Genomic DNA, 72089 nt, shown 5'->3' with positions numbered 1-72089 from the left:
AATGTTCTTGCAAATTCTATATATAATAATAAATGTATTGATTACATTGTATGACCATTCTAAATCAATAGCATAATAAAGCACTGGCTTCACATAGTTGGTCTTCCATTTCACATACAGTAAAAGGACGTTCAGTGTCCTTGGGGATGTTTTGCTGTGATCCAATATGAGTGGTCTCACCTTACTTTTTAAGGGCATTCCTTTATCATCAGATACTCGATGAGATGCTAATCTGTGAAGATAAGTATCTTGCTTTTATTTCTTACTACCTAGATAGACATTGTATTGGAAAAGTGGGTCTAGCATCACTGAAGTCAGTGAGCTTACTTTGATTTTCAACAGTAAAAGATAAGGCTCAGTGTACTCAACTACTGTTCAGAGAGTGAGACAATTAAGAAAATCCTTAGAACCTTCTCATTCTCAAGTATCTTCAGAAAGTATGTGAAGCCTGTAAACAGACCACCAGACATTGATCTCAGATCTGGGCAATCCTCCAGCAGAGTAAGTTAGTCTTGCTATTGGCATTGTTTAGTGTTACACAGAGTACCCAGTGTTAAAATGCAGGGCCATAGCTAGAAAGTCTTCCCTAATTTTAAATTTCCTTCCTTTTACTGACTTGATAAAAGCCACATCACATTCTAGTCAGCTAGTAATCTCAACTAAAGTACATCTAGGCAGGGCCTATTGATCTCACACTGTACAGCATGAAATTTTTTTAAAAAATGTGTTCATGTTATCTCCAATCACCCACAAAGTCCCTCTGCTAGATATTCAGCTGCTGTCCCCTGAATAAGGAGGACAATTGCATATCTTTTCCATGGTGTTGGTCCTATCACATTTATCTAATTACAAACCATAGTATAGAGCAATCATTGAAATATGAGTTATCAATGTAATTTCCTTTGTCTGTTCTTCATTACTGCATGAGAACATGCAAACTCAACCTTCAGTCCCCTGCTGGTATAAATCAGTACAGCTCCTCTGAAAGCCAAGACACTACAGTGACACAATTCAGCTCAAAATCTGGTCCTGTTTAGGTACTAAACATTAAGGATGGGGGACTAACTGCTTCTGTATTCAAAGTATAAGAGAGAGTGTAATGAAATTCTTGGACTACACTCTTTGGCCTTACAGTGACATTTTTACACATATGCATCATTTTATAGTCTTACTGATAAAGTAGCATAAACATCCTATTTTAAATCCAAATTCTATTGTTGTTCTAGTTTCAAATTATATTTGTAATGCTAAATTTTATTATTGATAGCATAGGCTGACAGTCCTTTTAAATAGTACACAATGTTTAACTGCTCTGCAGAACCCTGGAAATAATTTTAAAAGTTAGACAGGAAGTGTTTTGAATTATTTTATCAACAACATTTTAAAACATAGGTGACAATTCTGTAGTGCAAGAGCATATGAGCATGTGTGTGACATAAAATAGCACAGTAAAGTATATATGTGGTGTAGTTAACTTATTCATGGATTTCTCATTCACGTATCTAAAAGTTTCTATGTCAGAAGTGTAAAAGGTAAATAGGTTGTGTACACATGCTTTTTTGTTGCACCGAACTATACGAATCCAAAAGATAAAATCAGAATACATTCTTAAGACGTTTATGTTATACCATAAGCATGCTTGAACTAATTGCCTGTGTTTGTTCTAACCAGTTATGTTGTAAAATACCTGTGAAAATATTTGTGAAGTTGCTCAGGCAACTTGCCAAAACATACTAAATGGCAAATCCATGATTTTGGAAAAATGCTTACTACTATTTTGGAGCTAGTCTGTACTACCTTAATTCTAAAGTTGTTGTGAAACAAAATAAATATAAATTTATCAGTCAATCAGCCTTAAACTAAATATACCTTAATTCTGCAGCATAATATCTTACACAATTTGCAAAAGATTTAATTTTAAGAAGTTTTAATAGTATATTTAAAATGTGCTTTAAAATTAACTAAAAATTTCAAAATACCTATAATTTTCCTCTCATTGTTTACTTGATTAATTATTTAAATATCAGGGTACCTTATCTTTTTGTAAAATGGAGAAAAACGATTTAACAAATGGAGTCTGTGCAGCTCTTACTAATAGATTATGAATGAATAAGTAAGCAGTGAGTAGTCATAGAAATTTATTTGTACTGTACATCAACTCTTCTTTTGAAGTAGAACAAAACAGACTGTAAAAAAGTGCAACACTGATGCACAAAATATGTGAGGTTGTTTTAAGGAAACTGAGAAAGCAAATCCACTAAGCAACTGTTGATTTGTGTTCAATTTACAAATTGGCAAACTTATCCTTACATGTTTTCACATTCCCATTACAGCTACATTTAAATAGCTGAACATTACGGTTAAAACATGCAGCAAGCACTTACCTTATTGCCTTGAAGCTGCTTTCCTTAATTCCCAGAGCAGATGCAATAAGGGACTGTATCGACCAATATATGCTGTAAACAGTGTCAGGAGGTAAGAGCCTGCCAGATCCTCTGTGTTACAAGAGAAAAAAAAAAAAAAAAAAAAAAAAAAAGCCCTAGTCACGCTGTTCTCTGAAGCTGCTATGTCATCATGGTGATCTTGTGGTGTGGCATGTACTAAAATGCAGATCTCTAATGAAGTGCAGGTGGATACCATATTTTGTACAAGGACAACCCATCTGTTATTCCTGTGGGACGAGAGAACGATCAGTGTTTCACAAACCTGAGAAAGTTTAGACCACTAGCCATAGCCTTATACAAGGAATTTTTGTATTTTAGAGGGAAAACATTTTTGATTATAAAACAAATTACAAACAGACTTTTGTTTTCCAACTTATTTTATACTGCTAGACATGAGCTAACAAATAGTGCTCAGACCTCAATGCCGCTGTGCTTCTTCAGCCAAGTGACTCATTCATTTTTCTGCCTTTTTATTTAACTATCTTATGTCCACAGTAAAATATCCCTAATAAAAGTTTTAGCTTGAGGATCAGAACCAAAGATGCAGGGTTATCTTTGAATTATAACCTTTTCCACAACATTAAATACTGAGTTCAAAGTTTCTTCTGCAAAGCATTGGAATTTACTTGGTCTGGAGATTTACTTTAGTGATTGAATGCATGTTTGTTTAATAAAAACACATCCCAGGAACAGTTTTTCAGCAGTTACTGTAAACTCACTTCATACATTTGTTCATTTTTGCACTTACAGCTTTCTCCTGCTTTTCAGAATCTGGAACTACTCAGCTTTACGTTGTCTGTTTCTTATTCCATGGATGTAGTTCAAGAATGCATCTTAAGGCTTGGATGAGATGTTATTTTCACCAGGCAATGCCAAAAAATAATGCACTAAGACAGTAACTGTTTAAAGTGGGTCTTAATATTTCCATAAGAACCTTCCTTTATCTCTAAATGGTTGATGTCTTCCCTTTTTATGAGGTGTAAGCTCTTTCTTATAAAGTTGGATGGAGGCAAATGTGAAATGTGCATACAGAAAGCATGCACAAGCTATTTTCAAGTGTCTCGTGTGTTTAGTTGTTGTGGGTAAGGATCAAGTTTCTTGTCTGTTATCAACTGGCTATCTTTATGAAAAGTCATGGTACAGGATGTGGCTGGGCTGGTGAATCCCCGCAGCTTCCTGAAGAAGAGGAGCCTGGATGGGGGCTTCTCCCAAAATCTGCTGCTGACACATCTGGGCCTCCATGCCAGTGCAGGTTACTGGGAGCGGGGAAAGGCCTGGCATAATTCAGCACCCTTCACCGAGAACAGGAAAGATGCCAGATGATTACAGACCTCTGTGCTTCTGCAATAACACAATTAGCAAACAAATTTGCTCAAGACAGAGGGCTAAGTGCCAGTGCAGCCCACAGGGAGTGAATGTTACTCTTTTGATGTTCTGACATCACGCCTGTCTCCCTGGCATGAGAGAACCATTTACACGTTAGGAAACAGATGCTGATGACAGACCATAACTACATTACTATTTGAATGATGCAAATAAGTGAATGTGAAGCAATGGGATTATGATAGTGAATTAAGCTGAGTAGGTGAAGAAGTGTGCATGGTATCAGAACTAGAAATGTAGAAGTGGACAAAGCTGCTGCTGTTCTGTGTGTGGACAGAGACCAGATGGAGTTTCTCATGCATAGTATGATACTTATCTGAAAATTACTTCATTAGTTTCAGCTGACCAAGGAAAACCTAAACTGTAGCCTTGACTGCAAATGGGGCGTCAAGCAGGAGCATTCAGCAAAAGATAACTGGAATAAAGAACAGACTTGAATACAGAAAGAGATGCCCCGTAAGGCAATACTGAGGTTTGTTCTGTGGAAGAAGGTACAGCAAGCTGAGCAATGAAGCATAATGTTTGTAAAGAGAATTTTAAAACTCAAGGGAAAGGCACTAGTTGTGTTTTCTCTGGTTAAAGATTTGTTTTTAAGGACAAGCTCAATATTACAATAAATAAATACATATTTTGATCTCTTACTAATAGATGTAGTTTTACATTTGCTGTACAAATAGAATTGTACATTGGCTGCAAATACAAGATAGTGCAGGCTTAACGTGTTTTTGGCATAGTTATATTTATGCACCAGTTGTTTATTACATTGATTTCTTTAGGTCCAGTATACCTCCCTTTTCTCATTCTATTAACAGAAATACAAAGCGTGCATATCTTCATAACTTGTAGAAAAATCTTGTTAAACAAATGTGATGATATTTTGCAATTAACTTATGGTAAAAACTTGGGTCATATAAAGTTCAGCTGAGATTTTGTCATTCATATAGTTCTCATCTTGCTGACTGTTTTAAATTAGCTATATAAATTGCACAGTCAAGATGAAAAATCACATGCCTTCCAAGGATAAGATATAAAACAATAGATTTTCTGTTTTCTTTAATAAGATTTTTGCCATCTCTCCACTCTGTTACTTAATACTGTCCCTTCAGCATAATTTTATATGCTTTCTTAATCTTACCGTTCTGACTTATGAAGAACTCACCTGATAAACCTTTGTTTGGGAGAGCAGGTAGGGACTAAAGCCCAGCAAATGGAGATAAATGGAGGTATGGCTTCTTCTGCAGCAAAGGGTGGGAAAATGGGTGGGTGATTTCTTCTTTCTGGCCCTACTTTGTGGTTTTTGGGGGTTTTTTGTTGGTAGCACTCAGAAGTCATTAAATGGCATGTGAACATAGTCTAGCTAATTTCCAAGGAATACACAAAATAATGTGTAAATTCACCTATGACATCTAAGTTGAAAAACAGTTATGAATATGCTTCACACCTGATAATGTCAGGACATATTGATATTTCACCTTTACAGCAACTGTGCTCCTAATTAAGCTATCTCAGTTTGTTTTCTCCAAAATTAATTTTCTTCTTATTCCTTATTTATTAATTTTTCTTTGATGGGAAATGTGATCAAAACCTATTCTCATCTAGTTTTCTTTGGCTTGTGATACATGATCAGAAATATTCCTTTTATTTGATTCAAAGCTCCTTTCTTGTTAATTCATATTTTCATGGCTGGAGATTGCCAAGAAGTCTGGTAGGTTGTAGTGAAAGAATCTGAAAGTAGAGCTTGCTGCAACTGTATCACTTTGTGGTGGGTGAGATCTAGCCTTCAAATATTGTTGAGTTACAGTGTCACTATTTTCCACCTTCACTCATCAGTGGTATCCTTTCTGCCTTTTCTCTCCTGTAAAACTATCTTCTTTGTAACTTCTACACACTTCTGCATAAATGGAAACTCCTCCCAATCTGTTTGCTTTTAATCCCCTTTTTCCCAAAAGACTCAAGTTACTAAAACCTAATAGATGTTATCTAGACCAACTGCTTCCTTTTAGTCATAAACCTGTGTACACATCTGGTACACAGATGTGTACCCTAAGAACCAAGAGACTTGGGTGCCCAAAATTATGAGTAGGATATCTGGGTCATAGGAACATATAGCCCCAGAAAAAGTGCTTGTCGAACTTTTCACATTGCCACATGAAATGAGTAGTGAGTTTTTGCACTGATCACTCATAATTTAAGTTTAATATTACTCTCAAGATGAAATGAAGCCTAGTTCATTTTAATTGGCTACCTGCAGCAGAAGGTAAAGAAATCTCTGTTAACGGAAAAGGCCATTCCATGGGCACCATATAGCAAGCAACTTAATTATAAAGAGGTAGTGTACTGTTTATGCATGGTTTTCCATATCTCTAAATAGTGAATATATAGGCTGTTAGCCTATATATAGTGAATAAATAAAAATATGATATTGACTCAAATCTCCAGTAATAATTAGTTAAATGTTTTTGTGAAGTCCTGCAGCATTTTGAAAATATTACTTAAGGCTGACTCATATCAAATGAGTTCCACTAAAAACAATTCAGTTCCAGATTCTGAAGGTTGTAGGTGCTTATTATTTTTTCATCTGAAAACTTCCATTCCTCCAAATTGAATTTTTATTTGTTCAGCCTCTACACTGCACTTGCATGTTAAATGGAAAGTGTCAGAGTACATACTATAAGCATTACAAAATTTGTGGTGATCCAAATCCTTTTTTTCCTTTCTCCTAAAAAGGAAATAACAGCTTTGGAAATTTACAAAAATGGTAATAGTGGTACAACCTATTAGCAGACCGCAACAGATATTTTAGTTGAGCATGAATCTTTGTTTTTGTCATTCTGAAAAATTGCTCACTGTTTTGCTTCAAACTTGACAATGTCCATATTCTAGTACTGTTAGCCTCCTCTCCACTGCTTTTCAGAGTGTTTTTGTACTAGACTGCACTTGATTAAAATTGTCAATGGCAAAATTCCTTTGACTTGATTCAAAGCTTGATTCTTTTATGATAAGAACTGCACAGATGAAGGCAAGATGCTGTTTTTAAAACAGATTCATATATATATATGTATACACACTGTACTTTGTGTTATAGCATTTAAAATGTGCTTATCTATGTGTAAAAGAAAGTCACGTGGCCCTGGAACATGAACCAATTAAAATGATTCCTAATGTAAAGAATGTAAGAGGATCTCAAGGAGTTGTTGAATTTGTGGGAAAGTTGTGCTTACAGGTAGAGATTATAGTAGCAGCTCTGTATTTTAAGCAGCACAGATAATTTATAGGAAAAGAAAGAGGTGGACTTGGCAAACTTGGCTAGCTCACTGCTTATTGTTTGTATATACTAATGCTATATCAACATAGACCTCCTTTGAAAATCATTGGGTGCTAAACATCTTCCCATAATCTAAGCATTAGCAATGTCTGTCTGCTTTCAGATCACTACTGTTTAAGGTTAGAAGGGATGTTGCATTATCTATGCTGACCTGCTGTATAACACAAACCATTAAACTTCATCCTGTTACGGCTGTACTCAGTTCAACAAAACACCTTTGCCTACTTATGCTCCAGACAACATATAACCATGATCTAAGATATGATAAGTTTGGGAGTTTTCTAGTTTGGTGCAAAAATCTGTTGATTTTTGCCCAGGCTGGTTTCAGGATCTGGCAGGTGATGATGGGCACTCAGCACTTTCCCATCTGTGGGCAGAGGGTTGCATCTTCGGGTAGCAGCCGACATGACTTAGACTGCCAGTTGAGTAAGGCTTATTTATCACAGTTTTCATCCTTGTGTCTGCTAATGTGTACTTGCAGGCAGCACCCAGAAGTAGAGGGCTGGTTCCCGGGCTGGTTCCCGGGCTGGTTCCCAGGCTGGTAGGAGGGAGGGTCTGTTCAGTTAGCACAGACCCAGGGCATCCCCACTCAGTACATCAGTTGTCTTCTGTTTCTCCTTGAAGCAAAAACACGAGAAAGCTTTAGGCTCATGAGCTCGACACGGTTGCCAGCTGGTACAGAAACAGTAGCTTCCAGCTCTCAGGGTGTATGCTGAGGTCCTTGGGAGGTCGCTGCTTCTGTTTGTGTGTGCAGCTGCAGTGGGCAGCAGCTGCTGGGACAGTCTGCTCTACCAGACCTCAGTGGGAGTGGGAACTGCTGCCTCCTGCAAGGCTAGTTTGCTGCTTCATGCATTCACTGTCTCCCAGTGAGTTCCTATAACTGCAACCCTTTGCCTGAAGTAATACAGCAGTATAGTTCTATATGGTTTAGTTTTAGGTAGTCCTGCGAGGAGCAGGGAGTTGGACTAGATGATCCTTATGGGTCCCTTGTAACTCAAGATATTCTATGATTCTATGTAGAAAGCAGCAGTCTGGTGTGCAGCCATATACCCCATAGCTTTGAACATTGTGTCCAGACAACCAGCACATAGGAACTTATCCACTTGATGATAAATTTGCCATGAAGATGGGACAGTTTGGGAGCCACTTAATGTGCAGTTTTTTAAAGTACCACTCATTGTCATTTTTAAAATGAAACACCTTGGAAAAATCTACTGCTACTACAGAAGACCCTGTTATCCACCAAGTTTACAACCTCATGAGCAAGTAAAGGTTTGCTTAATAATATCTATTATATCATTAGTTATCTGTTAGTATTTATTCTGACATTAGTTGTCACTTAATTCATTACCAACTGAATGCTGTGTCATATTTTTATATTATTTTTCCTGGGATTGATGGCAGGTTCATAGCCTTGAGGTATAGTATCGACCTATTTGTAGTCCACGAACAGTAACAATACACTGGTGTTCTGGTATTCCCAGGCTCATGAAAATGAACTGTAAATGAACCAAAGATCTCTTACATGACTTCCTAAGACATTTAAGTACAAATTATTATGACAACCCAATTTAAAAGTATTTATCACTAACAAATATTATTTAGTTTTTTCCCTTTAGAAAGAACATTATAGTCTTCATATGAGAAAAGTACATTGGTCTGATTAAAGTACGTCAGTCTACTCCTTTCCAAATGCAGAGAAACAATGTTTACTGATTTTTTTTTTTACATATTTAATTTCTACCCATTGTTTTGTGTCTGTTTAGTTGTGGTTCTATAACATTACTAGAATTTATTTTCCTCATCATAAACTTCAGCTTCTTCCAACTGTCTTCAGCCATGCTATCTGTGGATTTGTCACTGATATCTTCGATGCAACTCAGTTTTATTTTTGCCTTATTACTAATATGTACAGAGACACTATTATATATACTTTATATTTCCTCATTCTTCATGTCTTATACTTTTATTTTTTTTTTTTTTTCACTTCTGATTGCATTTCACTTTTCTACTGAAAAAAGCAAGCTTATGGCTAAAATTGGCCTTTTTTGGTTGTAAAATCAGGGGGGGATCAGTATTTGAGGACAATCTCTTAAATTCTTTTTGAGTATAAGTATTCTTATTTTTCTTCTAATTTTTTCCTCCCAGACAAATTTGCTCATCCTTTTCCTGTGTGGGGACATTGCGCTCCTCTGAAATACTGGCTGGAAATATGCTTTTGACCATATTAAATGGCCAGCTTTGTCAACCACCAGATTCCAATCCAGTGATTAACTTGTCTTTATTCATCATAAGGAGGTCCAGAGTGGATTTACCTCATGTTGTATGCAATACCTTTTGTCTTAGGAATTGTGCAGTGTTGAGAAACTCTACTAATGCTTTATTATGGGCTGCATGGGACTGCTAGCAACATCTCACAAAATAAAATTTCCCATTAAAAAAGCTATTTATTTCATAAGTTACTCCATCTTATATCTCATTTAGATTAGCTCCACTTCTCTGTGAGATGCAGACCACCTTTTTTAGAAATGATCTCAGATGCCGTATCTCACACTTTGGTCCTGGGAGACAGCAAACATAGGTGTCTGTATGCTAGGAGTCCAAGCATTCCTCATGGTCAATGGGGATCTACTAAATAGAGTTAGGGAGCCTAGGGAGTGATTCAGCTCTAACACCGACAACATAATAGTATTCAGTTACCTAAATGTAGGCATCTAGTATCATTGGAGGTACTCTAAGGTATCCAGCTCATCTGTATAGGCTATGAGAAAGGACTTAAAGACCTGTCCACTTTTCAAGTGGCAGCTGATGACAAAGCACAGTACTCCATGGTGCCTAATAACAAGGTGTCTGCATTTAGGCAATTGCCTGTTGTCAAGGGGCTTCAGTCAGCTGGTGATGCAAAGGCATCTACTGCTATCTGACATGCCCTGGACTGTACAGCACATCCAAGTGGGACTGGCTGCTATGACTCAGGATCTTGAGGAGACCTGTCCTGTCCTGAAGTAGTGACAGGAGGCCAGGCACATCTAAGCAATCTAGAATGACATTAGACACTTATGTTTTGGTACCTGAATTGTGCCCTTGGAGCTCCAATCCAGGAGATAGCCAGTCTCCTAAGTGAGGTAATATCCTCACTTTGTGTAAACTGTCTGAACAGTATTTTCTCCAACAATATTCTCTGTAGACTTCTCTTAGCTGAGTATTCAGCACAATGTCTGCAAAGAAATACCACAGAAATCGAGCCAAGCAAAATGAGATGTACAAGCCTGGAGACAGTCATGATCTATTCCCCCACAGGTATTTTCCATTTTCTTACCACCTCTAAAAAACATAATAATAAAAAAGCCAAAATAGGGAATTTTTTGAAAGGTCAAATAAACATTTAGAAGACAGTCCTCTTCTTTCATTAGATCATCACCTGAGTCCTCACTGAACAGTTTTCTTTTGTTTTAGTCAAGCAAAGCTTTTCAATGTATTTCATATATAATTGTGTAAGTTATAGATGTTGGAAAGGACAGAAACAGGTTAAGAGATTTTGTGTCACAAGCTTTCATAGGCTTATTTTGAATTGACACAAGAGTGCTTAAGGTCTAATTTGCTCTCCATCCAACCCAAGAAGGGACAAGCTATACCAACATTTCCCTCATCCTGTGATGATTAGGGAGAATACACCACTTTCCAAGTATTCTTGTTCACCTCCCACAGATTTTAGACCTCTGTCTAGTTAGCCTGACTCTTTTTTTCTTTACCTTTTTGTATTTTTTGGACTTCAGTAAGTACTTAGCAATTGTATTTGGCTAATTAAGTATCTGTATACTTATACACATGTATGTCTGTTTGCTAAATAGCATACTGTTTTGGAACAAAAACTGGAATCAACATCTATCCCTTTATCTTCCCAGTAGTCTTTTTCATGTTTTCTTAATATTTAAAATTACTTTTGCTTATACAGATATGTTATGCTACAAAACAGAATAGCATTTTCAAAGATGCTGCACCTTTTTGGAATAGTGTTATAAAGCTAACCTAGACGGAATTTCTTTTCTTCTCTCTTCAAATGCTGGGTTGTAATTTCTTTTGGATTGTAGGTATGGGAAGTAAAACATCGCAATCAAGTATTGTAACTCCTCCAAACTCTCAGTCAGATCAGAACTCCATGTTATCAGCTGTTCGAAGATATAAAAAGACAGAGATAAACTTCACCATGAAGGGCTGAACAAAGCATTACAACTGACTAAGAAGAAAAACTAGGAAAGCATTCAGATAGCAAGCAGGTAACAGCATTGTCAATATTTGGGTAGATCAATGCAAAATATTAACGTCACCACACTTAAAATTATTGTAGATAAGCAAATGGATGACTTACCTCCCCTTTAGGCTCTACCTACACTAGTAAATGACATAGTGCCCCTGGCACTGGCAAGTCATTTTTTATAGTATTAATTTATTAGAAGGGACTTTTCCATTATTCTAACCTGAACTGAACAATTCCTAGCCATGCTTTGGGATTTACTACTCTCAACAGAGAGTTTAAATGAAGTCACTCTGTTTCGTGGGGTAAAATAGCCCTACAGTTGAGATGGGGCTAAGTCATGCTAGTTGGTCCAGAGCTGGAAAATGGCATGATTTCACTTAATAATAAAGATGCAGCTTTAGACTCTGGAATATAACCTGGACCATCAATAAGAAAATAGATATTCAGGTCCTAAGGTCTGCTGACATTAGCTGATCCATAATTTGAATTTTATCAAATTATAATTTAATTGTTTTCACCATTTTCTCAAAATTTATGTGTGTTTGCTTGTGTGTGTGTGTGTATGTCACTCTTGCTTTACACTGAAGTTTTGAAGAGGATATATGGATTATTTTTAATTTTCAAAAGAGAAACAAATATGTTCCAGAAATAAGATCTGATTCCAAGCTTTAGCAGAGTAATAATTTTTAAGTGGAAAAGCTGGTTTCACGTAGAACTGCTGACACAAACTTAGCTACAGCAGTACCGGTGAGCAACACTATAATTTAGGTCATGTTCCTATCCCATAGATAACTTTGATAATATGGCTAGCCAGTTGTGGTATAGCAAAATCCATTGCTCCTATTCCAATCTCATGAAAGCAGAATGAGACCTTGTTTCCAGAGCTGAGCATCACACATTTGTAATAACTTTGCTCATGAACAGAAGGTTTTTATACTGTGTTTTAGCAGTTAAATCTTTGCATTTATTATTGAACTTTTAGCACAACAGTAATTGAATAACCCTGAGAGTACCTGGTGTCAGAAAACAATATAAACAGGGCAATCATATTACAAAGACCCTCACCTTCTGTAAAAGAGTTTTGGTGAGGCTTTCCTGCTTTTCTCCTATCCTACTGAGGTTTACTCTTCCCCCTTTCTGGGACTTAGTAAGAGGCCTTTTTGAGGCATGCAAATGTTGATGAACAAACAAGGCTGGTTCTGAGCATGTGTGAGCCTGCATCCTCCTGTCCCCTACGTCCAGACCCATCAGAGATTTGTGTTGTCTCAGGCTGGTGTCTTTTCTAGGGAACCCACATTAGGGTCGTTCTTTCAACCAAGTGGGCAACAGATGTGCAGGTGATAGCCTATGACGTTGTGACTCAAAGCATGGTGAAGGGTAGAAGGTGTTTGCTTTACCAATAAACATGATATCCTTCTCCTGAAAGCCACCACTAATGACTTGTCACATATTCACATGTCAAAACATTTTCAGAAATGTGCCTTCCAGGGTCTTGGAAAACAGCATTTAGGCTCCTAATTCACTCAGGCAATGTTGAACTTTTTACTCCGTGCCTATGTGCCTCTCACCCTAGTAAAGGTCATCTTATCTATGTCTGAACTGCCTGTTAAGCTTGGAGCTGAGGGTGTCCTCAGGAAAGAACTCATTTATTTCCCACATTTCAAGCCTGCAAAAAAGGCTGTTGGAGTGACTGGGTACTTCTGCAAGCTCTGTATGTGACAACACACCATGTTCCAGTCCCTGAGCACACCAGCAGGCTCTGATTGCCCTGACCAGCCTCATCCATGATCTCCAGCCATGCTGCCTCCACCCATTGGACCAGCAACTGTATTTAAGCTGAACCCCCAGCCCTATCTGTGTTGTAGGTATGCTGTGCCTGGTTCTGTACCTGGCATTATCTTATTGACTTGATATCTGAGCTTGACCTTGGACCTGCCTCCTCAGTGGACATCTGTCACTGGATGGTTGGCCAGCCCTGGTTACAGTCACCAAACCAGCTCTGCTCTTCTTCATTAGGTGCTGTGGGACTGTGCACCTTGCTCATGAGGTTGCTGCCCTGCCTTGTGTAACTGCCGGCTCCCAAGTTGCCTTCCCTTGCAGAGCTGCCCTCTCTTGCTGAACCCCAACAATAAGCTCAGGGAAAGGACAAGGACCTGCGCTTAAATGTAGCTCCTTGGACAATGAGTGGTAGATGTCTAGGTAGGCAGAGGCTCTGCAAGAGTATGGTCATGGCAGCAGGAGCCTCCTAGTGTACTCAGCGCCATGGTACAGCAGGTGGAATCACAGAATGATTTGAGTTGAAAGAGACTTTTGAAGGTCACCTAGTCCAATCCCCCTGCCATAAGCAGGATCATCTTTCACTAGATCAGGTTGCTTAAAGCCCTGCCCAACCTGCTCTTGAACACTTCCAGTGATGGAGCATCAACAACATCTCTGGGCAACCTGTTCCTGTGTCTCACCACCCTTAATGTAAAGAATGTCTTCCTTATATCCAACCTAAATCTACCCTCTTTCAGTTTAAAACCGTTGCCCCTCATCCTGTCACTACAGGCCCTGGTAAAAAGTCTTTCTCCATTTTTCTTATAAGCCTCCTTTATATATTGAAAGGCTGCAATAAGGTCTCCCTGGAGCCTTCTCTTCTCCAGGCTGAACAACCCCAATTCTCTCAGCCTTTCTTCGTAGGAGAGGTGTCCCAGCCCTCTGACCATTCTTGTGGCCCTGCTCTGGACCCACTCTAACAGATCCATTTCTTTCTTGTGCTGGGGACCCCAGAACTAGACGCATAACTCCAGGTGGGGGTCTCATGAGAGCTGCATAGAGGGGAAGAATCACCTCCCTTGACCTGCTGGCCACACTTCTTTTTGTGCAGCCGAGGATGTGATTGGCTTTCTGGGTTGCAAGTGCACATTGTCGGCCCATATCCAATTTTTCATCCACCAGCATCCCAAAGTCCCTCTCTGCAGGTCTGATCTCAATCCATTCATCACCCAGTCTGTACTGATACTGGGATTGCCTCGACCTTCATGAGGTTCACATATGTTCATGTACTACCACACATGCCCTCATACCAGCCCAGTCTGTGAGGTAGCCAAGTGGCTAGAAAACTCTTTTATCTCCTCTCTCTCACTTGAACTGTAAGGGAGGGTGGAAGGAGTTGGGAAGTATCCTCAGCTTCCTCCTCTGTAGGACAGAGCTTTTGTAAATGTCTTCTCCAATTCCTATTCCTACTGTCTTTTTCTTTTTCAGCTCTGCAGAATAATCTAAAATCATTGTGCAGCTGTATTTTTCCATAGTGTGAGCACATTCCCACTGCCTAAGATGCAGGGAAAACAACAGTCCTGTGGGTCAGAATTCTGACAAGGAAGTTCAAAGGAAATATTACCATTTCACAGTAATTTACTCCTGTGACATCAGTAAGAAGCCTAACTACTTAACCTTTTTCCATAACAATCCAATTATCTGCATCTGTTCAACAGAAATTCACACAATCTTCTCTATCTCCCTGAAACCTTCACATGCAGTGGCTCCTACTATATATCAAAAATGATTGGCATGTCTCTAAAGAACTTGGTGCTGGAAATGAGCAGTAAGGGATAGAAGAGAAAAAAAATACCCAAAAGGTTAATCTTTTTGTTTAATTTTGGTGATGGCATGATGAAATATTAAATCGCCTGAGGTTTAGGATCTCTCAGTTGCTCTCTGTTAGCCAGCTCTTCAAAGACAGTGCTTTGTTTCAAGACTTCACTGCAATATATCCACTTTCTCCTTCCACATTAGAATGATGTGTATGGACAAACCTCTGAAGGATTATTCTCAGAAGTGAATAAACCTTTTGAAGCATTTCAGTTGTCTAGAGTTTCTAACATAGCCAAGCGATATTTAGAATTATTCTGTCTTTTATGTCAAGATTATTTTTTGCATTTTGAAATTCCTTTTTTTTTCTGCACTCTGGAATTTGGTTTATTCTTTATAAGCTTTTGATTCCTGCACAGATTCAATATCTTGAAATTAAAAGATGAAAGGATTCATCAGCAGAATGCTACATGATTAGCTTAATTGGTTCTGAGTTTTCCTGTTGAAAGGGCTTTCTAACATGCATTTAGTGGCAGACACATGGTCCCTGTTTTCCATGCCTTTATATTGGGATTTGAACACTTTCAAAAAGTTACTGTGTGGAGAAGTACTAGCCTAATTAATCTCAATAAAAGTCTTCATCTGGAAGCAATAATGTAACTTGTCCAAACCTGAAGGCTGCAAAAATAGTAGCAAAATCCTTAAGGCTTTTTCATTCAAATTTAATATGTTGTTTAATATATTAGTTGAAAATGAATAAAAGGTGTAAGTATGATTTATCATAAATTATATACTTCAATGCTGTTGAGTCAATAACATCAAGAGCTGGAAAAAACAACCCTGGAATTTTGCTTGATTTCATGTTAGACATGAAATAGAAAGTTTTGTAAATCGTAACCATTTATACAGAATAAAGCAGTACATATTCTACTGTCCATTCTGCCAAATGCTAGAAGCAATAAAAACTACTGATTAATATTCGTGCATATAATCAAACATCATGCCATTTATCACCAGAAATCATAATTTGCAAGTATCCATCTTCTCTCCATCTGGGTATGAGCCAAAGACTACCTGGGACAATTATTTAGATTAAACTTTTCTGGATGGAGGTGGTTTAGACAGTTTTTATTTGTTTGTTTTAAAACTGCCTTTTGTATTTAGACAGTGGATGGCATCGTTTGTTTAATTTCCATTCCAAATTGAGTGTCCATCTGTAGCTTTCAGTTCCTCTGACTTAAAACATTGGAGCTATTCATGTGGGTAAATGTTTGCAGATGCAAGGCCTACAATGTTTGTTATTTTCCAAAAGCTTCTTCACTGTGTTCCTTGCTGTAGCCGTACATGTAGATTCAGAAACATGACCATCACTGCTTCTCACCACACTGCAGATTCTCTGATTTTGTTATTAGTTCCCTTTATTTCTTTTTTTTTAATATTAAGTTATAATCTAAAAAGATGTGTGCATATATATATATATATATGATTAAAACAATACCATTTTTCATAGTTTTGTACATTCTTTCTCCCACAGACTTAAGTCCCAGTTTAAGCAGGCAGTAAAAGAGTATTAACATTCTTCTGGTCTGCTGACTTAAGACACCCACATAGAGGTAATCTCCCAAGCTTTCAAGTGGCATAATGTACACACTGAGTAAGAGAACAGCCTGACAAAGCAGTTTTGAAGAAACCACATCTTTGTATCTCAGAAAGGAAAGTGTGGAGTTTAACAAGCAGGGTAAACAGCCCTCTGCAGTGCCTGCATCCAGACTGATCCTCAGGCACTTATGGTACACTAACAGCCCTGAACTTCCAGAGCAGGAAGCAGGGCAGGAGACCAAAGGCTGTTTTATGTCACCTTAAATGCATCCATTGATGAGTCTAGCTGTTTGAGTGTTTGTGTTGAGTTTAATTCAAACATTAGAACAGTTTTTATGCCTTTTCAGGAGATGCACAGATACTTTGTTCTGTTGCAGCTGGAGCTGCTGGAGCACTGTTAGAGTAATGTTTTATGCTAAAATTTATCAACTATTTTTAGTTCCACTATTTCAGTTTGAAGATGATGCACTTAATATTGAACATCTCACAGCCCACGTTTCCCCTTCAGTGCTTGTCACTAACATGCTCCTTAATTTCTTTTCCTTTTTATTGAGTAAACTACTTCCAACTAAATTAGCAACAACTAAACCCCTTTGGTGGCTTAAAATTTGGAATGGAAAAAAACCCAACCACCTAGCAATAGCTTGGTAATGACCATGTAAAATAAGGCCACCCCTTTTGAAAAAAAATTAGAGATGTAGGCCAGTCCCTGTAACAATATGTACATTCAGAGAGGATGAGCAAAACCACATCCATGTGCAAAGCAAGAATATTTGATTGTGCACATAAAAAAGGGCTATTGATTTCACAGCTATGCTCTCTGACTTAAAAAAAAAAAAAAAAAAGAGAGAGAAAAAAGAAAAGTGAAACAGCAGAGTAAGTATGTGAATTTGTGTGGCCTCTTTCCATAAAGCCTCATAAACTTTGCTCCTGGTTTTCACAATTACTGAACAGTAACTTTGTTACTGTCCCTCAGTGACACTAGATGGCACTTCAGAGTAGCTGTGGGATCATAAAGTCTTTTGTAATCTTTTCTGGTTGTTTTGCATATGATATTGTAGATGCATGAAATTCATGCTTGCATCGAACAAAAGCAATTTCTCAGAGTTCTACTAATTTGTATGCATGACTGTGAGGTAGATAATACTATCTGTTTAAAAAAAGTAACAAATGTAAGCAGAAAGAGATTATAACAGAGTGGTTCACTAGTAGGTCAAAAAAAGAAGGTTATGGGCCAAAGAGCTGTTGCCAGACATTGTGTTTAGAGGATTTGAGAAGTAGTTTGTGGAGGGAAGTGAAAAAAATCTATAGGCCTGGAAATCAGAGCAACACATTAATGACAGGGATTTAAGAGTTGATCCTTTCCTGGAAATGAAATTAGATTTGATGTCATTTATATATCAGCAATCATGTATATGATGACTGTCCATAACCTGGTGAACTTTAGGAGAAACCAGCCAGCTCCTTTCTGGCATTAAAAGGTAAGCATATATGAAGTGGGTAATTGATTTGTAGACAAGTTTTGAAAAATAACGTTCTTTAGCAATATATGGTTTTGCTAACAAAAACTGTGTATGTACTTTTGGAAAGCCTGAACCTGAGGAATATCATTAATTAAAAAAAGAAAAAAAAAGTGGGAAGGATACTACAAAAGAATAAATTTGCAGTATTGTCATCAAACTGCAGTAAAAACTTAAAGAAGCATCGCTTCTTCGAGACATCATTTTCATTTCCAACTTATTTATTCAATTCAGTAGAAAACAGAAGGGACTCTCTTCTTTAGTTAAAAACCTTTTACAGGGATTTTAATTAACACTTTAATAAGGTTCATGATGAGGGGAAAAATAATAGATGTAGAGATCAAAAAGTAGCAGAAAATATTGGCCATAATTCTGAAAAGCTCTTTAAATAAGAAAAAGGGAAATCCAGACATTTACTCAGGCATGTTCGTAACTAGTGTCATGAATCGTAGGTGTTATTTATTTAAGATGGCAGAAAATTGCTGTCTCTAATTTTATTATTCTGTCTTCTTTATCACAAAAAGATAGAATTTTAAAAATGTTATTAGAAAATTGGTTTTAAAAGCAAAGGCAAACAAGTGCTATTACTTTAGGTTGGATTTTTTTATAATTTTATATTCGGTGGAAGACATAAGAAGCCTCTGTATGTCAGTTAAATTCTTCCATCATTCTTGCAGCTGAGGGTCTGCCATTACACCTTTCTATTCTCATATCTCTTGTCTCCACCAGATTGAATTTCCTGATTATTAGGATATGTTTTGTTTCAGGCTCTCTAGGAGGGTCTATTTTCACACCCGAGAGATGGTCACACTCTTGCCTGCAGTGACCCCTCTGTGGCCCAGGGATGCAGGAAGGGATAAGATGCCTTAGGCTGCACCAGGAAACAAGTGGTTTATTCCTTTATGTGTTTGAATCCTACAGTTGTGGCTGTTTACCATCTTCATACTTTATGGAGGGATTGGAGACACACTGTTGGGACTAAAGGCTTTCTACTTTAACTCTCTTATTTCTTTCCACCCAACTGTTTATAGTTTGTTTGGGTTTGTGTTTTTTTTCTTTCTTTCTTTCCTTTCTTTTCTTTTTTTTTGTTTTGTTTTTAAGTGGAGGAGCCATCTGTTCTGTATTTATATGAAAAGCAGTTTTAAAAGTATTGGGCTTCCCGCTGCTTTGAAGTCTTTGCAGATGCTGTGTGTAGATAGGGTTCCATCAGTCAGACATTGTAGGCATGGCTGCACAATTTATGGAAAACCAACAGTGTGTTTACTTTTTGAATTTGTCATGATCTTGCTGAGGTCTCATGTTATAGGATTTGCTTATTCTGTCTTATTGCACAGGACTGGGAATCAGGAAAGTCCTGTTATCTTTGCAGCCCTTGGTTATTAGCAGGGAATGTATTTTATGAGGAACAGCTTGTGCTTTAGCACAGAGGGCAGCAAGCTTGCTATGGGACATACCATGGGTATTAGACAGGAGGACCAGGCTCAGATATTTTCTTCTGGACTTAGTGTTGCATCTGGTTTGAAAGCAAAACCTTAGTATGGAGAGATTTTAAAGACTTGGAGGGGAAAATAAGAAGTTTGTTTATATGTTTATATTAAGTTCTATGTAATAAGTAATTATTATTATTTATTGTATAAATCTCTTCCCATAAGTTGTATCTGTATCTGCTAATTTGAACTGTGTACATACAAATCTTGTGGAGTTGTTCAAGCTAAGACAATGCCTTTGTTCTCTACTGAAATGCCAGTGCTTAGATTTCTGCATGAAGTCTCTCTCTGAATAATAGCAGATATCCAACCAAGAACCAAAAGAAAAAAAATCTAACTGCTGATTTTCTGGAGGGTTTTCCCTCCAGTGACAGAAGAATATCATGTGCAGTTAGTTTTATTTAAAAATAACGCTCAGAAAATGTGAAATCCAGAAGAAAACACAGATGCAAATGGGGGAAATCATTGGCTACTATATGAAGAAGATATAGCTAAAAAAAGTGCAAACATGTTTTTTCTGTGTAATGGCTTTAGTGATTCATAATTGTTTCCAATTATTTACTACCTGAATAAATGACACCTATAAAGAGAATATATTCATTTTCTAGAAAAAAATACCTATGAGTGCTAGGCATGAAAAAGTTTCTTGAGGCAAGAGAATTTCACACAGCTTGCTCTTACTTTAGCTATCACCATGTCAAAGATGTTCAGTTTTCAAGACTTAATCATAATTAAAGTTCTGACACACTACATTATGCTATCAAAACAGAAAATAAAGACAAACACTTTGGAGTTTGCCTGTGTAACATTATTCTTTAATATAAATGACATATAAGTTTTACAAATTAGAGAGATTGACCTTGGAGTATTAAGAGGCTGCAGAAGATTTGTTTAAGGTGACATTTTTATTGAGTATATGTTTAGCTTTGTAGATTGACAGTAGAAATGTGCAGCCTACCTTTGATGTGCTTGCTACCCACTGGTATGGGTTGAAGAATCCCAGTTTGCAGAGGGCTTCAAATCACTCTAAGAAGATACTTCTACGAATGATGTCCCAGCAATGTCCAGCTAGGCCTTGCAGTTATTTCACTTGATATTTTGCTATACTTATGATTTTGCTTATAATCTAAATTTCACAAATTAATCAGATGGGGAGCTTGCATATCTCTACTTGACAATTAAAAACATTGTTTAAAAATCAAAAACAGTAAAGGATGCTGACAAATGTACAATGCAGAACAAGTGAACAGTGAACTGCTATTATTTTTGGCTTAGATATATACATGGTTTGATACCAATGACTAAACCCTAATACCATACTCTGCAAGGCAGTCTCACTGAAGTCATTAAAACTGCTCTTGTGACTAAGGTGAGAGGGATTTGCCCTAGAGAAATTTAGTCATTGAGCTCCAGATATAGGTTACAGGTTTTGTACTGCAGACTACTCATTATTTTGTTCAATAGGATTATGTTAGGCTAATCCTGAATAGCATTGCTCTAGAAGAATGGCAAACAGTAAAGAACTATGTGTACAATACGAATTTATTTTATTTTTCCCAAAATAATGACATTAGCAACAACTTTATTTGCCTCTGCTAAATAGATACATTCAGAATTAGCTTACTGTTATAGTGGATATTTTTAAACCTCCAGGGCTTGAAATAAATTTAAAGGAGGTAACTCTCACCTTCTCAAGCCTCAAGATGATTTGAGAGTCTTTTTTTTTCCCTTTACTATTTTTTTTGTGTGTGGCTATAAAAATAACCTCAATCATCACTATCTTTTTTTTTTTTTTTTTATATTATAGCTTGACAAATATTTACTCCGAATCTCATATACAGTGGAATCTGAAAACCTGTAGCATTCAGCAAACTGAAAAATACCACAGAAAGCATGCTGGAAAAGAAGGCTGAAATAAGTCAGTTTAAAGCACAGTTGGCAATTCTTTTTGATGGTATGCTTGACCTTGTACATCTGTAATGATTCATTTATTCTACATCAATGGATCATCTCCACTTTAAAGTGAAGTTTCCGGTATTTGGCATTAATTGTTAGCAACAATCTTTTGAACAGGCCTATTACAACAGGTACTTTTGCTGAAACACAACCGAACTCCATCTTTAGACATCTATTTGTAATTTCCAATCTGTACTGCAGAACGTTCATGGATACATCGGAAAGCAGAGGGCTGGATTTCCCAGTACTGCACGGGGTTGCTGAAGAGACTCACACCGGAATAGCTGGCCTTTTTGGTGTTGTAGCCAAGAGGGCAAAAGTCGTTGATACCAACTGAAGCAATTTTGTTGTTATGAAGATAGACCACCTGAAAAGCATAGAAGTACAGAAGTGAGACATAGAGCTACTGTGGCAAATAGGATAAATTATTTGATGTCAAATACTTGGTATGTATTGTGCAATGTTATACAGAGTAACAATATATCCTTTTTTCAAACAAATGCTTGATTGTGCTGACCTTTTGAAATACCTAGAGTATACCCAGTTAGAAATAATTTCTACAGAAAGAGCAGAAACTGTGGAAGGAAATCTAATAACATTATATCATTTAGTCATACTGTAACCAAAACAGGAGTCAAAGATGTGAAATTATTAGTACAGTGCTGTGGTTCAGGAGCATGGGCTGTATATAAAGAATGTATTTGGTGCTAATTGGTTTCTCTCCAGCTCTAAGGCTTTCACTCTCATGAGTGCAACAGTACAGGACTCAGAGCCAAAGTAATCACTAATGATGATTTAAAATAGCTGATGAAAATTACTTTGCTCCACAGTCACTATTTCTGATTAATTTTCCCAAGCTACATGCAAGTGGTGATTTACATTTGGGAGTCTTCATTCTTTGGGAGCTTTCTTTCCTGTAAAATCTTAGTCCAAGTGAAGACAGATTTTAATTGGTTCCAAGAGGCCATATTTCTAGCTATCCAGCCACACAGACCTCAAAAATACTGCTGATGTGAAATGCATATTGCATCTCTGTGCCCTCCTGAAGGCACAGCTTTGTGAGATACCAAAGGGAAGGTTCTTGGGAATGGTTGCAAAATGTCACTGAGTAGAACTCAAAAAAAATTCAACAGAAGAAATGCTCTTTGAAAGCGTTTTTTGAGCTAAGAGGAAATCAAAGTACAGAAATAATCCCATATTTGTTGTGTCCTCTCAGACACACATAGATAACAAATGCACACCTACAGATCTATACACCTCCACAGCCACATCCACACAAAAATCAGAATAAGAGTCTTCCTGTTGTATGCAACTTTTCCATGCTTATTTAATAGTTTACGAAACTTGCATCAAGTTGTCTTTTGCACAAATACTGTATGTGTTTGTGTTCAAGACTGAATAACCACACAAATACCATTTCGAATCTTTCAGCTATTGCTCTCTGCGGCAGTATGATAAACTTTACCTGGATATATTTGTGTTCACCCAGCCCACCAGGTACTCTGACAAGTTCATTGTTGTTCAAATGGAGCTCTCTCAGATGAGGTACATTGTTAAGAGAGCCATTTTCGACTGAAGAAATACTGTTGAAGCTGAGACCCAATCTGAAAAAAACAAACAAGAAAATATATTAAACTTGCCCATATAACCATCTTTCTTGTGTTGGTTATTTCTCTACATTACTGTTGAAGATCAGACCAGGCTAATTTTCAGAATTATGCATGAGGTACAGAGTGACCACGGAGAGCTAGTTTAGTTAAACATATTTGAATAAGTTCGACATCTGATGTGAACTATCATAATTCTCATGATATCATTGAACTTGTGTCCATGGTACTGCATACTTTCATGAGCTATGTGACTAATCCCACTGTAAATACGTACTGTGTACCTCCATAGGCACCAGTCTTTCTTTAAAAGCTGAATAAGAGTTTCTTGCATGACTTCAGGAGCACTGGCTGTAACTTTCTTTGTCAAACTACATAACCCAGGGTGACCAGAACTGTTAGGTTTAAATCTTCACCACATCCTTCTAAGATACTGATGTAGTTAGATACATGTTACAGACTGGAAACAGGAGCTGAATCACACATAATGATCTGTTCAGCAGGACACAGAAGTGGGACATACACATTTCTCCTAAGTTCCAGTCTAGAGCTTTCATCACAAAATCATCCTTCCTGTTTTATACATCCAGGTTTACCAGCTGGGTAATATATATGTGTATATATATATAAAATATAATATACATGCTGGGTATATATATATATATAAATATATACATGCTGGGTTTACCAGCACAATTTATGTCCAATTTGGAACATCTGGTTCTATCTGTGTATTTCTGTGTTAACGCTACTTTGGTTTGCAATTACCAAACTACAGAATTTTTTCAAGAGACTCTCATAAGTTACAATGCTCTGTGTTGCAGCAAGAAATTCAGTGGTAATTCTGCAGTTGTCATCATCAGGAGCGTTGTCCTTTGAGAAAATTATTTCTATAAAGGCTAAATTTACTTCATCTAGTTTGCTTTATCTTTTTTCTTTAAGCAATTTTTTTTTAATTTTGAGGGAAAAAATGCTCTGAGATTTATTAATAACTGAATCAATTAAAGAATTTAATATAGGTAATCAGAATCCTTGTGATAAAATAATTTGCTATGGATGAGTACTTTTAAAGAAAGTCTTATTCACAGTATTCTGTGAATAATTCACCTGTAATTCTTTGTGGCTTGTGCCAGCTTCAATAGTCAGAATCTGGACCTAGTATAACATCACAGAACTAAAAATTCTTGTTTGATCTTTATGGCAGAGATGTTTCCAGAAATAATGCTGTCCAAGAATGGAAGTGCATTTTATAATTTTCCATTTAAAAATAAACCATCAAAGAAAGATCTCGTTAACTAGTATTATATATAATACAAATAGTCACATCATACTCATTTAAGCATTACAATGTTGACAAACTATTAAATGACAAAGGAGAGCTTAATGAGATCTCCCACTGACATCAACAGAGATTTATTTCACTTAGAAATCTGTTCATAGTATCCCATATCTTGCTAGAATTTGGTCAGGAACAATTTTCATTTAAAAGTTAGTTATTAAAACAAAATTCGTTCTGAGTAGAGTACGCCAAGATTTAGAAAACCTTGGGGGATTTGATCCTACAGAGCAATTTGGTCTGAAGATCTACAGAATGTCTACAAAGGACTTCTGTGATGAGTGCTCATAGTGAATGTCTTTAAAAGGATTGGAGAAAAAAACATTATGGCAGAAGGCTATAAATTCTTGGTTGGCACATATCTAAATATATGCTCGCTATGTATGCAGGTCTACAAGCAGATATGTCACACCTAGGGAGACCAGCATGAAAATAAGCAGGTCCAACTTTCATATTGGTCTGTTGAAACAAAAGTAACCCCTTTACACAGCATAGGGATGGACAAGATCCAACTCTGCATTAACTCATGCAGGGAAAGTCTTTTAGGTAAAGAGTAAAATTGGAGTAGTCTGTAGAAAAGTGGATCCGACTCCCACAAGCAGTGAAATTATATGTAATTACACCTCATCTAAATGTGTTACAAACAAACGCTCAGTCACTCGGGGCTATGTTTACAAATGAAGTAAGTCAATATTGGTGTGCAAAACACAGAGTGATTAAGAGTGTTACGAAAGAATATGGTCTTCATTTCTCTTCTTTTTCCCATGGGAAAAAAAAGGGAAGAATTTGAAAAATCACTTTTGCTTAGTATATTGGCATATTACTTCCTTTTATATTAGTGAATAGGTAACACTTTTCCAGTATTTTAGGTGATCTAGTCACAGTGATTTAAATCATTGAAGAGCATAATCAAAAACATACCTGAAAATTAAAGAAATTCTCAAATATTTTTTCACCTTCTTTTGTCTCCAACATCTCTGATGGCCCATTTCCACTTTTTTTTAAACAAACTCATGCTGCTCAACATCATTGTTATTCTGGGCTTGATGCAACTTCCACTGTATGAAGCTAGATCTTTTCAGTAAACTTTAATAGTATATAGACATTACTAACATCAGTTGTGTAATGTGTATATCCTCCTGTGGAGCTCATTCCTGCATATAACCAGCAAAGTCTTTGTTCGGTTTACATTCATGAGATTATTATTTTTTTCACTGCAGCACTATATGAAGACTTTTGAAAGACTAAGGAGTAATTTTACAAGGAAAACAAACAAACAAAAAGGACAAATATTGGTGGTCTGCTGGAACTCAAGAATTCAAAAGAGAATGAGCAGTAGATCTACACCGAGCTCTTGTGAGGGACATTTTACAGTTCAAAACACCTTAACACAGTTAGAAAAATGACCTGTTTATCAAAGTCTAACTGTGCTTTAGGGCAGCTATTAGACTGTTGAGCATGAGTTGACATGATCCAGGAGGAGAGTGGTCTGACCCTCTACTGATATTCCTGAAGACTTAGATGTGTAAATAAAAGCTGGTTTGGGGTAGCTTGTTTCTGTAGCATAAGGGGCATCCTGCCCCTTAGATTTATTCAGTATGCTGTCCTGGAGCTCTCCCATAGCTCCCTCCTTCCTCATCTGTCTGCTCTGTTGTGTCCAATGATCTCCTTTTTCACCAATCTGTATTCTGCCTTTCTTTTCAACTTTGCAAAACAGGATTTCTAGCTATGCTTAGTTTGCCTGCTTAAGCACAGAGAGCAGTTTAAAACTTGGTGCCTGCTCTGAGCAGCTCCACATTTCCACACCACGATCAACAGAGCATCTTGTTTCTCTGTACAGTACAGCCACAATAGAAGCAGCCCAAGGTTAGATATTTTTAGTAGTCCATCAGCTCTTGCTGCATAAAACTTTACTTCTTAAGAAGGACTTCCAACAATATCGTCCATGTGATGTTGCCTGTAGTGTTTTCCAAGTGTGAATGTGAAAAAGCCGAAAAACTCTGTCATCTGCAGGACAGCTGACACACCTCACACCTCCCTCCTCTGGTAAAGTAAATTACTCTCTACCTGAGTAGTTATGATCTTGTTTTGGTTTTGGAAGTTTTCTTTATCATTTCTCTGGAGGATGTTACAATTTATACTAAGCCTCTGTCATAAACAATAACTGCTTCATAGTCCCCTAACCCATAATTATGGTATTTTTAAGTTTTCATTAAAATCCAGGAGCAGACTTTTTTTGAGCAGGGATGAATTTGTGATCAAATATGAACATGAGTTGAAATGTCTTATATTACAAGCCCTAGGAGGCTGTTCTAATATTTATCACTTGGAACTGCCAGATTCAAAATACGTGTTAAGTTACTATATACTTCATTGCACTAAATTGCTGCCCAGGCTACTATAAACAAACAGTGGTAAACTTAATTCCTGTTGCTCAGTTATCTTTCTTTGATTTCTGTTTTCTGCCTTCATTATGATAAGCAGAATGAATAAGATGAAGATCCAGGAATTAGATCCAGTAATCTGATTAATGGTCTTTTAGATCAATTACACTTCTGTTTTCATACAAAAGTTTTAAAGTCTTGTAGTATTAAAATGCCTTGTAGTAAAGGTCCATTTTACTATTTTAGTATGTTATCTAATGTGAACTAATTCACAAATAATTCTGCATGTCTATAACTGCTCTTTGGGAATTCTCCTTACATTTTCCTACAGTTAGAGAAGTTCATTCAACAACATATTCACAGATTAGCAAGGTACAATTACTCTGAAAAAAATGACACTTTTTCATTTATATTGGATGATTTTTTTTGTCATGTTCCTGGACTCATTGCAGACTTGCCTTTCTTGAAAAACAAAGGAAACACTGTTGCAAGCAGTTTTGGTTCCCATATGCTTTTTTCCTCAGTTTCCAGGGCAAATTGCATGAGCAATGCAGTGTCCCAAGAAAACTGCATAAACCAAAGATGGAAATACAATGAAAGAAGCATGACATAATTAAAAAAAATCTAATTGCTCTCTTTATCTTTTTCTTTTTTTTTTTTTTTTAATCAAAGAAACAGTTGTCCTCGGCATACATCACTCATAATTGAAAACAGCTGGAAAGTGTTAGAAAAAAAAAGTGGTTTGTTCTCTTAAGTCAGTACACAAGTCCTTCGAAGTTTTCCTGGTAAGTTATGTACTACCTCAATAATGATAATGCTTATGAAGCCCAAAATGATGTTTTCTAATTGTGTGTGTGGTGGTTACAATTTCAACTAATATTTTATGTGAAAAGAAGAAATTAATTCTTACTTTGCCAAGTTGGTGAGTCCGGACAGACCTTCAGCATCAATTTTGCTGATTTTGTTGCCATCAAGGTGAAGTTCAGTAAGGGATGGGGGAAGGCCTGAAAGAGAGAACACCATCAAATTACTTCTGATAAAACTGGATTATTATCCTTTTTTAAAGGACTCGTGTTATACTGAGGCTCTTTTACAGTAACAAAAAGATTTTTACTAGACATAGCCAAGAACAATTCACTGAATTAAACAAGAAACTTTCACAATCAGGTCAACTAAAAACAGCTAGTAACAATTTATTCAGCATGAAATAAGACCAAGCTCCTAAGGTCGTCATAGAACAGTTAATTCTTAAAAAATAGCTAAATGAAATTCTTCTCAGATATGAACTCTAGTCTTCATGATTATGTAAATGGGACATACATAATAGCATAGGTGAAAGAGCCTTCATTTTAGCCAGACTATACACATGCATAAATCCTCAAACATTTGGCACCTAGATATTTAACAAGTAACAGCAGCAGAAAATGAGATTATAAAGATGAGGTAAAAGAATTTTAATGTTATTTTAGGTAGAGCACATACTAGTTTGCAAATTCTGTTTATCAGGAAAAAAAAAATTGGAACTAAATATTTTAACTATCTGAGGTCCCTCAAAGGAACATCCAAAACAGGAAATGTGGGAAGAAAGAAATAACAACTAGTATTAACTTTCAAAAAGTTTTCAGCTATTTCAAAACAATCTGCCTCTGAAGTACGAATAAATTGAGTATAATTTCCTCTGGACTGGAACCATTCTGTTTTGTTTTGTTTTGTTTTGTTTTTTTAATAGGTTATGTTGAAGTTATTCTTATTTTGTAGCAATTTGCAATGAACTTCTTTTAAAAATAGCAAATGTTTCTGTTTTGTATAGTAATAGTATTTTTTACTTCAAACCCACAAACTTGTGGAGGGCTGATTTTATGCTTCTAGAACTGCAGTTAATTCTACATGAGTTTACATCTGTGTAATGTTGATCAGGCTCACCAACCAGAGTTAGAGGGTGAAACATTCTTCTACTTTATATTTCAGCTATGAGACAAGAAAAGCAAAATAACATAAAATGGCTTACTTTTGACAGTGCATCTCTTGTGAAGGTTCTCATAATAGAAAAACAAAATTTTCCAAACCAGTAAAAGTCAACTGACCAAAAAATGAAGTAATCAAGTAATGGGTACTCTAAAGACTGACTCAAAAGGCTTCCATAATTTTTTTTTTTTTTTTCCCAGCTGACTAGAAGTCACTACATTATACCTGTGCAAATCTCTGAAATATTAATTCAGTTTCTTACCTTTTGGGATGCTAGTAATGTTGGTGTCCGCGATACGGATGTAGGAGAGCCTCTTCATCCCCTGAAAAGCTCCGTTTTCAATGCCTGAACTCTTGATTGGATTGGTGCCTAGTTCTGCCAACAAAACATGGTCGTGAGCTGTGCTGCAGTGTAGGTACCTATATCCTTCAGGTCAAAGCTAATTTGGAGGTACAATTTATTGGAGCATTTCTTGGTTTTCTACATAAAATCACCGATTCAAATAAAAACAACATCTTGAAAAAACACTGAGTTGATTTTGTTATAATTTCTTATGCTCGTACCTAAGACAATCACTTGATTCAGTCCGTTAAAGACAGCTTTCCTCAACTTGGAGATCTCATTCTCATGAGCCCGTATCTCCTGAAGAGACTTCGGCATGTTTTCTGGGAGTTCCTTCAGGTTGTTCTTGGACAGGTAAAGTCTTTCCAGCTTCTTCAGAGGAGCAAAAGCTAATGGGCTTATTTTGCTGATTTTGTTGTTAACAAGGATCAATGCCTGTGGAGTAATAATGAAGGAGATCTCAGATGATCACTAGGGAAATTATTTTAGGAATGAAACATCTTAAAATGATTATTCCTTTCTAGTGTCTTTTGATGTCTTTTGATGGCCAATCTAGTAAGCTGAAGAAAATACAATGCAGTACTCAAACAGATCAAGAACTTCTGAAACAGTGAAAGTTAAACAAGGCCTACATAACAAATACAAGTGTTATTTCATTGCCGAGATATATATAGCTTCTGTTAACATCCATAATTCATACCCGAGAATAAGTACAACCCTTCCATTTGAAAGCTGTGAAGAACAAGATATTCACATAAAACTAACATTATCAGTTTTGTTTGCTTTTTTTTTCCTGATTTTGTTTATTCTGAGGATACTTTTATACCTTACCCATCATCATACAACCACCCTAACCAGTTTTTCCTGAACAGAAATTTCTATGACTCAATACAGTGAAGGCAAGCCAGCTTAATGAAAATATGCATATCATCACCTCTTTCCTGTTAGTCTTACAGTGTGCACTTATTAGATTTCTGTCTGATAATAACCTCATTTTGGCAGAGATATAAGCTATTTTTTTGGTAAGCATAGCCTAGTATGGAAGGGGAGAAATTTGAAGCATCATACTCTTAAGTCCTGCAGTTAGGGATCATGGACCATATTCATTCTGCCTACTATGTAGGTGCTAATCTAGTTCTCAAAACAATTGTGATATCTAGACACAGGGTAACTCTAAGCATATTAGCTCTCTACACAGTCAGGAGAGAAAGGCATCCATGAAAGCTGTTACCTGTAACAGGTGGTCTTTTTATGCCTCTGAAATTTTACATTACTGCTAACTCTCTTGTTGATTAACCTACCATGACATAAAAAGGGAGAAGAAAGTCCCATTACTGTCAGAGCAATAATGCAGCTAATGGAAAGGATTTCAGATATGACAGATATCAGAATGAATCTTATCATTCCATCTGTTTACCGTCTACTTATCAGACTTAAAGTGCTGCCTGTTTATGCAGTGAATTGGGTAGAATGGGCTGTATAAATATAGATATAATATCTACTTATATTTATTACCAGAGAATCTTTGTTCACTAACTCCATTATGCTATTTTCAGAAACAGAAGACCACAGTTGCTGCTAAACCACAAGTTTTTATATTGCGTATCCTATAGTTAACATTCAGTGCATTTTAATGCACTTTTAATATTTCCAGAATTACACTTCAGTCTGTTTCTTGGAGGAAAATTGAGCATTCAACTCTTTCCACAATCAGTTAAGTATTAAAACAGTGCCAAGAAGCGTATCAGCATCTGTGATAGCACCTCTCCATCAGGAAAACTGAAAGAGAGGTGAGAAGATAGTTTAAAATGGTATTTCATGTGTGTTTTTTCCCTAATGTACGCCTCTTTCAGATCATCCTGAGAAAAGCAAGCAGTGTGTTCTGTACGTGGTTTCACTGAGTACATATAAAGCTGAGCATATCTGGTTTTAATTTTGTATGCTAGCTAGTAATAACACATTTGCAAGAGGAGGTAGAAAAGGTCACTCACAGTTCAGAAGAGTATTTCCCTAACAATAAGCCTCTCCCAAATAAATATATTGGTCAGTGACAGACATGACCCCAGCTCTCTTTTATTTGAGCCTGAGCTATAAGAACTGCCATGAGAACACATGGCGTACACACAGGGTGTGGTTTCCTGAGTCATCACTGCCAGAATTGTGATACAGATGTAGATTCTGCCCATAGTGTAACACAGCTACATGCACAATATCAGGACATGGGAAACAATCCAGTTATTATGAGGGGTACAGCTTAAATTACGTAGATGAGTCTCTTTCATTGTTTTAATCATAGCTGAATAACAGAATGTGCTACTGCTAATTACATTTTTTTTTTCTTAATTTTACCATGGATTTCTTTTCCACAGATCTCTAAGTCAACATTCAATGAGTTTAGACTCATCAGCACTTGAAATTTTTGTCCTGCATCCTGCTTTGTACTGCTTGGTCATTTACTTCAGCTAAAAGTCTGTCTTATCTTTTTTTCTTTTTTTATTTGATTTGTTTTAACTTTGTTGCTTTTTAGATAAAAAGTGTTTGGGCTATGATTATCACAGCTGATGATGTGATGTGAAATATTTCTTGCTGGAAATAGATAGGTATACATTGAACTAGTCACTGTAATGTAAATATTCCCTGAGTAGTTGATATTAAGAGGATTGTTACAGCTCTTCAGAGCAGAACCAACAGTCCTGACCAAAACCAGAAATTATCTAGGTATCTAGGATTAATCTGTTCTGCTTTGCCAATGCTTTCTCCTGAATATGATCATGTTACCTTGGGGAAACACAGAGAACTGTTGTTTTATTCAAACATTCAGAAAGTCTCTCACTTAGAAATGATGGTATCTACCAAAGGTATGTTTAAAAATACCAGTTTCACAGTGGGAATGGATGTATGGTGGTATAAGGTGGGAAGGCATCACAAGTCTGTAGTTTTTTACTTTTTTGTACCAGGATATCATTTCCCACTTACAGCCCGCTCTGCAAGTCCCTGCTCCTGGTATTTTAAACCTGCATTATTTTTCCACACTGTTGTACAACTGTAAAGAAGAAAAAATAAACCCACACATCAGAATTTGCAGGAGAAGTTTTACTGTCTCCCAGAGCAACAGCAAATGATGAGGATAACACACCAGCATAGCACCTGGTAAGCCATGCCCCTGGGTTCCTTTTCCACTTCACAATAACTCTATTATATGCAAGACTTAAAAAACTAAGTTATTAGCCTTGGAGCAATGCTGTTTACTTTCCTCAGAATGTGCCCCTTATGGTTTGCATGTAACAAAAGTTAAAACAAAACAGAATAAAATATAAAAACTCAGGGGAATTTAGAGGTCAGTGAAAACAGGAACTAGAGGAGAAAAACCTAGGGAAAACATCTGCAGGCAGTGCTATTGAGGAAGAGATGTTAGGCAAAAACATGCCACATGGACGAGCTATCCTGAATAAAGCCCAGATGGCATGATGGAGCATTATATTCGTCTTGTTAAAGGACATAAAAAATTTTTTATAGGGCAAGAAGTCCTCGGAGGGAAAAATAAGGGTCAACATGAAAGTGCAAGGGCTGAAAGTGCTGGAGCCCTTGACCACAGGTACCATTTGCGATGCTGTTAGTAAGACATGATTTGGCAGAAATCTGACAGCCTAGAACAAAGCCCCAGGAACTGATACTTTTATTCAAAAATCTATCTTCTTCCATGCTTCCATTTTTAGTGGAGGGGAGAAGATATTTCTTTTAAAATAAATGTACTCCTCCCTGCTGCCAAAAAAAAAGAGTTGAAGCATATCACCAGCTCACAATACAAAAGGCTGAGCACACGAATGTACAGCTTTCAGCATGACCTGGTATGGGTGCGAAGGTATTTAGCCATACGGAAGAAAAGAGGCAAGAAATAAAGAGAGAATACATCAAGTATTAAAGACATCACTTAGTCCTGCTTAGAAGGTTCATAGCAATTTCCTATGGATAAGACAAAAAATTAGCTTCCATCCTCATTTTCCTGAGTCAAAGCCTTTTCCCTTGTCATATGTAGCAGGTAAACATTGCACGGTAAACATTGACTCTGTTAAAATATTGCACTGTGGTAATACCTACAGACCACCTTATCATGACCAGCAGTTTAAGTGATGGTCAGAGAGGAAAAAAAAATCCAGGCTTTGCTCCAAAGATGGCTTACTTTTTACTGAAACAACTTTGGTATTAGTGTAGTCAGAAAAAAAAAAAAAAATCACTGTATGACAGGAATAGGTGCTGGCTCTGTTGAAGCCAGTGTGAGTCTGGCCATTTAGCTCCCTCTGGCCTGGTTTCTACCTCAAATATTTATTCCCAAAACAAAAAGGAGGATTCACAATTCAGGAAAATTTTGGAACACTTGTTGGCAGTCTTTTGTCAAAAAACACCCTGACAAACTGCAGAGGGAGCATGTGGCAATCATGTAGGACCTAGCATAGGGTTGTTCTTTTTGGGGTTACCAAAAGTTACAATTTTTGCCCAGTCTGGGGGGGGGGGGGGAGCAGGGGCTTGTATTTTTTGGTGTAATTTCATTATGTGAGAATCTCAGGGGATTGTTCTGAGGGGTTCTCAACCCTACTTCTGTTCTTCTTAGTTTAGAACAGTTTGAAGTGAGAGCCTTGCCAAAATCAGAAGTGAACTGTAAAATGATCAGCAAATTGTTATCAGCCATAATACATGATGATACATCTGTTTTGCCAGCTGGGGATGGTACTCTTACCTAACATCAAATCTTTAATGATGCATGCGCCCTTCAGGGTTTAAACTGAAAAGTCAATCTGCAGACCTGATGGAATTTCTTTCATTTCCTGGGTTATGTATTACATTATTACCTGTTTTTTATTACAGTTCTGCTAGCAACAGTAATGCCTTAAGAATTGTAAGCTCAGGAGTCAGGCATCCAAATAAAAAATAATAATAAATTTCATCCTTTTTGTTTGCCTTATGTTTTCAGTTGTTAAGTCATACTCATAACCTAGACTTACAGTCAAGATTTTCTGTCAAATTATTAGGAGTGGATGTATACCTAGGAAAAAAAAAAAACAAACAAAGAACACAAAAAATATAAAAGAGAATTTGACTTTCTTCTCTAATTGTATTATACCAGGAGACAAAATTCTACAAAATACCTATTCATTTTAAAATTCATTTGAAAAATCATAAACATTGGTAAAGTTAAAGGGACCAAGAGCCCCTGAATCCAAGGAGGTCTCTGAACAGAATTCCAGATGTTATGTCTCCTGAAGGGCCCATGATCTACAGTTAAAGCAGGAAAAGGATAAAGATATAAAAAAAAACATGATGTTGCAATTATTCTTTATTTGTTGTTACTTAAATTCTTTGGTAGGGTTTGGTAGTAACCCTGCCAAACCTAGGATCAAGCAAACATAGCTAAGAAAGGCAAGGGAAAAGGGATGACATAGAAACAATAGGGAAGAGATGAATGAACTGTGAGGGAAGGAGATGGCAAGGCACTGAAACAACAGCCTGTCAGTACAAAGGAAAGACGACTGTGGAAAGCAGTTTATTCACATCCTCAGTACCGTGCTGAATAATGTCACAAAGCCAAGGAGCCTGCTGCAGATCTAGTTTGGATGGTGTTTGTGCTCTCACTGATAAGTCTTGTGTAACATGACTTGCACAGATGACCAGGGAGCAGCTGGCTCTACATTTTCCTGCTCCAACAAAAAAAAATCCTAATGATCTAGAGTTATAGAGAATCTTTCACCCCTGTCCTTGTCTACTGAACAAGGCCATTCATTGTATCACAGTTTACTTGTTTATTTTATTATTGTGTTCTATAAAATTTCCTTTTTTCATTAGCTTAGTATGCTGACTATCTCCAGAATTTTAAGGACCTCAAAGTATTTTCTTCTGTTGTTTTCCTTACACAAAAAGATCTTTACCCTCTGCACATTAAAAAAACTTTGCATGCATGTGCTGTGTTGCACGCTTGTTTCACTGGAAAATCTCCTTGTGTGTTAAGCACAATGCAAAGGAGAGTCTGAGGAAATGACAACTCTCTAAGGGAGTGCTGCATTTCAGAAAGATTAACTTTTTTTTTTTTTCCCTTAGAATATTTCGTAGAACCCTACAGCTGCAGTAAGTGGAAAAAAATTTTTAAAAGGTATCTCTCAGTCCTATTAAGAATGTCTGCCATTGATGATAGTGGGAATTGAGTTCAGAGGTAGAAACTGTACAGAGATATCTGCCTTTGTTTTTTTTACAGTATGCCACTGGTTACTGATTCTTCATTCCGTGATCTGCAGAGCATTATGTTTACTTAACTTCTCTTTTAATTACGCCTGGGAAAAGCGAACTGAAGATGTAATGAGTCATCAGAAGACTGTGTTCTTTCATTAATATTTTTTGATCTGTTAGGAGCTTTTCTGTATCCTTGGAAGATGTTCTTAGACTTCTCTTCAGTTAGTCTGGGCTCTTGTCCTTTCATAGGGACCCTTCTTTTGATAAAAAAAAAAAAAAAATGGAGTGCATGAAAGTTTTCTAATGCAATACATTATTTTTCCACTTGATATTACTACAAAGATTGTTTCAGTTTGTTTGCCCATACGTTTAGTGCTGATAATCCCTTAGTGTGGATATGGTCATAACCTTAAGTCCCAAGTTTAAATCTTTTATTTCTTTCATGCAGGTCTTTTCTTTCAGTATAAATACAATTGGTTTTAGCACTGCCGTATGCACAACCATGGCTTTGCATAGTACTGCCAGCTTAAATTAAGCAATGTTCCATTTGATTTCAGGCCAATAGCGCATTTGTCTTCTTTTGCTGTAATAACACTGTGCCATTGAAAAATTCCTGTCGGAAAAGCGTGCAGTCACTATTCTGTTGTTTGTGCTGTTCTTATAGTGATCTAATACACAGTAGTTTGTTTTACCTCTTTTTCCAAGTGCCAGGCTGGTTTGCTTTGGCTTTGCCACACAGCATGCAACTCCCTGTGCTGTTTTTGTAGACTCCTCCTTCACTCTGCATGAGGGCTTACTCATGTAGTATTTTGGATTCTTTACTGTGTCCATGGGGTCAAAGTACTGTACTCTATCCAGAAGTGTCAGTTTGCCTGGAAAATTCTGATAGTTTCACAGAAGATTTTTTTCCTGGCTTTTCCAATAGTGCCTTTCTGATTGTTTTGCCACAGGTCTAAATCATAAGCAAGTTTTTTACATAATATCAGATAGTTTTCTGACACCACAAAACTCACTCCTTGGCCCTAAAAAAAGACTGTCTTCAATTCCCTTAGTTGCATCCTTTTCTACTTGCTTGCCATATTTCCACAGCTGCAAATTTTAACTGCTCTTTTACCTACTCCAGAAAAGTTTCTGATACAAAGAATATTTTTATAGGTACTTATTTCTCTTTCATTTCTATTTCCATGTATTGTGCACTCAGAGCATAAGCAGTTACATTTGTGCTGAAAGAGAAGCCACAAGCAAGTTAATAGTTAGATCCCCTTCTTTTCTCCTTACTTCATCTGGTTTTTAGTACAAGTTGAACTTTAGGTTCAATCCAACCTGCTCATGAAAATCTCTTCTAAAACTATTACACCTATGGTTGGTGATGTCCATAGGAATTAGGAAGGAATTTAAAAGGAATATTCAAAAGGAATAAACTAAATATACTGTTCATTTTTTTCAAGATCTAATAAAATCGGGATTTAAGAAATTGTTCCCTTAAGTGATCACTTCATGCAAGAGGTTAACTGCAGCAGCTGATAATTTTAGATTTTGGAACAATAATACTGATAATTTATGTAAATCTTCTTGTTTTAGTAGAGTATAAGAAGGTTTAGTAGAGTCTAAGAAGCCTAGAAACTTTTGAACATCACACTGTCAAGTGTAACGCTAACACAAGCCGTGTTTATCAGGGAATATGATTAAAAAGCATATACATGATATATATATATATACACACATATACATGTATATCACACACACATATATCTCATTAAAACAAAAGTGACAATGGAGCTCTGTCAACAACAAAGCTTTTGAGTTATATTTATCTAAAAACAATATTCCCCTTTCACTATGACTCTTAAGAATATTTAATTGCAATGTAGGGAATGGGAATCATTCCCAGATACTACACAAGAAGAAGAATGATGCCTGCTGAGAGTAAAGATGGTACCTAGTTACATAGATGTACTGCATAACTAAATTATTATTTTGGGGACGAGACGAGAGGATCATTTTTTGTTCTTGAGTAAATCCAGGAAAACTGCATTCTTTTGGAGGTTATTTGTTAAAACTTATGTTACTGTTGTCACTCTTCTGTATGATTTCCACTGGTCCCTAAGCATGTACTGGGTACTTTTGGGAGTAAGACAAACAAATAATTTCTTCCCTGAAGAGTTACCTATTTAATTCACTATTAAATTATATCTCCTGTAATAGAAGAAAGAAAAAATATATCCATAGAGTTAACCTCAATGAGATGACATAGTTCACAACAGCTTAACTCACAGCAGGATGTATAAGAGAGACCTGAGCTGAGTGCCAAGGAGGCAGAAGTCACTGGGGGCAGTGCTTTTCATCTGCAATACCATGCTCTGTCTCCTTTCATGCAGTGTCATGAAGAAGGATGGCGAAAAGATTAATTTCACTGACAAGACTTTTCTCTTTTTTAGCACCTTGCAGATAATCTTCACCGAAAACACAGGACTTCTCTCCAAGGTGGAAGAAAACCAAAACAAGTGGGCAGTAGCCAAGCAGAGGAATTAAAAAAAAATTCTGGGGCACAAGTCATCTCATTCTAAAACCAAGTCAGATGAAATGTGATGTAGAAGCACCCGCTTCTCTTTGTTGATTGTAGAGGTTATCTGTGTAACTAGTTCAAGTACAGACACCTATGCTAAAATTAGATGACATGAACCTCATCATGATTTACACATGCAGGTCCCTCCACTATGGACAGACTGGCATTGTGCCTATTTCTAGAAATTTTTAAAACTTTTCTTATTGATGTTGCATTAAAACAAAAATTTAAGAGGTAATTTGGAAATAATTAAGGAGATAAATGTTTATAAGATTCTTTTTTTTCCAAGTATGAGTGGATGAATGCAGATTCTTGTTTGAAACAGTGTTTGGGTGATGGCATTGGCATCATGAATGGATAAAAAGTGGGAGTTGGCTTCTTGGTTGTGAATGAAAACAATAGAATAGAAAGAGGCTGTGAAGAGCCAGGAAAGCAAATCCAAGTAGTTTATATTGATTATAATCAAAAAGGTTCAAATGGAACAATACACAGAATAGAGTTGGTGAGAGGCTAGAAATATATTATTTTCAGAAATATGCCTGAGTTGGGGTATTACTTTCAAAGGCAGAGAAGTAATAGCCTTTTTCTGATCTGGAAAGAAAGAGATATTTTAACAAAGTTGAGGCAAGACGATGAGGTATGAATTTTAAGATGTTGATAAAAAGTATAGAAATAAGGGAGGAGCACCTCAGACAGAGAAATGAAAATTTGGAAACAGAGGAAGGTAGTTGTCTGATGGAAACTTGGAAAAGAAGAGATGAACCAGAAAAAAGGGCAGAAACCAGGGGAGGAAAATATTTCAGCAAAGAGGAAAACAGACAGCAATGTTGGAAGAGACTGGCAGGTAAAGGAGGATGAGGATGGAGTTTTGCTAGGAGAAGGCTATTACAAAAACACAATTTCATTGTAGTGCAGGAGGCAGAAGATTAATTTGAAAAGATTCTTGAACTAAAATTAGTACATAAAAACTGCTGACAAACCTAGTATATACAAATCTCCATGAGCTCAGAGGTAGGAGGGGAAGGAATACAATAATGAATGAGGTGGCAGGGTTGAGATGGATCTGGTTTTTAAAGAGAAATAACCAAGTCGCTGTGCCAAAGGGACTGAAAACAAATAAATAGGTGAGAGAAGCTATGATGGAGATCAGGAGACTGAATGGATAGGAGACACATATATGAAGAACTGAAAAGAGATGAGAAACTTCTGTGGTATGACAAGAGAGTTTGCTGGAGAGGAATGGGAAAGGAAATAAATAGGCTGGACTGGTGGAGGAAGATCACAGAGTATTTCATCAGTTTTCCTTAAAAAAATGAGTACCAGGCCAAACCCACACTTTCTCCCCATTTTTTTGGCAAATGCTAGTTCATTTATACACTTACATGAAGATTCTTCAAGTTCTTGAAATCTCCTTCTTTAATTTCAGTGATTTTGTTGTTCTGTAAGTCCAGCAGAGTTGTATCGGGAGGAAGGTCTCTTGGCACTTTTTCCAGACCTTGGGACAGTGAAAAGAATAAACAATTGACTTTTTGAAAGAAACTTTAAATAGGGGTCAGTACTTTTCTTAGCAGCATTTACCTTTCGGTAAACACCATTTCTAGAACTCATTTCCTGAAGAAGCTTATGAAGACTTATCTGAAAATATTTCTGTCTCCAGCCAGTCAAAGAGAGTTATATTTGGCTATGTCAAATGAAAATTTATTTATTCACATTTCCATTATGCCCTTTTCTGAGAATATATCTAAGTTATAGCTTGAAGCAAAGGATTTAGTTTGGGAAAATTATTTCTAACACGTTTAATTCCACTGAATTGTGTGAATAAAAATTGCTTTCAGAAAGAGGTATGGTATTTATTAATTTCACTGTGTGTTAGCTTTTGTGGACAGAGAACATTTCCTGCTATTTAAAAGGTAGTAGGCTTTTTTGAAAGAAGTACGATAGTTAATTATAATCATTTCCAGAAAAAAGACTGTTTGTTTGACAGTAACTGAATAACTTGCACTAAAGTCCACCTTAAAAAAAAAACCAATCCACCTCCCCCCTTTTCTTTCATCTGAAACTATGTCCAAGTTTTCTGGAGAACAAATCTCTTGGTTTCACTACAACTGCCAAAAGAACATCAGACAGTTTAAATTAAAGACTCTCTTTGGGACTATTTTCTGAATAGCTGATATGTAAGTCCGATGAAGTCATGGAAATGAAATTATTTAGTGTTAAATAACACTTGCTTTACCCAGCTTTCCTTTCGTACTGTGACTTGGAATAGAGCAAATCTTTTATAGTCATTCTGATTTACCACAAAATTAAAATGTTCTTTCCTAACTAGTCTTTTTTTTTTTTTTTTTTTTTTTACAGAATGTGAAATGCTAAATGAATGGTTGGTAGGAAAAATTTATAGACACTAATAACGTCTCTATATGGCCATATAACAGAAGTGGACTTCTCTGGATAGAACAGTCTTTTTACCAGTAAAATTTTTAACAAATATTTATGAAGCTATATTTGAAGTCTCCTGAGAAAGATCTCTCTGCAATTATTGCCAGTGCCTCCCCAGTATGATGGTGGACTGCATGATATTGTTCTCAGGTGTATATATACCTATATATATTATCTTTTTAAACCTATATATTTTAATCTCAAGCATGGTATTGCAAACACAGTGAGATATGCTTGCCCAGAGATAAGATATGCTTTGCCCACAAAGGTTGTGGAGTCTCCATCCTTGAAGATATTTAAAAGTTGACTGGACACAGCCCTAAGCAACCTGATCTAGCTGACCTTGCTTTAGCAGGGGGATGGACTAGACAATCTCAAAAGGTGACCTCCAAACTCAACAATTCTGTGATTCTGTGATGTTTAATGTTCATCACAAACATAAGTGTTTTCACACCTGGAATATAGGTTTCTCTGTCAAAATCCAATGTTAAGCAAAACGCTTTCGCTTTCAATCCTTTTTAGAATATATATATATGTAGAATAAAAAAAATGGTTGGTTCTTACTTGGAAGGATTATGGCAAACCATGAAAAGAAGTATATGTTTGGTACTATATTTAATCCTTTTAACCTACATAAAGAGCACTATTCTGTAGTTACAACTATAAAACTTTACCATAAAGTCTAGAGAGGCCACAGTGATGTGTACTGGAGCTTTTTACTCCCATTAGTGACACGTTAAGAATTCATTATAGATTTGGCCATATTCTTAAAAATATCTGCATGCAGATGAGGCCTCCAGTTCATCTTTGGGTGCGTGGTCTGAATCCTCCAACTGTTGAGCATCTCACAGATTCCACTGGTGTCTGTTACTGCTGTTCAGTAGTTAGCAAATTCTGGAAACAAGATTGCTCTTTTGGTTATCTATATATGGGTGCAGAAGACATAAACTTTTGAAAAGTGTTTGCTTCTTTTAATCTTATTTTTTAATTGATAATATTAGTCTGTGTAGAACATATTCTGTTGTCCTACCATTACAAAAGTTTGGTTTCTGAATTTAAAAAACATCCTAGCCACTTTCAAATTTATTTTCCCACCCATAAGTTCTTTAATATTAGCTAAAAAATTATTAAAATATTTGGATCTGATATTTATTAAAACTGTGTCAAATATAGATTAACCTGGCTGAGTTTTAATCACACCAGCATCCAAAAGTTTTAAAAAGCACAATCATCCAGCCTGGGATGAATTAGTAAAAACTTCTACTGTACATGAAATGACAAGAGCCAAAGCTCACATCTCATCCTATTTACCTTACTGATATTCAGTGCATGATTATATGATACAGATTAAGATTCTTCATATTACTAACATAACCTTTCCTCATTCAGTCGTGGACTTCATTTTTACTGAAGGCAATTGCAAAACCCTCATTACTTTCAGAAGTGTAGGACTAGAGTTCCAAATATATAAAAATGTGATACCATATAATTTGTATGTTGGTTGTCTTTGGACAGTTTCTGTCCTCAGTGGACAGGAATGATGTCAGCAACTAAAAATTCTTTCCCAAAAAGCACTACTTTTCAAGATCATAATTCTGTTATAAGAGGTTTTTACGGTCTAGCAACTTTTATAGCATTTTTCACATATAAATACAAAAAAAAAGGTTTAATTATTTGTATTTAAAGTGATATTACTATGTTCTGGTTGTCTATACATTTATATTGGCAGACTGGTATCTGTAAATAAGTGCTTATGACAGAAACTAGGGCACATGAGAGCTATACAACTGTTCTTTATGTGATGCTCTTGGAACATACTTTGTAAGAACACTTGGATTGCCACTGAAGGAATAATTTGCCAGAGACTAAACTTCAAACTATATTTCCAACTGTACATTTCAAGCTTCACATGTCAGCTTCTAAAAGCTCAAGTGTTATCCCTGAATAAGGCAGAACTGATAATTTCCCAGAGCAGTGAAGTTAAACTTTAAATGTTTCATATTATATGATAAGACAAATTTAATAATCAGCTCTCCATTTGTGAAAGGTGATCTATAAAAGCGTCCTATCTTGTACTAGAAACTAGAAGGATGTACGATACAATAACTAGCTTTGCATGCAAAGAATTTAATTGCCATCCCATAAAGTGTTAAACTTGTCTTATTACCTATCATCTCATGTATATTCTATTAGGCATTTCCTGAAGCTGTTTTTAAAAATGTTTCAGAAAACAGCTATAGAAATTATATTTGATTTTTTTCTTGACTTGTCTGAGTTTTGAATAGCAAAGCATAGAGGAGCACAGGATGCACCCCGGCTGCTGGAGAGACATTGCGTTATCATTAAGCAGTTTAGTACATCCTCCAACTGAAAGCTACATCAACTGGAGCTCTCCAGTGGAGGAAGAGTTTATAAATGAGTGGATCTGGACACTGCCTTGTAAAATCAGCAGCTAAATAATTCAGGACTAAATTGTGTTTGAGGTGTGGACTGGATCCAAGTGTTTCAACACTTCTCACATCTACATTGTCTTCAAGAGCTGTGCTTCAGCTTGCAGGTCCAGGTCTCTATATAGGTAGATGTATCTCCAGATAGATACATGTAGGAGGAGCATGTCAGAATTTGAACTAAATAGAGGAAATTGTAATCCCACTAGAAGCTGAAATGGCTCTTGGCTCCTGGGGTAGAATTACTATTTCCCAGGAGAATTTTTTGATTCCTCTGGCTGGGAGACTGAGAAGTTCAGAGCAGAACTGTGGGCTGCCTTTACTACTGATTTCTGAAAAACTCAAGTGATGCCATATAATTCTGAAGCCATGTTGTACAGAATGACTGCATGTCCACCTACAAATGCCTTCCAGTGAAATTCATGTAATACCAACTGAAAGGGGAACTGATGTTGGAAAATGTCAATTGAGTCACCTCTCAATCATTTTAAGAGCAGTTTACAGAAGTATTCCAGCTCTTGGCTGTGATTTTTTATACATTAAATCTTGCTTCTTAAAAAGCCATAAGAAAATCTCTCATAGCAGTCTGATTTTTATGTGAATAATCAGTGCTACACAGTTTGGTATTCAGTTCCCTGGAAATGTTTCAGGCCTCTGGTTCCTAAGATTAACTTATAACTGATTAAAGATTTAGATTCTTTTGTCTTTCCCACTGTATGTTAAAATGAAAATACACATGTCATTATTTATTTTGGTTGAATAAAACTAAGTCAGTTATTATTTAAGTTGGTAAATACATTTTAAAAAATTCTACTTATTCACAGATTAGTAGAAATGGTATAGCTCCACCCTTCCAAAATCCTTGCTTACACTGAAATTAAGAGCCTAAAGATTCTGAAAATATAAGGGATTTAATAAACCAGTTCATGTATCCTTAGTCATAAAGACTATTTGCACTAAAATATTTCTTTGGGAGAATTCCTGACTTCTTTATAGAAGCTGAACAGCCATCAGTTCCTGCAGCACACATCAGGTCTGTATTATTCTCTGCAGAGTTCTATAAGAAATTTTCTTCTGTTCTACATTATCAACCTGTACCACTCAACTATTCCCACCAGTGTACATGTATGTGTGTAAAAATGAATGCATATGAAAACACATAAAGAACTGAATATGCCATAGAACTACAAAATGGGGGAAAAAAGTGTGTAAGTAAGCTTGAAATATTTCCTTTTTTTAGTCAGGATCAGCTGAACTTTTATTATCCCTGGCAGAATTTTTCCTAACTTTTTCTTACACTAGTTGCTACACCACAGATTTTTGGAATAAAAAACACAATCAAAATGTATTCATCAAAATCCAGCTGAGCTGGATCATTGACAGATTTCTTTCATGCAAACAACAAGTGCCCACACTCACTTTTGGAAGCACTGAAAGGCTCATCTACAGTCACCTAGAAGATGTTTGGTGGGGAGAGGTTAATAGGACCAGGAATCCCTCCTTAGTGGGAGGATGGAGAAGAAGGTAACTTTGCAGAAATCAGGCTTGTCTCTGTGGGATCCTATCTATGTGGGGTATAGGTTTTTCTCATAATTTCTTAAGCAAATTACAGTCTCTGACTGTTTGGCTGTGATTGCCTCATCTCCTGGAGAGGACAGAAGTCTGATGGGTCTGCAGTTTTTATGAGACCAGATATTAGGGAGAGAAGAACCAAGACTGGTATAATTCAGCCCTTATCCAGCCCCTGAGAGAGCAGTAATCAGTGACTAGCCATCTCCTGTGTAGCACTGCACCAGCCGAACTAGCATATGCTGCCATTTAGCCAGCCAAACAGGTGTAGGAGATGTAGCAAGGATTTGGGAATAGTGTGAGGACTAAGGGAGGTTAGGGGTTTTGGTATACAAGACAGGCTTTGTTACTTTTGCAGCTGAGGGAATAACCTGCTCAGCTACAGGAGCTGTGATCAAGTGGCCATGGAATTGTTTAATCCACAAAAGAAGGGTGGCTTTTGAACCATCCTCGCTATGAAGGGATTTCAGTCCACTGCTCCAGTTTCTCAGAAGTGAGAGCCACAAGTTAGTCTGCAACTTGGCATGGAGCCACATTTCTGCTGAAGCCATACGACTATGCAGAAAAGGAATGCAAGATTTATGGGGCCAGTGAGGGAGACTAAACAAATGGGAGTCTGAGTCTGTAGCCCAGAGATGAGGACACTTCCCTGAGAATTGCGTCCTTGCAACATTGAGACCACATAGTCAAAATAACAAATATGTGAACAGTGCCAGTGCCAATTATAAACAACTTTAACAACGCAACAGAGCTTGTGGTTTGATTTTTTTTGTTTGTTTGTTTCGGGTATTTGGGTTTTTTTTTCCTCCACCTATCCATTTTACAACAAGCAGGGATGGGGCTTATTCCTTTGGATAAACCTTCCCTTCCCCAGCTGGAGAGAAGGGGCCAAAAGGCAGAGACATCTGAACAATGTAGCTCAGATACATGTGTTATTACATTGCAACACTCACGATAATTATCACAGGGGCCATAAAATGGGGCTCTTTTCAAGACTTTTCACAAACAGCTGCTGCCAGCTGAGGAATTTGGGCTGAGCTACATGTAATTCCCAACCGTGATCATCAGCGGCTGTTTTCCCGGCGGAGGCAGCCTCTCCAGCAGCTGCCTGTGCTCCCTGTGCACACTGCTGTGTGTTCTCCCTTGCTCCAAGCCCAGCTCTGCCACATCCCACTGACAGGCAGCAAACCTCTCGGGGGTGAATGTCCTTAGTAATGCCCTGAGTGGACTCCGGGGTGAATGAGGAGAATGGCAAGCTTACGGGGTCAGGATACTTAGTCACGGAAAATAACAGGACTCAACGACTGCTTTCTGGAAGAATGGCAAGGAGCTTAACACAGCTTTGAATGCTTTGACTTAGAAAAGTTCACTGATGCTTTCCCAGGCTATGTGCTTCAGTATTTACTGGAAATTTGTCCTCTATTGTGTGGGATTTGCAAATAGGAGTAATTTCATTATTTGCATCCTACCATCCATAAAACAAGAAACAATTGTCTTTCTCTACAGAGGAGTATCCACAGCCTCCTTCTCTCTCCCACTTTCAAAGTAAAAGCTTGTTCTTCACCTTCCCCTCGCTTGCCATGGAATCAGCAGTAACAGTTTTTTTCTAAGATATATAAAAAAATGGTGTCCATTGGAATGCACGAGTCTTAAAATACATCTTCTTAAAAGTGATTCACAACCATTTTTCAGACATTTTTTCTGCTCTTCAGTCTATAAGACTCATCTTCCATTAAGATCCATTTTGGACTTGTTTTTATCACTAATTATTATTTTTGTGTACCTCTGACCCTTCCCATAGGAAAGAACAAGAAAACGAACTCCATCCCCTGCTGAGGTGGCCTCTCACAAAGGTAGACCTACTGATATGTTACTACACTTGTTTTTTTTCCAAATGTTTACAGCATTGCTTCCCAGAACAGAGTGAGGAATGTGGAAAAATAGAAACAAATTCACATATTATGATCAAATTCATAATTCCCCATTATGATAGTACTAATAATTATAAAGGCCCTAGCAAAGATTTAAAAATTAATTCATTGCTTTAACTGCTCTTTTCCATTTCCACCCACTCTGTGTAGTGAACACATATTTCAAAGTATAACGGATATTGCAAGCTACAGATGTTATGAATTATTTTTCAGTGCTAGTCACATTTTTGGTGCAGAGAGATTCAGCCTCCTGGCTCCAAAAGTTAATACCTAAGAGTAATGATATATTCTTGAAACTAAAAATCAAGCAACTTCTATTTCTGTGTTCTTTCTAACTGACTTTTAATTTCAAAGGTCTGGAAGGTGTATGCCTTCTCAAGAAGCACTGAAGCATTTTAGAAAGGCAAAAAAATATTCTGAAATAGTCATGAGACTTCAGGGATTAAGACATTAAGTAAAAAAAAGCAAATACTATGAGTTTTCTGAACTCATTGAATTGCCAGCTTTACATTTCCCACTGTCATGGTTACAGACATAAAACATCCCATCAGAGAACAGCAACTGTCTTATGTGATTCATGCAATCTGCCAGCACCATGCGCATAATAGCTGTAGTCAAAGTGGATGCAATGCAGGTGTACTATCTATGAGTACTCATGCATTAAGGTGAAATATTTATTTCTTACGAGTATTTTACAGTAGTCAGAAGAGAGCATTTCAGTGACTCAGAAAAGTGAGCATTATCTAACAAACTACATTTTGAATGATCCTTTGGAGTAATATAATTTGATGTTTACCTAGTTCACAGTTTAAGCAGCAGGCAACGGATGACAATTTAAGGATAGCTCCCTCAATCTTTACTTTGGGATTTACCAGAATTAGCACTGACATAATTCAGTAACCATAAAGAGTCATTTGGGGGAGATCTTCTCTGGTTTCAAGTAAACTTAGCCCTTCCTGTTCTGACCACATGGTCATTGCACAGCCCTAGTTTTATTATGACCTGAGGGCAGAGATATGTTCCTGGTTATTTCCGGTACTTCTAAACATAACATGGACATTTCTCATAAATGTTGTAGGATTGTTTTCAATCTACTTTCATGCAAGCAAACAATGGAAGGAGCTGCTGTGTCTATGTCTGGACATAGTGAATAACATTTAAATAAACGATGGGAGAGAATTTCCTGACTGAATGGGGGAGTCTGCAGACCTGCCAGTTCCTTCTTTCTACTAGATGATGTTATATATATCCTTGTAACTCTTACATTTTTTGCTTTGTTACTTATTTATTTTGTTAGTCACTTAGTGATAGACCTTCCCCAGGTCAGCTATCACTGTAACAGTCATCTCCAGCCCAGTAGGATGTAAACTCTCTGCCACAGAATGAAAGAATAAAGGAGAGAAAATAAATTTCACCTCCTAATCCTGAAAACAGTAAGATTTTCATTCAATACTTTTAAGTTCCTTCTTCCTTTTTCCTTTCCTGAAACTGAAACTTTCTATACATCTCCTTTTTTAATCATTTCTGTTATAGCTTCCCTTGAAAAACCAAGATTTTCCTTTCATGTTCATACTATCTCTTCTTTTCTTTTTCTTTTCTGGGCTGCTGCTACTATACAAAGTTTATTAGCAGTGTTCACCTCACCTTTCCCATTCTTACTTCCCAATGGTAAAGGATCAGTACAATCTTCCCAGTTTGAATGTGTGGAAATAAAAGCTGAAGACCTAATTGAACTTCTGCAAAGAAATGGCATCAGAGCTGAATGATAACATAGCTTTTTAGACCCTGTTTGGCTAACTCACTTGTGCCTTTGCTCCTACACCTCTTAGGCAGAAATATTCAGCAAAGAGTTTGGTTATTGCACGAGTACAAACACTCTTCTTCGGTGTCACCCTAAAATATGAATTCACTGAGAGCTTGTTTAGTTTCTGAGGCCCACACTGGACCAGTAGAAGGGAAAACATGCACTCCAGCATAGAAACTGAGGTCATCCTAGGCTTTCATATTTTAGGTGGTGCAGGAGGTGCAGGCAGAAACTGGTTCTGAGATGACCTATTGCACATTTCTGTTGTGCTGATGATGTATTACAGAATCAGACTGTAGCCCCATTTACATAGAATTGTTTAGGTTGGAAAAGACCTTTAAGATCATCAAGTGCAACCGTTAACCTAGCACTGCCAAGTCCACCACTAAACCATGTCCCTAAGCGCCACATCTACCCATCTTTTAAATACCTTCAGGGATGGGGACACAACCACTTCCCTGGGCAGCCTGTTCCAGTGCCTGACTACCCTTTCAGTGAAGAAGTTTTTCCTAATATCCAACCTAAACCTTCCCTGGCGCAACTTGAGGCTGTTTCCTCTAGTCCTATCGCTCGTTACTATTAGAGAAGAGATCGACCCTCACCTCGCTACAACTTCCTTTCAGGTAGTTATAGAGAGTGATAAGGTTACACCTGCACATGTTTTAAATGCTATAGCATTTCTGTAAATAATCTGTTCATTTACTGTTTTGCCATTAAATCCCTAAGGTTGCCATGAAATTAGGTGGGCAGAAAAGGTTTCTTGTTTTCTCTGCTTTTTTAAATATATTTACTGCATTCCTTTTCTTATTGAAATTAAAACTGCAAGCATCCTCTCCTTAACAGATTTTTGTAGCAACTCAAAGCACTTCAAATAGATCCCAGGAAACAAAAACAAATCTGGTATGGGATGCTCTCCTGGGTGCCCTCTCACTTAAGAGCATACACGCAGAGAGCGCACAAATTCTTTAAGTACTGCTTTTCACCTTTTTCATTCCCTATTGACTGCCTAAGAAGTTTGCAGTAGAGTTGCCTATATAGCAAATGTAACCCTGCTAACAACAGGGTCATTTGTACAGAGCCATTCAAGTCCCATAATTGGTCCCATCAGTTAAAAACTACAACTCAAACCCCCACCCCTCAAAAAAAACCTGTGCAGGCATGGTCCTTGGTCTTAAGGTTCCTTTGTGTTTGTGTTCATTGTTTCCATCTCTTTCCTTGCAGAGAAGCCAATGAGCAAGTTCTACTCCATCTACCCACTTTGCTTTCATAATGTAAAGGACAATAATGCTCTGTGTGAATAAGCCCTTAAATACGATACAACTGATAAGACCTAGAATTCCAGCATTTGTCCATATTGTTTGTCAGGGCAGGCATGTAAAGCAGGAGAAATAAGTTTTTAAAAATTGCCATGTATTTTGAAAGATATATTCTTAGATTTGAACCTTAGGAAAAGATAAAATTATATTCAGAAAAACACTCTTTTTTTCTGTAACCAATCTGATTATCTTCTTTTGGCCCACTTCTTTTAGTCACATGACAGATCCAGGACATAGGTAAAACCAGTGAGTCCAAAGTTGATAAGGAGGAGACACTCTCACATCTGGGTTAGAGAGAGGTGTTTTGAAAATCTGCTTAAAACTAGAATCTTTTCTAAATACCATGGTAACTGGATTCTGTGAGCAGAGTTCTCCTGAATAGCTGGAGGCTAGTATTAGCAGATCCTTGCTGTTATCATTGGTGGCTTCACATAGGACCCAAATTCCTAGGTCTCCTCCCTGTTGGCAGTGGGTTCTCAGTGAATATTGGGAAGGAGCCTTTGGACTATTTAGCTCCTCCTATGACTTGGCTGGGAACCTTTCACAGTTGAATAGCACAGGCTTTATGTTGTGAAAACACAGATAGTTTCCAAATAGTTATATGTCTTACCAAGTAATACACACTATAAAGGTGTTAAGGACATAATACACATACTATAGATGTCCATAGCACTAGTAGGTGTCAGCAGTGATTATTTAGTATGCTTTAAGCACTGTAATCACCTGCTATGACTTATAATAATTGACTCACATTTTACTAGCTATCTATTAGCTATTTATTTGTGCATTGGGAAATTTTAGAAATGAACCCTTGTCACAGTGCAAACCAGAAAACAGTCAGTTCTTGTATCATTTGGACTTGGCAGTCAGGATTTCCATTCCTGCCACTAGGCTTTCTTAAATGGCATTTCCTAGTCTGAAGCAAGCAAACAAATCTAAAAAAAAAAAAAAAAAGAAAAAAAAAAGAAAACACACAGAGTTGGTAACTGTTACCTTGGAGTAAGCAGCTAATAAAGAAGGGATGTATTTAGAGTGGATTAATTTTCACTTAGAATCATGTTTATCAACTGGAACATCAGCAATTCAGGCTGAGATGCAACAAGGCCTGTCTTTTACCATTATACTGGCAAAAGCTAATGACTTTTTGTTAATATAAAGCAGCCTACATCCAGGTCAATATATTTTTTTTTTCTTGACAACTTTTCAAGTGTGTTTTCTAATTATTGGGTTCTTGACTTAATTATTTTTCAGGATGTACTGAGTACAGGGCTTTAATTCATGCTTTCTTTAACTTCCAAGGCATCCCAAAAAATTGTATCTAAGCAGAATATATACAAAAATTTTAAGAATCCATGGTAAATTTATTACAAAATAATGCTGGTAACCCAAGTTTATTTTTTCCATGCTTTCATTTTATCACACATAACTTCATTAATCTGAAAGTAAGTTGCATAACCTCAAGTGGTCATTGAAGCCCTGTGTTGGCAATTTAATTCTCCAAGAGTGTATCCTTTCTGTCACTGACATCCACCTTAGACAGGATGAACTGCCCAGTGGGGAGGCTGCCTAACTCTCCCTATGACTCTGAAAGGAGCCCAGATGACTCTCAGATAGCTAACATCACCTGAGATCCTCCTATGTTACAGATAATACCTGTAATACTTCATATAGATCCTCCAGTCTGATCTCCAACATGTAACAATATTACAATTCATCCAGTTAGCATGTGGAAAGCCCAATGACTTGTGTTTGATGACAGTATAAGTTATGTTTGGCTAAAGAATGTTGTCCAAAAAGGCATTTAGTCTTCAGTTTTAAGGCCATGGTATTGTGATGCAGAGGCTGCTCTCAGTATGAGTGGCAATATAATTTCCCAGATTTCATGGTTCCATTTTTATTGATAACATTTTTGTTAAATGATCCAGTTCCATGAAGTCAGGGGATTTCATGAGAGTCTCAGCTTCTATTAAGCATAAAAGGAATAAGTCTCTAGTCCTTATTGTTAGAAGGAGAAAATGCATAAAACATGGAATAACTTGTCCTAAAGGCTCAGCAATTACAATGTAAATTAACAAAACCTTTTTTTATTTAAAAATTATATTTGTTAATGTCTAGCCATTTAAGGATCCATGCTTTTTCTTATTATATCTTTAGAAACTTGTAGGATTTTGAGCTAAACATTTAGCTTTAAAAATTATGTTTTTGAAAGGTTGGTAAACATTCAAATAATGGCAGGGATTCTAAAGCTAAGTACACAACAGTAAGTAATCCTATTTATCTGTTTTCTTGAACTCATAAAATGACTGAGACTGATCACCAATGAGGTACGTATTGTTTTTCTTTAAAAAGATTTTATGTTGACAACAGAAGTTAAAATCAAGGTATATCCCAAAGGAGATAATTTCCTTTATAATGAGAGATGAGGTTCCCAAATGGAGTCATGATCAGAAAATGGGAGTTCAGATGTTTCTGGAAGATTTTATACAATGAGATAAATCATCTTTTGTCAACACATAAATTAGCTGTTTTCAAGCTGCCATGGTTCAGTTGTTGAAGAGCCATGAGTTAATACAGTTTAGACACTGTATGTGTTCAGATAAACTGCCTCATGTTACCAGATCCCTGGAATCATGCTTTACATATCTGTGAGCTTTTCACCCACTGATCTCAAAGTGCTTTTCAAACACAAACTCCAACACCCATGCTGAGCTTTGATATACCCTTCTTTACAGCTGGGAAAACTCTGCATTTCTTAACTGTGAGTAAAATTCCAATTTAAGCTGTAATACTGCTTGAACTTTGATTACTGACATCCATCTCTTGCACACCTTTTGGAGACCACAAAACCTCCATGGATGTTCATGGCAAGAGGGCTGGAGGGACCCCCTTACATCCTGTGAAGTCTCCAAGGAAGGCGATCTCATAGCATCCTGCAGAACACAGACACTGCTCACTTCATAAGGGGCTGCCAGACTTATCTGAAGGTGAAATAAAGCTCTGACCACCACCTCCTAACGCGCCTATGGAGCATTCTGCATCCGCTGCAGGGCTGAATAATCACACATGTGTCCTCCTGCCTACCAGGGCACTCTGGGGGGAACCTTCTCTTGAGACTCCCTTAGGGAGGATGAGACTTTAAACGGAACAGTTAATCCTTGCTAGGGCTTTTACGAGGCATGTTTGCCTGGCGAACTGACTGCACATCTTCCCTGTATTTATTATTTTAAAACATGAAGAGCTGCCTCTGACCAGCTATGTCAGCTACTCCCCACCTGTAGTGTGTACTAATAAGGAAGATGTTCGTGATTTCTATGGAACGCCTGGCTGTAGCATACTAATGCCTTATACTGAGGCATGATTAAAAAGTGAACCTGTGGTTCCCTTTTAGCAATAGGAGGCAGATTCAGAAAAGACAGTGCTTTTATAAAGATACCACGGTGGCCTGCCTTGATGAGATCCTTGAGCCTGTTGCACAAAGGTAATACATCTCATATAAGGTAGGCACATGGGGCTCTGCTCTCAATCTGTCATTAACCGCAGCTCAGACAGAATTCTTCTTCAGGGTGTGAGAAGACGGCGTTCTCCTTCCTGCTAACTCAGCTCTTGGCGTGGAGGCAAAATAAATTCATTTGGAGGTATGTGCTTAGGAAGATGTGACTGAAGCTTAAAAGTACAGGAATGCAAAAATTCAGCTGACAAGAGTGTAATTGGACCACTGGCCATTTTTTTCACTGTTTTTATTGAATTTGGATTTTTTTTATTATTATTATTCACATTCAGTGCTCATGAGACAAGGGGCAAACCTGATCTCTGGACCCTGGATGGGATAGTTCTCCTGTGGTTTATTCACGTAACTCTGTGTCAGATAGTTGGCTTTTTCCTTACAAAGCAAGTTTACAAACAGCAAATGCCCCTTTGGGCACAAAAAGAAGTATGCTGAGGAAGAGAAGACCTCTCCATTAGTAGCCCACGTTAGGGTCCTCCTGCTGCCTTGCTCAGACATCCCCTCTCACCCAGGAGCTCATGGCTGCAAAGAGCCCTCCTTCCACGCCAGAGAGTGAGTGGAAGAAAGGATCCTGATCCAAATTTCAACTTTCCTTTGTGGGACTTAATTTAGTAAGCTCTTAATATATCCCTGGGAGGAGTCTTGTTATTGCCTGCAGTTTTTCTTCAATTAGTGCCTATGGGACTAGATGACTAAATTTGATAATTTTGGGGGAGGGAGGTAGCTAATTTGTTTGGGTCAGAAACGCCCAGAGCTGAAGGGAGAGGCAGGACAGGAGCGGTAGTTAGCAGGGAGGTGGAAATGTCATTGCTGGTTTTGTGGCTCACGTGCACATTGCCTTCCTGATCGCTGCACCCCAAGCACCCTTCATCCCACAGCCCAGGAGCACGCTAGGTTGTCCTGGCAGGACATCCACAGTTTGCAATGAAATTTTTAGCTTTTGGGGCCAGCACCCAGCTTTTCTCAAGTCAGTAGGTAAATCTGACCTTGTCTGAGTCTGAGTCACATAGAAAAGGATTCAAGACTGGAAGAGAGGAGAGCGAAGGGCAGATTTGCCTGTGAGCAGGCAGCACACACAGCTGTCCTGTCCCTGCTTGCAGGGGCAGCCATCAGACCTGTGCCCTGGTGAGCCTCCCACTTGGGCCACAACCCATCAGGGGCTGTCATAGCCACATGTGACAAGGGTGGATGAAACTTAATGCCAAGGCTGGGGAACTCTGAATGATTATTACTTCCTTGAGCTCTGCCAGGGAAATATTATTTATTTTCCAGGGCTGCATATTTTAAGCCCAGGGAGATCTCTCTTCCTTCGTGCCCAGAGGCTGGATGTTATCAGCCAAGCCACTTCAAAAGCACAATCTTTTCATTGCAGTATCTGCAGCATGTGGGTTTAAACCAAGCTCAAAATTTATCTCTTTCTTATCACCCCTCTCAAAATTATCTCAGAAACACAGACCTGGGGCCTTAATTGCTGTATTTCTGAGTCTCCTTGTCAATACGGGACTCTATTAACCCAGAAGCATCTGTAGGCAGTGGACTGTAGTGCAACCCTTTGGAAACCATGTGTGTGTGAAGGAGAACTAAACGAATATAGGAGCAAGTACAGCAACAAAGGGTTCCTGTGTGAATATCTCTACTTTTTTACCAAGTGAAAGCTCCTTATGTTCTGCAGAATTGAAGCAGACTGGGGACAAGTTCCCCAAATAATTTAAATTCCATCAGCATTAGCCAGTGTAACAACAATAAAACCTAAGACCTTCATGGCATGTGGGTAACCTCCTCCCCACTCCCCCCACCATGTTTGCTACTATCTGGCACCTAAATGGTAAAAAAAGAAAATATCTTTCAACTGGGACAGTACTGTGAAAGCTTTATGAATGCATGGCTAGGTTAGTCCGTGCTCATTTGTGCAACTTGGCTTGCATTGTTCATTGGGTCTTTGCCAAACATATCTGTTGCGTAATTATGTGGCTAGCTTTAATAAATTCACAGAAGTTTCTAGGGACGTAAATAATGTTTCTCCTCCTTTCTGTAATTATATGATACCCACCACAATGAGACTAAGGTCCTAACTGGTGGATTTGTGCCATGATTTACAGTAATTATCAAACCCAATGCTATAGCATAGGAAAATAGAAACACCCAGCTATATGTTTAAGCAGCTGAAAGAAGACTTTTTTAAAAAAATAAACTCTATAAAATCATAAGAGAAGTTATTTGTCTGTCCACTGAATAAACTGCCTAATTTCCTTCTGAGCAAAACCAACTTTAATTAATTTTCTGCACTGTACGCTGACATAGACTGAATGATACTGCCTTAAACCAAGAGCAGTCTCAGTGAAGTTGACTTCATCACTTGAGATTTCTACATGGGAAAGTCAAATACAGAGATGGCAGGCATGGCTTCACATCCTGCTGGTCTGACTGTGCAGACAAGCCCTTGTACGTGAGGGACTAAGGGGAGTTTGTGAGAAAGGTTCTCATGGTTTCAGCTTGAACAGTGTCTAAGAAAGATATTTAATAAGGAACTCCAAAATGTGTTCATTGTTTTGGAGTGTTTCCAAGCTCTTTCCTCCAAAGAGCTGGTTCCAGCATATATGATTCAGGTTTGGTTATTCCATACTCATGTATTCCAATGGAAATGGGATGATTTCTATGTTGAGGTACTAGACAGTATGATTAAGGGTGTTGGAGTTCAGACCATGCAATTTAGAACCTTTTAAAATGTTTCCATCCCCACATCTGACCTCACTGAATTTATTTAATATGCATTTGAAGGAATAGCCTTGCAAAGTTATTTTCTCTGCAACAGAAATCTGTGGCCTTTCAAAGAACAAATGAAATGAACATACACAAAATATACATTAAAAAATCAAACATTCCTCATGGTCACAACAAATGTCCATCTTGTCAGGGCTTTATGGCCTACTTCACATAGTACATTCTAGTTAGGAGTAGCGGTAGCATAGTTCATTCTTTGCCAAAAACCCAGTTACAGAGTGGCAGTACCAGCCTCACTGTCTCAGCTGCAGACCCGTGGCTAGAATGTAAGTACATACTCTATGAAGATACTCTTGGGCTTACCTAGGTCAGAGCACTGCACGACGCGAAGATGGCACTGGCAGCGGAAGGGGCACACTGGTCCAAATCCAGATATGACGGGATCATCCGTCGGAGGCATATCGGCCGACCCTTCATCCTCCAGCATAAAGTCAAAGAGGCCCTGCTGGTGGAATGGCTTGGCCAAGCATGCTGGCAGCAGTAGGACAAAGAGAAGAGCCAGCCTCATGGCTTAGTTCATCGACTCCAGGCAGAACCTAGGGATCAAAGCAGAAGATTTACAACAAAAGTAGCAGTTTCCCATAGCTGCACAGTTCCTGCTGAAGGAGGTCCAGTATATCCACCAATTGCATAACTGTTCCTTTCAATAAATGAAAACTGAATTGTGAAAATAGGACAGTTATGTGATAGGAGTCTGGTAACTGCTTGTCAATAGGCTTTTTGTTTACAGAGCAGTTTAAAGGCAACTGTAAACACATCTGTTTGCATATTTAGAGTAATATTTATTAGGAACAGGCAGCGCTGTCAACTTTGTTATGCAAAACAGTCAAAACAATAAGCCACATTTTCCATGTGTCTGTTTTCTGCCAACGTAACCGTCTATTTGATTTCATTAGCATTTGTTTCATAGCAATGAGTTTGTCCCCTGGGGATGAACCTGAGGTTCCCAAACTCACTGTAATGCAGTATTTCATGTCTTGAGAAATATTTTTTAAAGTGCCAGCTTGCTGTGTGTTTTAAATTATAGCCTAGTAAAACTGACTGAGAAAGAGTAGGATCTAGTGACGGGGTGGAGAGAAAGGGGAAGATCTTTAATTGTTTAAATGAGCTATACTTCTTTCCCAGTTTAAACAACACGATAAAATGGAATACAATGTTGTGTTATATTTGATATTCTTGGCTTTCTTTCCAAATTTTTGGCTAGGAGATTTTATGATATAAACAATGCACCCTGAAAATCCTCTGCTTTGCACTGCATAAGCATTTGAATTGATGCTTGTAGTATTGTCAGCACACTTTCTAATGGGACTTCAGGGCCTCATTCTGCAGACTTTCATGCTCAGGAGCAACTTTACACAAGTACGTATTGCCATAGATATTAACAAAGAAAACTGCTTAAATACATGTTCTCAGGACCTAGGCCTAAATGCATTTCAACACACTATGCTACAACACACTATGGTACATTATGCTACCTGTGTTGTTGTGTGCTAAGGAGAAATTACAAAACAGCTGTTTGCAGGTTTTGTATAAAGGCTGTATAGATCAGCTAATTTCCTGAAAATTATTTTCTTTTACTATTTATTCTATATAAGGAAGCTTATCTTTTAAAAAACCTTCATGGGTCTAGAAACAACCCACAAAAAAAAAAATGAAGAAACCTGCCTTCAAGTTGCCAAGTGCCAGAAAGGCAAACTTGTAATTTATTTAGGAGCCTTTTCTTAAAAAGGATGGCATAGTCCTGAATACAGATGTTGCTCTTTGTAATGAAAGCAAAAATGTCCACTTGCTTCTTCAGGTCAATAACTTCTGAAATGCCTTGTCTGGGCACTAGCTGGGATTAATTTTTTTCTAGCAGAAGTTATCCAACAGTTTGGGGCGTGGTATAGCATTTCTCAGCTCCATATTGACTAATGGAAAGATAAAAAACTGGGGGAGAGGCAGAGGAGGACTGTCTCCCTCTCTATATTGACACATGGAACCTACCAGGCAGATGAATAACATGGGCAGATGATGCTAGGTGAGAGTGGTATACCGAGGCCTCTCAGGAGCAGTTAGTATAAAAAAAGCTAAGTAAATAAAAAACACAGGCCTGAAATTAGATACAGTCTATATTGTGCCTGGGTTCAATTTCCTTTGTGAATTTCTGCCTACAGATGCCAATAGTTCAATCCTGCAGAAACCTTTAGGGCTCATTCTTGAGAGGATGATAAGGTTACCTTATAAAATATGCTAGTGTTTTAAAATCATAGCTTACATTTCTGTCATCTACCTAACGGGAAGACAGGTATCTAACACCTTCAGATGTCCCAAAGACTTCAAAGTGACTTCACATGGAGTAAAACACCATTTCTGTTGCCTCTTTAACAGACATAGCTGGATTCTTAGTTGGACCTGAAAGTATTTTGTATTCCTGGAGCAGGCATATTACCTACTGCATGCACTGAGGGGTTTCGCAGACCCCAATGTCAACTAGAGGGTCAGAGCATTTTAGCACATCCTGTCAGCCCAACAGTGCTGTGCAAACTCAGGCCATGTAGCAGGGGCAGGCTGTGTCCCCATGTGGGCCATCCTCCTGTGCTCACTGCTGCCCTGGCCCCCCACCGACACTGGGGCTGTGTCCCTTCCCCAGCAACACCCCCATGATGCATGCAGAATACACACAGACAAGTAAGGATGTCACAGCAAAGTGGTGTTAGTTCATGGTGGTGAGTTCTTACCACAGTTTAATCTAAAACAAGATTTTTTAAATAATCATTATTATGTATGAATTATTGTAAAATAACAATGCAATTTATTAATAGTCTGAAACGGGAAGACAAATTTGCTAAATCATCACCATTCATCGTAATAAGCTGCCTTGTGAAAATGATCAATAAAACATTACCCCAATACCAATTATTTTTCAGAATGTACATTAACATTAATAAACATTGGGAATGCTGCACACCAACCCTGGCATGGCACTGGCAGTCAGTACTTTTTAAAGAGCTTCTCCAGCTCTTTTTTACCTATTCATATATTTTTAAAATATTTTTAAATATTTAAAACTGCTTGTATTCCCCCCCCAGGGTCACTGCTGAAGCACCATCCATCCCAAGAATGCACAATCAGGATCTTATCCTGGAGTTAAATTACTACCCCTCAGAAAAAATCCCAAAACAATGCAAAGGCACTTTGGAAGTGTTTTCACACTTTACTTCTTGTTCACATTAATACTGATGACTTCACTTATCTCAGTTAAACCCTGTAGTAGGCCATTTCCTTTGGTCCCTGTTTTGTCAAAACTATAATAAAATCAGTAAGAGCTGTGTATAAAGGAAAACTGTAGGACAACAAAGGATATCAAGGATCTAATCTGAGGACACAGCAGAGAAAATAGCAGACACAAGCTACATATTAATCAGGAAACAGAAATAAATATGTGTCTGAATATCTTTATTCATATATGTATTCGTACTGCAGGCACACATATCTGTTCCTATTGTTTGCATGTGTAAATGAACATAAACAGTTAGAGAAAAAAATATATACAAAACTGTACTAGTAAGAAATGTTTACATTTCATTTACAAAAAAAATAGAGAGGGGAAAAAAATCTGAATTTTTAAAGGTCTGTGACACAATATTTATGTCTGCAGGACATAACTGTTTAAATTTGCTTTAATTATGTGTTTACAATGAGGAAGACTTTTCCACAAACAGAGGAAACTATACCATAGACTTGGCCACATTTCAGTTTAAAATACCACTGGAAATATGCTTCATCAGTTCACGTCACCACTGTATTGGTGGTCTTCTTGTCAGTTTACCTTAATATTAAGTTTTAAATATTAGTTCACCTACTGTCAGAAATCTCGCAAAATGCCACAAAAGACAAGTTAAACAGTATGTGCAGTTTCAAAAAAAATCTCCTACATTATATGTTTTACCCATTTTGTGTAATAAAGTCTAGATGTGCAAACATAGGAGTTGGAAGTTTTAAAGAGATTAAAACTCTGTTAACAGGAGTTTCAGCTCCAGGAATTTTCTTTTCTACTATTTCATTCATAGGAACCTTCTTTAAATGTGAGTCTGTTGTTTGTACACTGTAACATAGCACTTTCTAACATTACAAAAGCATACACTGAGCCCGTTTAACTAACTCCTACGTATTTTTTCCTCTGAAATTGAAATTGTATTCATTAATGTTTGGAATATATATGAAAAAATCCAAATGAAAAAGAAATCACAGAATGCAGTTTAAAACAGAAATGTAAGAACTCATGCATTTTTTACACTCACTACATCACCGATTCTAAACACTGGATTGCAAACAGAGAATATACTGCTGCAAAAGTTTACAGTAAGGAAAAAGGACTATAGCAGTGCTTATACAAAGCAAAACAAGAGACAGAACAGTCAAATAAACAGTAGGAAATCTGCAGAGTCCTTGAGAATGCATTCTTATGTTCCCAAGAAACAAAAGTGCTGGATACAAAACTTAACATGCTAAACATTTAGTAGGATTTTTTCCTTGCTTCTCTTAAAATTCAACTAGTTCGTGCCGTAGACTTGCCTGAAGTTTTATTAGTGCAGCATAGTTCAGGAGAATTACTGAAAACCGTACCTTTTAATCCAGGGATTTGCAACAGGAGCTCTCAAAGCTGAGATGTAATTAAACTAAATATTCAACCCAGGCAAAAGGCTTTGCAGGTGTGGAAAGGAGGAGGGGGTAAGTTCAGCTCAGTGACTGTCACTTGGTGGAAAACCCTCCTGCTTCTATTCCATAGCACAGTTAAAAAATAAGGTTTCTCTCAATGAACACAATCCAGGCTGACACCCACATTAGATCATATGGTAATGATATGTCTCCTGTATTGTAGCCAGAAACTTTATCAGCTCTTTTGCTTTCTTTTCCTCCTTTTTCTTTTTCCTTTGCTTTATTTCTTTTTCATCTGTTTAGAATCCCAAACTACTTGTACACTATAAGACAGATGCTTAGCTGTAATTCATCTTACTTATTTTATTTATGTCCCTACAACATATATTTAGGAAAGTTTTCTTGGTTTTAACTATGTATTTTTTTCTGACTCATTACTGAGAAAAATGTTTGGCTGTTCCTCTTGTTTATAGTATTTGTAATTCAAGGAAATGATATAAAATTAATCTTGGAGTTAGTCAAAGTGGAGATTAATATCAGAAAAAAAGGGGTAGCTTTAGGTAAAGCTATTTAAACAGATATCAACCTGCCTTTGCTTATGCTATAATCATTGTCAAACCAAGTAGTATATAGGGTAATATACTATTATGTTGTCTAATAATAGAATTTTTATGTATTTCTTCAAACTACAGTATGTTTTTGATATATATGAAAATCATGTTTTCATTAGTAGAACGATTCTAACATTTGTGGTTAGAACTGCTTTATATAAACTTTGCTTTTTTTTATTGCTTTCTCACCAGGACAGCAAAGCAGAGGGGAAATTAGCTTTAACCGTTTTTTGGGGGGAGGGTTTTTTGGCTTTTTGATTTTTTTAAGACAGTGGAGATTTTTTTAAACCATGAAAGGACAAATGTATCTGACTCATTGTTCAAATTTGTATTTTATTTTAGTAATTTCTGTTTTGATGCAAATATCAATGGAAACTAAAATGCAGTTTTTCTATTCCTGCACAATTTTAAAACTCTAGCAAACTGAAATGAGAGTAAATACAATATTTTCTATTTATTTAGTAATCCAAACACATTGTGAACATGTGTAGCTTCCCTGTGCTGTTAGCTGTCCTATCTAAATACTGGCTTGTGTCTCTGTGTTTTGACTTGTATCCTTTTATTTCTGCCCCTAGGCTAAGACCAGGTGCAAATCTGAAATTAAAGCCTGTAAAATGTGAAATGATGCTTAAAAGAAGTCTGAATTTTTAGAAACACAATAAGCTCTTGAAATTTTAGCTAGTCTCTTCATGTAATTTCAAGAAGAACCATTAAATCAGCTCTTATAATTGTTTTCCTTTGGTGGAAGAAAACATGGTAGAATAATTGGTTGCTAGTTTTGGTCAGTGTAGCACAAAGGTGTAATCAGACATCTTACATTACAGCTTCTTTATATAGTTCACTCTAAAAGTTGATCATTTATTCACACCTAGTCCTTGAGCTAATTTCTTTCCCCTGCCTCTCCACTGGATTCAAGACTGCTAATGATTTTTTGTTGTGACATTTTTCTACATATGATCAGTGGTGTTCCAAGCTTTCATGCCTACAACAAAGCCTTATCTTTGTCCAGAAGTGTCACCATGAGGCTTGCTGAAATCTTGGCTGCGTCTTAGTAATGTCAGTTATTTGAACCTTGGTCACCAGCTGCATCTGGTGTTAAAAACATTTCAAAGCAAGATTTTGATGAGGAACAGGTCAGGGTAAACTTGTTGCTAGTTTGCTTCACAAAACCCATTCATATCCTTTCCCAGTAAAATCGCAATACATTTGTTCTGATATCTGTTACGGGGTTGAAAGGTCTTATAATTTAATAGTTAGGCATCTCTTTGGAGGCACAGGATGGGATGGACAACCACCTCTCCTTCTTTTTTGTCAGACATTAGGGGGAGTCAAATAAAAACATGAAGATAAAGGTGGAAACAGGTGGAGCACAGGGTGCCTGCCAGGTGGACTGGGGGCTTCCAGTCTGCCTTCAGAGGAACTGCTGCCCATAAAGGGAGAATTTTCCTACTTTTTCTGTAATAAAGTCCATCCCAAGAAGCTCAGAGGGGAAAAGATGTTACCACCTTTAGGAATTATGAAAACGCTTATGCTGCCTGTCAATATGCAGATGTAGAAGGGGTATGTGTTAGGCATTCAAACCCTCCTGAAATGCAAGGTGGAGTATGTGGAGGACTGAGCAACTGAATGGGAGAGGTCTTACAACATTGAATATTGGTGCAGTACTCTATTAATTGTTTTGAGTCATTTGTGTGCTTTTATGGGAACGTGGGATCCTTTCTGATACAAGTATTCCTTTAACCCCACTCTTTGCCCCCTGCTGCATCACTCAGAAGATAAACAACTTTAAAAAAAAACCAACCCAACAACAATATTAAGTCATGTAATTTTAAGGCCCATGACCACACACAGGGCCTAGCATCAATGAGCTCTCCTTCCCAGTCTGACCTACTTTGACTACAGCTTAGTCAATACAAAAAAATCATGATTAGAACAATCTTGGTTTCCATATGATTTTATTACTCCAATTTAACAAACTTGTAGGGCTACATGCTGCTCCAAATACTGATTCCCAGAAAGTTACAGGCAACTGCATGTTAATGTTATTTATATAACAGTCTTTTTATTAAATTTTGATGGATAGCATCTGCTTCATTTGCTCGCAGCTTATTTTGTGGACCTTTCAAAGGGCAGTGTAGGAGAGAAGACAGGAAGCCTGCCTGCTGTTGACTGCTCTGCCTGGGTCCAGTGGAAGTCTCTGCAGGAAGGAGATGAGCAGCTGTCCTGTAAGGAGCAAACATACCCTGGGGGAAGAGCTCCTGGAGCGTGGGGCTGGGCTCAAGAGAGGCATGTCCAGCAGGCACCCAGTGCTGCCAGCACAGGTTGTAGACTCCTCAGAAGAATGGAGAGCTGACATAATCTGCCCCTGGGGGTGGAACGAAAGGGGTTTTTTAGGGAGCCTGGGAAGAAAAAAAAAAAAAAAAAAAGATAGCATTTATTGCAATCCAGAATGTTACTGGAATAAAACCAAAGCAGGAGGACAGAATCTGTCCTGCAGGAACATCGTGGCCCAGAGATTCAAGTTCTTCCTCATTCTAAGTTTCCACTACAGAAAAAGGCACTTTCTTGAGCTGCCTTCTAATAGATCCCAGCTTTGATGATCAAAGACTGGTTAGCACTGTTGTGGTTGTTGTGGTAAGGAAGAGAGGCAGGCAAATCTGACTCAAAGTCCTCATGAACCAGCTAGGTAAGTGCCAATCCCCATCAGGAAGGGATAAAAACAGATCCCCTGTTTGGTTGCCTCTCAGGGGCCCTCTCCACCTCCTCTATCTTTATATCTCACGCCTGGGCTTTACTAGCTCCATAGCACGGCGTCCTCCACATTCTCTAATATACTACTGCCTGTCTCTCTTCTCCTTTCTACACTATGCATAATAATTTCTTCCAATCACCTGTAGTAAACTGTTCTTTACCATAGCAATGGAGTTCCTCTACTAAAAATGCAAGTAAATATTGACCCAAGCTTAGTAAACATTGATCCAGGTAAATATTGACCCAGGCACAGCCTGACAAGGTAGCTAAAGAGACAGAAATGTAATTTCTGGATATTCTGAGTATCAAAGTTTCCTTCAGTGCTCTGTGACCTCAGAAATGGTAGTCCTGAACTTTTTGACATTTCTACAGATCAAAAGGACCAATGTATCAGATTTTGGATATGTGCTACCAGTAGCATTATTTTTCTGCGGCTGTGAAAGCGCTTCTTGTATAACTGTTTGAACAACATGCAACCAAACTTCAAAAGAGAGATGCCTCTCCTTAGAGGAATAGTGACTTCCATCACTGTCTCTCTTCCCTTCTCTCCTTTTCCCGCTCTGCAAGAGCATGTACTGTGTACCCCTCATGGTCATCTCCCTGCTCTCTTCTGAAGGGAGTCTATGGGATCTACAGGTCACTCTAGGAAACAAATTCAAATTGTCCTCAGCTGAAGTATCCAATGGGTGATCATGTCCTTTACTTTGGACTCTTTTCTTTGGAAAGGCCAATCTGTTCCTGTACTTGACACTGACTTTCCTTTCTGCTGGCATTTCTATTCTCTCCTGAAAAAAATCGTTCTGTCCAGGTGTATCCAGCAGCTGCAGGAGCTAACCACATATCAATGTAGCCTTACTACTCAGTATGATTTCAAATGCTCTGAGCTTAACTTCCACCCTTGAGGAGGAAGCCTGTCCTAACTATTCCTCACACTTTTGTAGTATAGATGTACATTTTGAGATCACTGTTACCTCTCTCCCTCAAAAATGCAGCAAATAGGTAAAACTAGACTTTGTATGAGTCCTCCCAGCTCGTAGCCATCCTAGAAACAAAGAGTGAGAGAAAAGTAAAAGTGATTGTGGACCAACGACCCCTGAACCTCACTTTGATTTTAGCTCTTCACCTTTAATTAATGGTGAAGAAAACATACACAAAAACTTTTGCTATCATATACACCAATATACCTCTGTATTAGTACTCAGGTGCTCCATTTGCTGAATTTCAATGACAGAAGACAGCATTATATTTTGTTCCTGCCTGGCTTCTGTGTGAGTGTCAGCAGTCTCCTGCCCTCTGGAAAATCTCTTACATGAAGGAAAGAGTGTGCTGGCAGATGCCCCTCACCAAAGGTACCAGGAAGCTACAACTCCCTATGGAAGAGACCTTCCCAGGAAAGAGTGTCACTCTGGGAGTGTGGGCCATGAAAGAAGGAGTGATGACTGGAGAGGAGAGAGGATTAGTTTAGGTAAGAGGAGATGAAATTTCAAGTGAGCAGCTGTTTCATCAGACTTTGGCCTTTCTTTATATTTTCCAGCATCCTGAGTTGGAGTCCAAACATTTTCAAGGTTCAGATGAAAAATTCAAACATTAATTGTCATTTTGATGGCCCTTAGATCGTGCTCTGGACAAGCCTCATCATCCCAGCTGGATTACACAATGCCCTAGAAAAGGATGACAGTAATTCATGCAAATGTTGGAACTATACTCCTTACGTGTCCTCTGTTAGTCAGGGGTTACGAACCAGCATTCAAAATGAGACGCATCCTGTGCAGCTCTGAACAGCCTATTCCCAGATTATGAAAAACATGTAAATAGCCAGGTCATCCTTGATTTCCAATTTAGTCATCAGAGAGAGTAAACTTTTTTTAGGGGGAGGTAGTGACTGTATTACTGAGGAAAGTCCTGAAAAAAGGAGTGGAATAGAAAAAAAGGACCTTCACTGTAGTGTTTGTGTCTGTGTCTCTGTATTAAAATGCTCATTTTTGTGTGTTGGCAACCTGCTGAGGAAATAAATAATTTCTAACTTCAGCTAAACATACAAAACAGTGACTTTGAAGATATGAGCAATGACATCACAAAACTTACCAGTTATGTTTGGATCATGTGACCTCATATAGAGAGGAACTGTTGAGAATTTTAAGGAGGATGGTGATGAGTTACATGAGAACTAACCCTGTCTAAACAGGGTGTGCCCTGTGGGGTTCAAATGAAAAGGATGTGCCCTTCATAACTGCTGAGATTTTGAAGTAACTCACTGCATTTGAGTCAATTTAAAAACATAATAAAGAAAAGTAATGATATGGGAGCAGAGTCCAAATAGCACAGACGATATCTAGCATTCAGGATGGAGAAGCGATCATGAGAACACTATATACTGTAGTCAAATTTTACTTGATTTGAAGACATGGAAAAGTAGAATACAAGCCTCTTCAAGAAGGGTGAAATGGAAGTTCATAAAAAAGGGCAGTAGGAAGTTTTAAATTCATTTTCACACTATTGTGGCTCAGAATTTAAAAAAAAAAAGTCTTGAATATTTTTTAAATCTTTTTCTATCAATATAGAATCAGAGTTCTTCTGCTTCCAAGATCACTTGGAGTTAGGGTCATCAGCCATTAAGTACTTCCAGGTTACAGTATTGTTCAGAGAACAGTCTTCAAAACATCCATTTCATTAACCATTTGAAGAGTCATTCACTTTAACTTGCCATTAACCAGATATGGGCTTTCTTCTGACTACTATTTAAAGCATATTTTACTTTTATTCTTAAAAATAAGCTTTTCAAAGGATTGCTCTGACCATGTAATTGCACTGATGTTCCTCAACAGTAATTTTCCATAGTCAACCTGGATAACATAGTGAGGTCTCCTAAACAACAGAAAGTTTAATTCTACATGTAAAAACTTTTAATGTGATGGCAATTCCTTCAGCTATTGAATTACAGTGGAATGTTTACTCTATTAGTAATCAGGAAAAAAATGAAGGTTATCCTTTTTCTACGTTATTCGTTCATTTATTTCCTTCATTACATGTTTTTCAGTTACTTCTTTGTTTCATACTCTGTTCCCGGAGCAACCTTCTGTTCCAAAAAAGACCAGCTACATTTTAATTTAGAGGATAACACACATGCCCATTGTGTTTCAACTGAATAAAAGTTAAACTATACTTTGATTATGAATAGTCCTGGTTTGCATTTATTTGTCTCACTTTTGGTTTTTTGGTTGGGTTTTTTTTTAGATCTGCGTACGTAATAGATGAATTTATGAGCATGCTGTAACACACCCCCAGGAGATATAAATCATACCATCTTATTGAAATTGCAGCATCCTGTGATTTATGCCATTTCAAAATTTAGCCACAGAATTTCTTGACTCACCTTCATCTGTCATAATATACCAAGAACCCAAACCCTTGGAGATCTAAGTCAAGATTTGGGAAAGTGATGAACAGTTTTCCAAAATATCTCTAATAGACAGGATGTTCAAAGAGACTTTCAAAGAGCAGTTTTAGAAAATCATGTATTGAATAACACACTGGAGGATGGACACAGAAAACAGCCAGGCACCCACACCAACTAATCGTTTTTGAAAATTTCAGTATATTGAACTAGTTTGAATCTAACAACTAAATTTAAGGATGAAGTTATTTTGCCTTACATGTAAAAATTAAATAGGATGTTTCAAAATGAATGTATCAGCTTTTTATAACAAGATGGGAAGCTTGCCTCTGAAGAAGCCACACATTGCTTACAAGTAAAAATCTATTCAGAGACTATTCTTCATTTCTAAAACCAAAACCACTGCAAATTGGATCTTGAGACTTGGACAGGTTGGAACAGTCATTTTTTATGTTGTTAAAGGTCTTCCACTGTGTTCCTGCACCCTGTGTGTCCTCCAAAGTGTTTGAATTAGCTCCGCAAGAGGAATTGCATATCTTTCAGTCACAATTAGAAAATTCAGCTCTCCAAGGAGGAGTTCAAACTGTATATAACCCGTTCACAGCCTGCAATACCATTTTTGTGTCAATTTAAAATGAGAAACATTTGGCAAAAGAAGAAATGGAATTAAGTCACAAAAACAAACAATTATTTTTCAAATTACAGGATAGAAGAGAGAAAAACAGGTTTTAAAAATACATCCAAGAAAATTCTAATAATTTAGAGGACTTTGTAGAATCTTTCAGGCCTCACAAATGCCTTACTTTTGTGGCTTTATTGTTTGTTTTTCTTTTTCTTTTATACAACTACGGCTATAATTTAGGTTATATTTTAGCTTAAAGGACATCTGCTATTTAGTCTGAAGTGCCTATCTAATAATCATAATCTATTTGACAAGTGCACATCCAGGACAGCAACCTATATGGTTTACAAAGAGTCCAATCTGCAACCTCACTTCTCCTTCCAGGTCCCAAAGACATTGCATTTCCCCAGCTCCAAGAGAATAAACCTCTGGATTATGGATTACAGCAGGCTTGCAGGGGCAAATTAGGGTTACTTAGGGTTAAGATTACTTTAATACATTTTTATTTTGTTCCGTGGCCTTGAAGCGCTAAACCTGAAGTCACCTGAGGTCACTGGGATCTCTTATACCCTTCATTATAAGCATTACCAGGACACATGAAGGAGATGGCATGGCTGGGCTGACAGGCTCAATGGCCTAGATGAGCTCAAGTATTGAACTATAATGACAACAAAACATGTTGCTCTGGAGGTAGATCTCTATTTCATCCTTTGCCACCACTTTACATAGCTTCATTTCTCAGTATGTTCTTACTCCTCTCCACAAATGTTACTGGCCAGCCATTTTATATGAACTTAGTACAGAGTTATGGAGCTCCCACCATCTACTGAAATTCCCCCTCCTTTCTTGCAAGTCTCCCCACAGCTTCTCAGATTTTGTATTCATTGAGACAGTTTGGTGCTATTTTCCAAAGCAAGCAGCTTCTTCATATAGTTTCTTTTTCAAACAGTGAATTGATAATTTATTACGGTATGTTTCAGATTAAAGGACAAGAAAATTGGTGGCACTAAAAAAGTACAAAATGTATGAAATGTAACTGCCAAACATGCTGGAGACAGCAAAATGGTTTTTGTAGTTTTTAAAAGTATTCTTTGAATCTTGAAAGAAGGTTCAGCCTGTCTGAGAGTATTTTTTTTTATGGCTTCTCTTATAAGATTATACCACAGGATATTTTATTTTTAAAAAATGAAATCATAATATGACCTTCTGTTTATAATAAAACATCGGTGGCTCTAGAAGATGAAAATTCACGTTCTTGTATTTCAGGTCTGAAGCTTTTAAAAATAATGTCAGAAATCTTCCATCAAGGAAAAACAGAGTCAAATTACTGCTTTATAATGAAAGTTTGTACAATATTTATTGTAGCTTGAATTAGTTTCCTTACCAGTCCGAGAATTGCTTGGCCTGTTCTGAAAAAAATGTGAATTTTGCCTTTTACATATTCCTGTTTTTCACCAAAACAGATGTTTAAGTGTGTATTTTAATTTTGTCAAGTTAAAAAGTGATGTGCACTCAGGGATTTGCCATTTTCTACTCTAAAGGAGAAGGAATTGCTGTTTGATACTGAGAAGAGATAAGCCTTGTGCTGGGTGCTAAGTGGGACTATAAAAAATATTGTGATGACCCTATGATTCCTATGACTATAAACTCTTGAGTCAGGGCAGCTGGCAATTATACTGCAAATTAATATAAAATGTGACTTAATTAAATACGACATTTCTAGACATCTGCAGTACTTCACCCTCTTTTTTTCCTAGTTTCATTTTGTTTGTATAAAGCTGGTGAATAGAAGTGACTGATGTAACATATGCAACAGCTTTACCAATCTCTGACCTACAGTGTGCCCTTTGCCCAGACTTCCCAGGCTTATCTTAAGTGTAAAATCTTGATTTTGATTTAGATCTACTGCTTACTGAATTTTGGATTTCTTTGTTAGCTTTTCTGAAGTCCAAGACCCATCAACTCATGATTACATAAGGCACAGAAAACTGTGCATCAGTTTCTTAATTCTTCCAGTCTCTTTGCTTTTGGAGATCAGTGTATTCAATATAGGCAGTAACTGGACACAAGGATATTCTCTATCACCACAAGCAATGGCTTTATATCCACAAGTATTTTTATTTAGAAGCTTAAGAATTAAATTATTTTATCTGAATATCCTTTTGTTTATCTTTATATAATCATCCAGCTCTTTGAAGAGAAAAAGACCCAAAATCTTCAGATAGGAAATCTGATAATCTGAATTGTGTGTATGAAAAAGTCCGAAGGTATTTAACAGGAAACAAAATTGGTTTTGCACAGTATTTTTAAAACAGCCAACACAATCAAATGGAAAATTAACGGAAAATTATATTCTTACTACAGAGCTCTGTTCTACATCCTGTTCTATGTAAAAATTCTGTTGAAAGAATCTCATTCATTATTTGGTTCTCTTGGGTTTTGAGTAATTTCTATAAAAGCACATTTATTTTATTCCTATTTAACTCAATAAGATTTTTCAAGAAGAGTGACTGTAAGCTGGGGTCCCACATCTCTTTTATTTAAAAGTACATTAGTCAGTAACCAGCTATATATTACACAGTAAATATGACATAGTGTTTACAGGGTTGCCAAGCATAATGTGTTGGTTTCCTTCAGTGCTCATTAGTTTCCAGAAAAAAAAAATATTCTATCTAAGGTAAGCTAACACAATTAATTTGACATGAGTGTCATGGGCTGCGGGTATGTAAAAACTGTAAACACAAATGGGACAAACACTCTTTTGACTCTGATTGCTTTTGATCTGATAACCCAGCAACTCTATAGTATATAAACTGCATGCTACACCTGTGAAGCAGAAGCTCCAGCACACGTTTTCTCAGTAGTGGTATTCCACTGCAAGCTTGTGACAAAGTGCAGCATGAAAATCACACTAATAATAGCAATGTAGGAGAGCGAGCAAAGGAGACCATTCAGTCCATCTTCCTGCTGTCAGGCAGCATCAAGTAAAACACCTCTCAGAGACACTGATTCTCTCCCTGTGGCTGTTTCTGTTCCCTGTGCCCAGGCAGATCCAGAAGGGCTCCACTCCCTGTTACTAAGCTCTACTGATTGTTATTAAAGCTTTCCCAATATCAAATATGAGTTTCTGCTGCAAATTAAGCCAATTACTCTTTGTTCTACTTCTTGTGGGACAACTCATCATGGTCTTCTTCATAGCAACCTTTTACATACTTGAAGAGTGTTATCATTTCCTTCCTAAGACGTCTCTAAACAACTGCTGATCCTCTAACCATTTCTCCTGTTACACTTTTTTTCCAAGTCCTCTGATTATTCATTTATTCTTCCACAGATTCTCTTAATTCAATCTTAAAATGGGGTACCTAACAATTCATACGAGTTTCATCAGAGCCTAAGAAAGTGGAGCAATCATCCTTTGTGCCTTGTCTGCTACACTAGAAAGTCTTGTGCTTTTACCTCTGTAGAGATATTTATTGACAGTAAAGAATTTTCAAAAGGATTGACTCTTGATCTAGTTACCTTTTCCCTGAAAGTGACTAAATCTCTTCTTATTTTTAGCCTTAACAAATCAAAAGGAAAACCTGATTTTGGACAAACAGCCCTTTTTTTGAACAAATCTTTGTCACTGTGTTATGTTCTCTTACCTGTCTTCAAAATACATGAAAAAGAGCAACCCTCCACCTTCATATCCAATACAAAGGCACCATACCACCCACCATGTGAAAACTACAAATTATGTCAGATGACATTATCACATCTTGTAGCTTGTTTTCCCCTTTTGTGGAAGAATGACGACACTGATTTTCTATGAAAAGTATTCTTGAGCTTGCCAAGGGTTTCTACATCTTGGTAGCATTATAATCACATTTTAAAGAATTGTGAGGTGGATTATTTGAATGCCTGGCCTTCCCTCACGGTCTTTAACTACCTGACTTACAGTAATGAAACAAGATCTACATCCGGTGGATAATTCTCCTGCTTCAGAATCTGACAAAATAGTTCACAAATCAAAAAGAACAGCTTCTCTAAAAACAAAGGTGACTACATACTCTGAAATGAGAAGGAAGAGTTGACATATTATCTTCTGGTTAAAACAGTGTAAAAAGTGACCGTCTTGAATTCCTGGCTTTTCTGTAGACTTCAGGATTGGCTGAATCAACAAATGAGTTCAGCCGTTGAAAGGCTAATGCCTAAATACCCTCTTCAGGGTTGACAGTGAATATCAGTGCTAAAGCTCAGACAACCACCCTAAAACTAGGGGTAGTAACATTTTATTTCAGTTTCTTTTGTCTGTTTTTGTGTATTGATTGTGTGGG

At 37.3% G+C, this 72089-nt stretch overlaps 2 protein-coding genes across 2 annotated transcripts in view; both read right to left on the bottom strand.

Annotated features, from left to right (window-relative positions):
* The window catches only part of LUM (lumican), an 11377-nt gene extending 8888 nt beyond the window's left edge, over positions 1-2489 (bottom strand). The window contains exon 1 of the mRNA XM_082311090.1: positions 2385-2489. The gene's annotated coding sequence lies outside the window, so the exon portion shown is untranslated. The remainder of the gene's footprint in view (positions 1-2384) is intronic.
* Positions 2490-20382: 17893 nt separating this feature from the next.
* DCN (decorin) lies at positions 20383-60515 on the bottom strand. The gene is made up of 8 exons (XM_082308385.1): positions 60363-60515; positions 56058-56290; positions 39348-39460; positions 29402-29615; positions 29100-29213; positions 27783-27876; positions 23011-23149; positions 20383-21912 (listed from the first exon to the last, which is right to left on the bottom strand). Exons 2-8 carry the CDS (start codon positions 56260-56262, stop codon positions 21718-21720), a joined length of 1074 nt encoding a protein of 357 aa, XP_082164511.1. The 5' UTR covers positions 56263-56290; positions 60363-60515; the 3' UTR covers positions 20383-21717.
* Between the last annotated feature and the right edge of the window lie 11574 nt (positions 60516-72089).

The sequence above is a fragment of the Platalea leucorodia genome (assembly GCF_965183815.1).
Source record: "Platalea leucorodia genome assembly, chromosome: 4".
Lineage (NCBI taxonomy): Eukaryota > Metazoa > Chordata > Aves > Pelecaniformes > Threskiornithidae > Platalea > Platalea leucorodia.
Note: the sequence above shows the minus strand (reverse complement) of the source record. Positions and strands in the feature narration are given on the sequence as shown.

Excerpts from the sequence above, each read along its gene's own strand:
- DCN (XM_082308385.1), bottom strand. The coding sequence starts at position 56,262 with ATGAGGCTGGCTCTTCTCTTTGTCCTACTGCTGCCAGCATGCTTGGCC. Across the intron at positions 29,616-39,347 it reads AGAACTTGAAGAATCTTCAT|GCATTGATCCTTGTTAACAA; the intron begins GTAAGTGTATAA and ends ATTACTCCACAG. Across the intron at positions 29,214-29,401 it reads GAATCAAGTGATTGTCTTAG|AACTAGGCACCAATCCAATC; the intron begins GTACGAGCATAA and ends TTTTGTTGGCAG.